Source organism: Ambystoma mexicanum, chromosome 12 (assembly GCF_040938575.1).
Source record: "Ambystoma mexicanum isolate Mex_15411 chromosome 12, UKY_AmexF1_1, whole genome shotgun sequence".
Lineage (NCBI taxonomy): Eukaryota > Metazoa > Chordata > Amphibia > Caudata > Ambystomatidae > Ambystoma > Ambystoma mexicanum.
In genome coordinates, this window is record NC_090936.1 from 349,837,147 (window position 1) to 349,909,235 (window position 72,089).

Sequence of the window (72,089 nt, forward strand, 5' to 3'; positions counted from 1 at the left end):
TGTGATATCCAACTCCTTCCCATTCCAATCCTGAGACCCGTCCTATACTATGAGATGTTATATCTCAATGCTTCTAATACCAAACCTGATACTGTCCTATAACATGAGATGTGATATCTCAATGCTTCTAATAACAAACCTGAGACCCTTCCTATAACATGAGATGTGATATCCAAGTCCTTCCCATTCCAATCTTGAGACCCTTCCTCTAACATGAGATGTGATATCCAACTCCTTCCCAATCCATTCCTGAGACCCTTCCGATAGCATGAGATATGATATCTCAATGCTTCTAATACCAAACCACAGACTCGTCCTATAACTTGAGATGTGATATCCAAATCCTTCCCCTTCCAAACCTGAGACCCTTCCTTTATCATGAGATGTGATATCCAACTCCTTCCCATTCCAATCCTGAGACCCTTCCTATAGCATGAGATGTGATATCTCAATGCTTCTACCAAACCTGAGACCCTTCCTATAAAATGAGATGTGATATCCAACTCCTTCCCATCCAATCCTGAGACCCTTCCGATAGCATGAGATGTGATATCTCAATGCTTCTAATACCAAACCTGAGACCCTCCCTATAGCGTGAGATGTGATATCCAACTCTTCCCATCCAATCCTGAGACCCGTCCTATACCATGAGATGTTATATCTCAATGCTTCTAATACCAAACCTGAGACTGTCCTATAACATGAGATGTGATATCTCAATGCTTCTAATAACAAAACTGAGACCCTTCCTATAACATGAGATGTGATATCCAAGTCCTTCCCATTCCAATCCTGAGACCCTTCCTATAACATGAGATGTGATATCCAACTCCTTCCCAATCCAATCCTGAGACCCTTCCGATAGCATGAGATGTGATATCTCAATGCTTCTAATAACCAAACCTGAGACCCTCCCTATAGCGTGAGATGTGATATCAAAGTCCTTCCCATTCCAATCCTGATACCCTTCCTATAACATGAGATGTGATATCCAACTCTTCCCATCCAATCCTGAGACCCTTCCTATAACATGAGATGTGATATCCAACTCCTTCCCAATCCAATCCTGAGACCCTTCCGATAGCATGAGATGTGATATCTCAATGCTTCTAATACCAAACCTGAGACCCTCTCTATAGCGTGAGATGTGATATCAAAGTCCTTCCCATTCCAATCCTGATACCCTTCCTATAACCTGATATCCAACTCCTTCCAATTCCAACCTGTGACCCTTCCTATAGCATGAGATGCGATATCCAACTCCTTCCCAATCCAATCCTGAGACCCTTCTGATAGCATGAGATGTGATATCTAAATGCTTCTAGCAAACCTGAGACCTTCCCATGGCATGAGATGTGATATCAAACTCCTTCCCATTCCAATCCTGAGACCCTTCCTATAGCATGAGATGTGATATCCAACTCCTTCCCATTCCAATCCTGAGACCCGTCCTATACTATGAGATGTTATATCTCAATGCTTCTAATACCAAACCTGATACTGTCCTATAACATGAGATGTGATATCTCAATGCTTCTAATAACAAACCTGAGACCCTTCCTATAACATGAGATGTGATATCCAAGTCCTTCCCATTCCAATCTTGAGACCCTTCCTATAACATGAGATGTGATATCCAACTCCTTCCCAATCCAATCCTGAGACCCTTCCGATAGCATGAGATATGATATCTCAATGCTTCTAATACCAAACCACAGACTCGTCCTATAACTTGAGATTTGATATCCAAATCCTTCCCCTTCCCAACCTGAGACCCTTCCTTTATCATGAGATGTGATATCCAACTCCTTCCCATTCCAATCCTGAGACCCTTCCTATAGCATGAGATGTGATATCTCAATGCTTCTACCAAACCTGAGACCCTTCCTATAAAATGAGATGTGATATCCAACTCCTTCCCATCCAATCCTGAGACCCTTCCGATAGCATGAGATATGATATCTCAATGCTTCTAATATCAAACCTGAGACCCTCCCTATAGCATGAGAGGTGATATCCAACTCCTTCCCATTCCAATCCTGAGACCCTTCCTATACTATGAGATGTTATATCTCAATGCTTCTAATACCAAACCTGATACTGTCCTATAACATGAGATGTGATATCTCAATGCTTCTAATAACAAACCTGAGACCCTTCCTATAACATGAGATGTGATATCCAAGTCCTTCCCATTCCAATCTTGAGACCCTTCCTATAACATGAGATGTGATATCCAACTCCTTCCCAATCCAATCCTGAGACCCTTCCGATAGCATGAGATGTGATATCTCAATGGTTCTAATGCCAAACCTGAGACCCTCCCTATAGCGTGAGATGTGATATCAATGTCCTTCCCATTCCAATCCTGAGACCCGTCCTATACCATGAGATGTGATATCTCAATGCTTCTAATACCAAACGTGAGACTGTCCTATAACATGAGATGTGATATCTCAATGCTTCCAATAACAAACCTGAGACCCTTCCTATAACATGAGATGTGATATCCAAATCCTTCCCATTCCAATCCTGAGACCCTTCCTATAGCATGAGATGTGATATCCAACTCCTTCCCAATCCAATCCTGAGACCCTTCCGATAGCATGAGATATGATATCTCAATGCTTCTTACCGAAACCACAGACCCGTCCTATAACTTGAGATATGATATCCAAATCCTTCCCCTTCCAAACCTGAGAACCTTCCTTTATCATGAGATGTGATATCCAACTCCTTCCCATTCCAATCCTGAGACCCTTCCTATAACATGAGATGTGATATCCAAGTCCTTCCCATTCCAATCTTGAGACCCTTCCTATAACATGAGATGTGATATCCAACTCCTTCCCAATCCTGAGACCCTTCCGATAGCATGAGATGTGATATCTCAATGGTTCTAATGCCAAACCTGAGACCCTCCCTATAGCGTGAGATGTGATATCAAAGTCCTTCCCATTCCAATCCTGAGACCCGTCCTATACCATGAGATATGATATCTCAATGCTTCTAATACCAAACCTGAGACTGTCGTATAACAAGAGATGTGATATCTCAATGCTTCTACCAACAAACCTGAGACCCTCTTCCTATAACATGAGATGTGATATCCAAGCCCTTCCCATTCCAATCTTGAGGCCCTTCCTATAACATGAGATGTGATATCCAACTCCTTCCCAATCCAATCCTGAGACCCTTCCGATAGCATGAGATATGATATCTCAATGCTTCTTACCAAAACCACAGACCCGTCCTATAACTTGAGATATGATATCCAACTACTTCCCAATCCAATCCTGAGACCCTTCCGATAGCATGAGATGTGATATCTCAATGCTTCTAATACCAAACCTGAGACCCTCCCTATAGCGTGAGATGTGATATCCAACTCTTCCCATCCAATCCTGAGACCCGTCCTATACCATGAGATGTTATATCTCAATGCTTCTAATACCAAACCTGAGACTGTCCTATAACATGAGATGTGATATCTCAATGCTTCTAATAACAAAACTGAGACCCTTCCTATAACATGAGATGTGATGTCCAAGTCCTTCCCATTCCAATCCTGAGACCCTTCCTATAACATGAGATGTGATATCCAACTCCTTCCCAATCCAATCCTGAGACCCTTCCGATAGCATGAGATGTGATATCTCACTGCTTCTAATAACCAAACCTGAGACCCTCCCTATAGCGTGAGATGTGATATCAAAGTCCTTCCCATTCCAATCCTGATACCCTTCCTATAACATGATATCCAACTCCTTCCAATTCCAACCTGTGACCCTTCCTATAGCATGAGATGCGATATCCAACTCCTTCCCAATCCAATACTGAGACCCTTCCGATAGCATGAGATGTGATATCTAAATGCTTCTAGCAAACCTGAGACCTTCCCATGGCATGAGATGTGATATCAAACTCCTTCCCATTCCAATCCTGAGACCCGTCCTATACTATGAGATGTTATATCTCAATGCTTCTAATACCAAACCTGATACTGTCCTATAACATGAGATGTGATATCTCAATGCTTCTAATAACAAACCTGAGACCCTTCCTATAACATGAGATGTGATATCCAAGTCCTTCCCATTCCAATCTTGAGACCCTTCCTCTAACATGAGATGTGATATCCAACTCCTTCCCAATCCATTCCTGAGACCCTTCCGATAGCATGAGATATGATATCTCAATGCTTCTAATACCAAACCACAGACTCGTCCTATAACTTGAGATGTGATATCCAAATCCTTCCCCTTCCAAACCTGAGACCCTTCCTTTATCATGAGATGTGATATCCAACTCCTTCCCATTCCAATCCTGAGACCCTTCCTATAGCATGAGATGTGATATCTCAATGCTTCTACCAAACCTGAGACCCTTCCTATAAAATGAGATGTGATATCCAACTCCTTCCCATCCAATCCTGAGACCCTCCCTATAGCATGAGAGGTGATATCCAACTCCTTCCCATTCCAATCCTGAGACCCTTCCGATAGCATGAGATGTGATATCTTAATGCTTCTACCATACCTGAGACCTTCCTATGGCATGGTATGTGATATCAAACTCCTTCCCATTCCAATCCTGAGACCCTTCATATAGCATGAGAAGTGATATCCAACTCCTTCCCATTCCAATCCTGAGACCCGTCCTATACTATGAGATGTTATATCTCAATGCTTCTAATACCAAACCTGATACTGTCCTATAACATGAGATGTGATATCTCAATGCTTCTAATAACAAACCTGAGACCCTTCCTATAACATGAGATGTGATATCCAAGTCCTTCCCATTCCAATCTTGAGACCAAACCTGAGACCCTTCCTGTGGCATGAGATGTCATATCCAACTCCTTCCCATTCCAATCCTGAGACCCTTCCTATAGCATGATATGTTATATCACAATTTTTCTAATACCAAACCTGAGATCCTTCCTATAACATGAGATGTGTATCCAACTCCTTCCCATTCCAAAACCTGAGACCCTTCCTATAGCATGAGATGTGATATCTTAATGCTTCTAAAACCAAACCTGAGAACCATCCAATAACATATGTGAAATCCAAATCCTTCCCTTTCCAAACCTGAGACCCTTCCGATAGCATTAGATGTGATATCTCAATGCTTCTAAAACCAAACATGAGAACCATCCTATAACATGAGATGTGAAATCCAAATCCTTCCCTTTCCAAACCTGAGACCCTTCCTATAGCTTGAGATGTGATATCAAACTCCTTCCCATTCCAATCCTGTGATAGCTTGAGATGTGATATCCAACTCCTTCCCATTCCAATACTGAGACCCTTCCTATACCATGAGATGTGATATCTCAATGCTTCTAATACCAAACCTGAGACCCGTCCTAAAACATGAGATGTGAGATCCAAATCCTTCCCCTTCCAAACCTGAGAACCTTCCTATAGCTTGAGATGTGATATCAAACTCCTTCCCATTCCAATCCTGAGATAGCTTGAGATGTGATATCCAACTCCTTCCCATTTCTATCCTGAGACCCTTCCGATAGCAGAGATGTGATATCTCAATGCTTGTACCAAACCTGAGACCCTTCCTATGGCATGAGATGTGATATCCAACTCCTTCCCATTCCAATCCTGAGACCCTTCCTATAGCATGAGATGTGATATCTCAATGCTTCTATCAAACCTGAGTTCCTTCCTTTAGCATGAGATGTGATATCCAACTCCTTCCCATTCCAATCCTGAGACCCTTCCTATAGCATGAGATGTGATATCTCAAAGCTTCTAATACCAAACCTGGGACCCGTCCTATAACATGAGATATGATATCCAAATCCTTCCGTTCCAAACCTGAGACCCTTCCTTTAGCATGAGATGTGATATCCAAATCCTTCCCATTCCAATCCTGAAACCCTTCCTATAGCATGAGATGTGATATCTCAATGTTTCTAATAAAAAACCTGAGACCCTTCCTATAGCAAGAGATGTGATATCCAAATCCTTCCCATTCCAATCCTGAGACCCTTCCTATAACATGAGATGTGATATCCAACTCCTTCCCATTCCAACCTGAGAACCTTCCTATAGCATGAGAAGGGATATCCAACTCCTTCCCATTCCAATCCTGAGACCTTCCTATAGCATGAGATGTGATATCTCAAAGCTTCTAATACCAAACCTGCGACCCGTCCTATAACATGAGATATGATATCCAAATCCTTCCCCTTCCAAACCTGAGACCCTTCCTTTAGCATGAGATGTGATATACAAATCCTTCCCATTCCAATCCTGAAACCCTTCCTATAGCATGAGATGTGATATCTCAATGTTTCTAATAAAAAAAACTGAGACCCTTCCTATAGCAAGAGATGTGACATCCAAATCCTTCCCATTCCAATCCTGAGATCCTTCCTATTGGATGAGATGTGATATCCAACTCCTTCCCATTCCAATCCTGAGACCCTTCCTATAGCATGAGATGTGATATCTCAATGCCTCTAATACCAAACCAGAGATTCTTCCTATAACATGAGATGTGATATCTCAATGCTTCTAATACCAAACCTGAGACCCTCCCTTTAGCATGAGATGTGATATCCGACTCCTTCCCATACCAATCCTGAGACCCTTCTGATAGCATGAGATGTGATATCTCAATGCCTCTAATACCAAACCTGAGATTCTTCCTATAACATGAGATGTGATATCTCAATGCTTCTAATACCAAACCTGAGACCCTCCCTTTAGCATGAGATGTGATATCCAACTCCTTCCCATTCCAATCCTGAGACCCTTCTGATAGCATGAGATGTGATATCTCAATGCTTCTAATACCAAACCTGAGACCCTTCCTATAACATAAGATGGGATATCCAACTCCTTCCCATTCCAATCCTGAGACCCTTCCGATAGCAGAGATGTGATATCTCAATGCTTATACCAAACCTGAGACCCTTCCTGTGGCATGAGATGTCATATACAACTCCTTCCCATTCCAATCCTGAGACCCTTCCTATAGCATGAGATGTGATATCCAACTCCGTCCCATTCCAATCCTGAGACCCTTCCTATAGCATGAGATTTGATATCTCAATGCTTCTAACACCAAACCTGAGATCCTTCCGATAGCATGAGATGTGATATCTCAATGCTTCTAATACCAAACCTGAGATCATTCCTATAACACGAGATGTAATATCCAAATCCTTCCCCTTCCAAACCTGAGACCCTCCCTTTAGCATGAGATGTGATATCCAACTCCTTCCCATTCCAATCCTGAGATCCTTCTGATAGCATGAGATGTAATATCTCAATGCCTCTAATACCAAACCTGAGATCCTACCTCTAACATGAAATGTGATATCCAACTCCTTCCCCTTCCAAACCTGAGAGCCTCCCTATACCATGAGATGTGATATCCAAGTCCTTCCCATTCCAATCCTGAGACCCTTCCTATAGCTTGAGATGTGATATCCAACTCCTCCCCATTCCAATTCTGAGACCCTTCCTATAGCATGAGATGTGATATCTCAATGCTTCTAATACCAAACCTGGGACCCTTCCTATAACATGAGATGGGATATCCAAGTCCTTCCCATTCCAATCCTGAGACCCTTCCTATAGCATGAGATATGATATCTCAATGCTTCTAATACCAAACCTGAGACCCTTCCTATAACAATAGATGTGATATCCATGTCCTTCCCATTCCAATCCTGAGACCCGTCCTATACCATGAGATGTGATATCTCAATGCTTCTAATACCAAACCTGAGACCCTTCCTATAATGAGATGGGATATCCAACTCCTTCCCATTCCAATCCTGAGACCCTTCCAATAGCAGAGATGTGATATCTCAATGCTCATACCAAACCTGAGACCCTTCCTATGGCATGAAATGTCATATACAACTCCTTCCGATTCCAGACCTGAGACCCTTCCTATAGCATGAGATGTGATATCCAACTCCTTCTCATTCCAATCCTGAGACCCTTCCTATAGCTTGAGATGTGATATCCAACTCCTTCCCATTCCAATCCTGAGACCCTTCCTATAGCATGAGATGTGATATCTCAATGCTTCTAATACCAAACCTGAGATCCTTCCTATAACATGAGATGTGATATCCAAATCCTTCCACTTCCAAACCTGAGACCCTCCCTTTAGCATGAGATGTGATATCCGACTCCTTCCCATTCCAATCCTGAGACCCTTCTGATAGCATGAGATGTGATATCTCAATGCCTATAATACCAAACCTGAGATCCTTCCGATAGCATGAGATGTGATATCTCAATGCTTCTAATACCAAACCTGAGATCCTTCCTATAACATTAAATGTGATATCCAAATCCTTCCAAATCCAATCCTGATACCCTTCCGATAGCATGAGATGTGATATCCCAATGCTTCTACAAAACCTGAGACCCATACATGGCATGAGATGTGATATCAAACTCCTTCCCATTCCAATCCTGAGACACTTCCTATAGCATGAGATGTGATATCTCAATGCTTCTAATAGCAAACCTGAGACTCTTCCTATAACATGAGATGGGATATCCAACTCCTTCCCATTCCAATCCTGAGACCCTTCTGATAGCAGAGGTGTGATATCTCAATGCTTATACCAAACCTGAGACCCTTCCTATGGCATGAGATGTCATATACAACTCCTTCCCATTCCAATCCTGAGACCCTTCCTATAGCATGAGATGTGATATCTCAATGCTTATACCAAACCTGAGACCCATACATGGCATGAGATGTGATATCAAACTCCTTCCCATTCCAATCCTGAGACCATTCCTATAGCATGAGATGTGATATCTCAATGCTTCTAATACCAAACCTGAGACTCTTCCTATAACATGAGATGGGATATCCAACTCCTTCCCATTCCAATCCTGAGACCCTTCCGATAGCAGAGATGTGATATCTCAATGCTTATACCAAACCTGAGACCCTTCCTATGGCATGAGATGTGATATCCAACTCCTTCCCATTCCAATCCTGAGACCCTTCCTATAGCATGAGATGTGATATCTCAATGCCTCTAATACCAAATCTGATATCCTTCCTCTAACATGAAATGTGATATCCAACTCCTTCCCTTTCCAAACCTGAGAGCCTACCTATAGCATGAGATGTGATATCCAAGACGTTCCCATTCCAATCCTTAGACCCTTCCTACAGCATACAATATGATATCTCAATGATTCTAATAACAAACCTGAGACCCGTCCTATAACATGAGATGTGATATCCAACTCCTTCCCATTCCAATCCTGAGACACTTCCGATAGCAGAGATGTGATATCTCAATGCTTATTCCAAACCTGAGACCCTTCCTATAGCATGAGATGTGATATCCAACTCCTTCCCGTTCCAAACCTGAGACCCTTCCTATAGCATATGTGATATCCAACTCCTTCCCATTCCAAACATGAGACCCTTCCTATAGCAAGAATGTAATATCCAACTCCTTCCCATTCCAATCCTGAGACCCTTCCTACAGCATGCGATGTGATATCTCAATGCTTCTAATACCAAACCTGAGACCCGTCCTATAACATGAGATGGGATATCCAACTCCTTCCCGTTCCAAACCTGAGACCCTTCCTATAGCATGAGATGTGATATCCAACTCCTTCCCATCCCAATCCTGAGACACTTCCGATTGCAGAGATGTGATATCTCAATGCTTATACCAAACCTGAGACTCTTCCTATAACATGAGATGTGATATCCAACTCCTTCCCGTTCCAAACCTGAGACCCTTCCTATAGCATAAGATGTGATATCCAACTCCTTCCCATTCCAATCCTGAGACCCTTCCGATAGCATGAGATGTGATATCTCAATGCTTCTAATACCAAACCTGAGATCCTTCTTATAACATGTGATGTGATATCCAAATCCTTCCCCTTCCAAACCTGAGACCCTCCCTTTAGCATGAAATGTGATATCCAACTCCTTCCCATTCCAATCATGAGACCCTTATGATAGCATGAGATTTGATATCTCAATGCCTCTAATACCAAACCTGAGATACTTCCGATAGCATGAGATGTGATATCTCAATGCTTCTAATAACAAACCTGAGATCCTTCCTATAACATGAGATGTGATATCCAAATCCTTCCCCTTCCAAACCTGAGACCCTCCCTTTAGCATGAGATGTGATATCCAACTCCTTCCCATTCCAATCCTGAGACCCTTCTGATAGCATGAGATGTGATATCTCAATGCCTCTAATACCAAACCTGAGATCCTACCTCTAACATGAAATATGATATCCAACTCCTTCCCTTTCCAAACCTGAGATCCTGCCTATAGCATGAGATGTGATATCCAAGTCCTTCCCATTCCAATCCCGAGACCCTTCCTATAGCATGAGATGTGATATCTCAATGCTTATACCAAACCTGAGACCCTTCCTATGGCATGAGATGCCATATACAACTCCTTCCCATTCCAATCCTGAGACCCTGCTTATAGCATGAGATGTGATATCTCAATGCTTCTAATACCAAACCTGAGATCTTTCCTATAACATGAGATGTGATATCCAACTCCTTCCCATTCCAATCCTGAGACCATTCCTATAGCATGAGATGTGATATCTCAATGCTTATACCAAACCTGAGACCCTTCCTATAGCTTGAGATGTGATATCCAACTCCTTCCCATTCCAATCCTGAGACCCTTCCTATAGCATGAGATGTGATATCTCAATGCCTCTAATACCAAACCTGAGATCCTTCCTCTAACATGAAATGTGATATCCAACTCCTTCCCCTTCCAAACCTGAGAGCCTTCCTATAGCATGAGATATGATATCCAAGTCCTTTCCATTCCAATCTTGAGACCCTTCCTATAACATGAGATGTGATATCCAACTCCTTCCCATTCCAACCTGAGACCCTTCCTATAGCATGAGATGGGATATCCAACTCCTTCCAAATCCAATCCTGAAACCCTTCCGATAGCATGAGATGTGATATCCCAATGCTTCTACCAAACCTGAGACCCATACTATGGCATGAGATGTGATATCAAACTCCTTCCCATTCCAACCTGAGACCCTTCCTATAGCATGAGATGGGATATCCAACTCCTTCCAAATCCAATCCTGAAATCCTTCCGATAGCATGAGATGTGATATCCCAATGCTTCTACCAAACCTGAGACCCATACTAAGGCATGAGATGTGATATCCAACTCCTTCCCATTCCAATTCGGAGACTCTTCTGATAGCATGAGATGTGATATCTCAATGCCTCTAATACCAAACCTGAGATCCTACCTCTAACATGAAATGTGATATCCAACTCTTTCCCGTTGCAAACCTGGGAGCCTTCCTATGGCATGAGATGTGATATCCAAGTCCTTCCCATTCCAATCCTGAGACCCTTCCTATAACATGAGATGTGATATCCAACTCCTTCCCATTCCAACCTGAGACCCTTCCTATAGCATGAGATGGGATATCCAACTCCTTCCAAATCCAATCCTGATACCCTTCTGATAGCATGAGATGTCATATACAACTCCTTCCCATTCCAATCCTGAGACCCTTCCTATAGCATGAGATGTGATATCTCAATGCTTATACCAAACCTGAGACCCTTCCTATAGCATGAGATGTGATATCCAACTCCTTCCCATTCCAATCCTGAGACCCTTCCTATAGCATGAGATGTGATGTCTCAATGCTTCTAATACCAAACCTGAGATCCTTCCTATAACATGAGATGTGATATCCAACTCCTTCCCATTCCAATCCCGAGACCCTTCCTATAGCATGAGATGTGATATCTCAATGCTTATACCAAACCTGAGACACTTCCTATAGCATGAGATGTGATATCCAACTCCTTCCCATTCCAATCCTGAGACTCTTCCTATAGCATGAGATGTGATATCTCAATGCCTGTAATACCAAACCTAAGATCCTTCCTCTAGCATGAAATGTGATATCCAACTCCTTCCCTTTCCAAACCTGAGAGCCTACGTATAGCATGAGATGTGATATCCAAGTCCTTCCCATTCCAATCCTTAGACCCTTCCTACAGCATGCAATATGATATCTCAATGATTCTAATAACAAACCTGAGACCCGTCCTATAACATGAGATGGGATACCCAACTCCTTCCCATTCCAATCCTGAGACACTTCCGATAGCAGAGATGTGATATCTCAATGCTTATACCAAACCTGAGACCCTTCCTATAACATGAGATGTGATATCCAACTCCTTCCCGGTCCAAACCTGTGACCCTTCCTATAGCATATGTGATATCCAACTCCTTCCCATTCCAAACATAAGACCCTTCCTATAGCAAGAGTGTAATATCCAACTCCTTCCCATTCCAATCCTGAGACCATTCCTATAGCACGAGATGTGATATCTCAATGCTTCTAATACCAAACCTGAGATCCTTCCTATGAACATGAGATGTGATATCCAATTCCTCCCCATTCCAAACCTGAGAACCTTCCTACAGCATGCGATGTGATATCTCAATGCTTCTAATACCAAACCCGAGACCAGTCCTATAACATGAGATTGGATATCCAACTCCTTCCCCTTCCAAACCTGAGACTCTTCCTATAGCATGAGATGTGATATCCAACTTCTTCCCATTCCAATCCTGAGACCCTTCCTATAACATGAGATGTGATGTCTCAATGCTTCTAATACCAAACCTGAGATCTTTCCTATAACATGAGATGTGATATCCAACTCCTTCACATTCCAATCATGAGACCCTTCCTATAGCATGAGATGTGATATCTCAATGCTTATACCAAACCTGAGACCCTTCCTATAGCTTGAGATGTGATATCCAACTCCTTCCCATTCCAATCCTGAGACCCTTCCTATAGCATGAGATGTGATATCTCAAGGCCTCTAATACCAAACCTGAGATCCTTCCTCTGACATGAAATGTGATATCCAACTCCTTCCCCTTCCAAACCTGAGAGCCTTCCTATAACATGAAATGTGATATCCAATTCCTTCCCATTCCAACCCGAGACCCTTCCTATAGCATGAGATGGGATATCCAACTCCTTCCAAATCCAATACTGATACCCTTCCGATAGCATGAGATGTGATATCCCAATGCTTCTACCAAACCTGAGACCCATACTATGGCATGAGATGTGATATCAAACTCCTTCCCATTCCAATCCTGAGACCCTACCTATAGCTTGAGATGTGATATCCAACTCATTCCCATTCCAATTCTGAGACCCTTCCTATACCATGAGACTTGATATCTCAATGCTTCTAATATCAAACTTGAGACCCTCCCTATAACATGAGATGTGATATCCAAATCCTTCCCCTTCCAAACCTTAGACCCTTCCTTTATAATGAGATGTGATATCCAATTCCTTCCCATTCCAATCCTGAGACCCTTCCGATATCATGAGATTTGTTATCTTAATGCTTCTAATATCAAACTTGAGACCCTCCCTATAACATGAGATGTGACATCCAAGTCCTCCCCATTCCAATCCTGAGACCCTTCCGATAGCAGAGATGTGATATCTCAATGCTTCTAATACCAAACCTGAGACCCTTCCTATAACATGATTTGGGATATCCAACTCCTTCCCATTCCAATCCTGAGACCCTTCCGATAGCAGAGATGTGATATCTCAATGCTTATACCAAACCTGAGACCCTTCCTATGGCCTGAGATGTCATATGCAACTCCTTCCCATTCCAATCCTGAGACCCTTCCTATAGCATTAGATGTGATATCTCAATGCTTATACCAAATCTGAGACCCTTCCTATAGCAAGAATGTAATATCCAACTCCTTCCCATTCCAATCCTGAGACCCTTCCTACAGCATGCGATGTGATATCTCAATGCTTCTAATACCAAACCTGAGACCCGTCCTTTAACATGAGATGGGATATCCAACTCCTTCCCGTTCCAAACCTGAGACCCTTCCTATAGCATGAGATGTGATATCCAACTCCTTCCCATCCCAATCCTGAGACACTTCCGATTGCAGAGATGTGATATCTCAATGCTTATACCAAACCTGAGACTCTTCCTATAACATGAGATGTGATATCCAACTCCTTCCCGTTCCAAACCTGAGACCCTTCCTATAGCATAAGATGTGATATCCAACTCCTTCCCATTCCAATCCTGAGACCCTTCCGATAGCATGAGATGTGATATCTCAATGCTTCTAATACCAAACCTGAGATCCTTCTTATAACATGTGATGTGATATCCAAATCCTTCCCCTTCCAAACCTGAGACCCTCCCTTTAGCATGAAATGTGATATCCAACTCCTTCCCATTCCAATCATGAGACCCTTATGATAGCATGAGATGTGATATCTCAATGCCTCTAATACCAAACCTGAGATACTTCCGATAGCATGAGATGTGATATCTCAATGCTTCTAATACCAAACCTGAGATCCTTCCTATAACATGAGATGTGATATCCAAATCCTTCCCCTTCCAAACCTGAGACCCTCCCTTTAGCATGAGATGTGATATCCAACTCCTTCCCATTCCAATCCTGAGACCCTTCTGATAGCATGAGATGTGATATCTCAATGCCTCTAATACCAAACCTGAGATCCTACCTCTAACATGAAATATGATATCCAACTCCTTCCCTTTCCAAACCTGAGATCCTGCCTATAGCATGAGATGTGATATCCAAGTCCTTCCCATTCCAATCCTGAGACCCTTCCTATAGCATGAGATGTGATATCTCAATGCTTATACCAAACCTGAGACCCTTCCTATGGCATGAGATGCCATATACAACTCCTTCCCATTCCAATCCTGAGACCCTGCTTATAGCATGAGATGTGATATCTCAATGCTTCTAATACCAAACCTGAGATCCTTCCTCTAACATGAAATGTGATATCCAACTCCTTCCCCTTCCAAACCTGAGAGCCTTCCTATAGCATGAGATATGATATCCAAGTCCTTTCCATTCCAATCCTGAGACCCTTCCTATAACATGAGATGTGATATCCAACTCCTTCCCATTCCAACCTGAGACCCTTCCTATAGCATGAGATGGGATATCCAACTCCTTCCAAATCCAATCCTGATAACCTTCCGATAGCATGAGATGTGATATCCCAATGCTTCTACCAAACCTGAGACCCATACTATGGCATGAGATGTGATATCAAACTCCTTCCCATTCCAACCTGAGACCCTTCCTATAGCATGAGATGGGATATCCAACTCCTTCCAAATCCAATCCTGAAATCCTTCCGATAGCATGAGATGTGATATCCCAATGCTTCTACCAAACCTGAGACCCATACTATGGCATGAGATGTGATATCCAACTCCTTCCCATTCCAATTCGGAGACTCTTCTGATAGCATGAGATGTGATATCTCAATGCCTCTAATACCAAACCTGAGATCCTACCTCTAACATGAAATATGATATCCAACTCCTTCCCTTTCCAAACCTGAGATCCTGCCTATAGCATGAGATGTGATATCCAAGTCCTTCCCATTCCAATCCTGAGACCCTTCCTATAGCATGAGATGTGATATCTCAATGCTTATACCAAACCTGAGACCCTTCCTATGGCATGAGATGCCATATACAACTCCTTCCCATTCCAATCCTGAGACCCTGCTTATAGCATGAGATGTGATATCTCAATGCTTCTAATAGCAAACCTGAGATCCTTCCTCTAACATGAAATGTGATATCCAACTCCTTCCCCTTCCAAACCTGAGAGCCTTCCTATAGCATGAGATATGATATCCAAGTCCTTTCCATTCCAATCCTGAGACCCTTCCTATAACATGAGATGTGATATCCAACTCCTTCCCATTCCAACCTGAGACCCTTCCTATAGCATGAGATGGGATATCCAACTCCTTCCAAATCCAATCCTGATAACCTTCCGATAGCATGAGATGTGATATCCCAATGCTTCTACCAAACCTGAGACCCATACTATGGCATGAGATGTGATATCAAACTCCTTCCCATTCCAACCTGAGACCCTTCCTATAGCATGAGATGGGATATCCAACTCCTTCCAAATCCAATCCTGAAATCCTTCCGATAGCATGAGATGTGATATCCCAATGCTTCTACCAAACCTGAGACCCATACTATGGCATGAGATGTGATATCCAACTCCTTCCCATTCCAATTCGGAGACTCTTCTGATAGCATGAGATGTGATATCTCAATGCCTCTAATACCAAACCTGAGATCCTACCTCTAACATGAAATGTGATATCCAACTCTTTCCCGTTGCAAACCTGGGAGCCTTCCTATGGCATGAGATGTGATATCCAAGTCCTTCCCATTCCAATCCTGAGACCCTTCCTATAACATGAGATGTGATATCCAACTCCTTCCCATTCCAACCTGAGACCCTTCCTATAGCATGAGATGGGATAACCAACTCCTTCCAAATCCAATCCTGATACCCTTCCGATAGCATGAGATGTGATATCCAACTCCTTCCCATTCCAATTCTGAGACCCTTCCTATACAATGAGACTTGATATCTCAATGCTTCTAATACCAAACCTGAGACCCGTCCTATAACATGAGATGTGATATCCAAATCCTTCCCCTTCCAAACCTTAGACCCTTCCTTTATCATGAGATGTGATATCCAACTCCTTCCCATTCCAATCCTGAGACTCTTCCGATATCATGAGATGTGATATCTCAATGCTTCTAATATCAAACTTGAGACCCTCCCTATAGCATGAGATGTGATATCCAAGTCCTTCCCATTCCAATCCTGAGACCCTTCCTATAGCATGAGATGTGATATCTCAATGCTTCTAATACCAAACCTGAGACCCTTCCTATAACATGAGATGGGAATATCCAACTCCTTCCCATTCCAATCCTGAGACCCTTCCGATAGCAGAGATGTGATATCTCAATGCTTATACCAAACCTGAGATCCTTCCTATAACATGAGATGTGATATCCAACTCCTTCCCATTCCAATCCTGAGACACTTCCTATAGCATGAGATGTGATATCTCACTGCTTATACCAAACCTGAGACCCTTCCTATAGCATGAGATGTGATATCTCAATGCTTCTAATATCAAACTTGAGACCCTCCCTATAGCATGAGATGTGATACCCAAGTCCTTCCCATTCCAATCCTGAGACCCTTCCTACAGCATGCGATGTGATGTCTCAATGCTTCTAATACCAAACCTGAGACTCTTCCTATAACATGAGATGGGATATCCAACTCCTTCCCATTCCAATCCTGAGACCCTTCCGATAGCAGAGATGTGATATCTCAATGCTTATACCAAACCTAAGACCCTTCCTATGGCATGAGATGTCATATACAACTCCTTCCCATTCCAATCCTGAGACCCTTCCTATAGCATGAGATGTGATATCTCAATGCTTATACCAAACCTGAGACCCTTCCTATAGCATGAGATGTGATATCCAACTCCTTCCCATTCCAATCCTGAGACCCTTCCTATAGCATGAGATGTGATGTCTCAATGCTTCTAATACCAAACCTGAGATCCTTCCTATAACATGAGATGTGATATCCAACTCCTTCCCATTCCAATCCTGAGACTCTTCCTATAGCATGAGATGTGATATCTCAATGCCTGTAATACCAAACCTAAGATCCTTCCTCTAACATGAAATGTGATATCCAACTCCTTCCCTTTCCAAACCTGAGAGCCTACGTATAGCATGAGATGTGATATCCAAGTCCTTCCCATTCCAATCCTTAGACCCTTCCTACAGCATGCAATATGATATCTCAATGATTCTAATAACAAACCTGAGACCCGTCCTATAACATGAGATGGGATATCCAACTCCTTCCCATTCCAATCCTGAGACACTTCCGATAGCAGAGATGTGATATCTCAATGCTTATACCAAACCTGAGACCCTTCCTATAACATGAGATGTGATATCCAACTCCTTCCCGGTCCAAACCTGTGACCCTTCCTATAGCATATGTGATATCCAACTCCTTCCCATTCCAAACATGAGACCCTTCCTATAGCAAGAGTGTAATATCCAACTCCTTCCCATTCCAATCCTGAGACCATTCCTATAGCATGAGATGTGATATCTCAATGCTTCTAATACCAAACCTGAGATCCTTCCTATGAACATGAGATGTGATATCCAATTCCTCCCCATTCCAAACCTGAGAACCTTCCTACAGCATGCAATGTGATATCTCAATGCTTCTAATACCAAACCCGAGACCAGTCCTATAACATGAGATTGGATATCCAACTCCTTCCCCTTCCAAACCTGAGACTCCTCCTATAGCATGAGATGTGATATCCAACTTCTTCCCATTCCAATCCTGAGACCCTTCCTATAACATGAGATGTGATGTCTCAATGCTTCTAATACCAAACCTGAGATCTTTCCTATAACATGAGATGTGATATCCAACTCCTTCACATTCCAATCCTGAGACCCTTCCTATAGCATGAGATGTGATATCTCAATGCTTATACCAAACCTGAGACCCTTCCTATAGCTTGAGATGTGATATCCAACTCCTTCCCATTCCAATCCTGAGACCCTTCCTATAGCATGAGATGTGATATCTCAAGGCCTCTAATACCAAACCTGAGATCCTTCCTCTGACATGAAATGTGATATCCAACTCCTTCCCCTTCCAAACCTGAGAGCCTTCCTATAACATGAAATGTGATATCCAATTCCTTCCCATTCCAACCCGAGACCCTTCCTATAGCATGAGATGGGATATCCAACTCCTTCCAAATCCAATACTGATACCCTTCCGATAGCATGAGATGTGATATCCCAATGCTTCTACCAAACCTGAGACCCATACTATGGCATGAGATGTGATATCAAACTCCTTCCCATTCCAATCCTGAGACCCTACCTATAGCTTGAGATGTGATATCCAACTCCTTCCCATTCCAATTCTGAGACCCTTCCTATACCATGAGACTTGATATCTCAATGCTTCTAATATCAAACTTGAGACCCTCCCTATAACATGAGATGTGATATCCAAATCCTTCCCCTTCCAAACCTTAGACCCTTCCTTTATCATGAGATGTGATATCCAATTCCTTCCCATTCCAATCCTGAGACCCTTCCGATATCATGAGATTTGTTATCTTAATGCTTCTAATATCAAACTTGAGACCCTCCCTATAACATGAGATGTGACATCCAAGTCCTCCCCATTCCAATCCTGAGACCCTTCCGATAGCAGAGATGTGATATCTCAATGCTTATACCAAACCTGAGACCCTTCCTATGGCCTGAGATGTCATATGCAACTCCTTCCCATTCCAATCCTGAGACCCTTCCTATAGCATTAGATGTGATATCTCAATGCTTATACCAAATCTGAGACCCTTCCTATAGCAAGAATGTAATATCCAACTCCTTCCCATTCCAATCCTGAGACCCTTCCTACAGCATGCGATGTGATATCTCAATGCTTCTAATACCAAACCTGAGACCCGTCCTTTAACATGAGATGGGATATCCAACTCCTTCCCGTTCCAAACCTGAGACCCTTCCTATAGCATGAGATGTGATATCCAACTCCTTCCCATCCTAATCCTGAGACACTTCCGATTGCAGAGATGTGATATCTCAATGCTTATACCAAACCTGAGACTCTTCCTATAACATGAGATGTGATATCCAACTCCTTCCCGTTCCAAACCTGAGACCCTTCCTATAGCATAAGATGTGATATCCAACTCCTTCCCATTCCAATCCTGAGACCCTTCCGATAGCATGAGATGTGATATCTCAATGCTTCTAATACCAAACCTGAGATCCTTCTTATAACATGTGATGTGATATCCAAATCCTTCCCCTTCCAAACCTGAGACCCTCCCTTTAGCATGAAATGTGATATCCAACTCCTTCCCATTCCAATCATGAGACCCTTATGATAGCATGAGATGTGATATCTCAATGCCTCTAATACCAAACCTGAGATACTTCCGATAGCATGAGATGTGATATCTCAATGCTTCTAATACCAAACCTGAGATCCTTCCTATAACATGAGATGTGATATCCAAATCCTTCCCCTTCCAAACCTGAGACCCTCCCTTTAGCATGAGATGTGATATCCAACTCCTTCCCATTCCAATCCTGAGACCCTTCTGATAGCATGAGATGTGATATCTCAATGCCTCTAATACCAAACCTGAGATCCTACCTCTAACATGAAATATGATATCCAACTCCTTCCCTTTCCAAACCTGAGATCCTGCCTATAGCATGAGATGTGATATCCAAGTCCTTCCCATTCCAATCCTGAGACCCTTCCTATAGCATGAGATGTGATATCTCAATGCTTATACCAAACCTGAGACCCTTCCTATGGCATGAGATGCCATATACAACTCCTTCCCATTCCAATCCTGAGACCCTGCTTATAGCATGAGATGTGATATCTCAATGCTTCTAATACCAAACCTGAGATCTTTCCTATAACATGAGATGTGATATCCAACTCCTTCCCATTCCAATCCTGAGACCATTCCTATAGCATGAGATGTGATATCTCAATGCTTATACCAAACCTGAGTCCCTTCCTATAGCTTGAGATGTAATATCCAACTCCTTCCCATTCCAATCCTGAGACCCTTCCTATAGCATGAGATGTGATATCTCAATGCCTCTAATAGCAAACCTGAGATCCTTCCTCTAACATGAAATGTGATATCCAACTCCTTCCCCTTCCAAACCTGAGAGCCTTCCTATAGCATGAGATATGATATCCAAGTCCTTTCCATTCCAATCCTGAGACCCTTCCTATAACATGAGATGTGATATCCAACTCCTTCCCATTCCAACCTGAGACCCTTCCTATAGCATGAGATGGGATATCCAACTCCTTCCAAATCCAATCCTGATACCCTTCCGATAGCATGAGATGTGATATACCAATGCTTCTACCAAACCTGAGACCCATACTATGGCATGAGATGTGATATCAAACTCCTTCCCATTCCAACCTGAGACCCTTCCTATAGCATGAGATGGGATATCCAACTCCTTCCAAATCCAATCCTGAAATCCTTCCGATAGCATGAGATGTGATATCCCAATGCTTCTACCAAACCTGAGACCCATACTATGGCATGAGATGTGATATCCAACTCCTTCCCATTCCAATTCGGAGACTCTTCTGATAGCATGAGATGTGATATCGCAATGCCTCTAATACCAAACCTGAGATCCTAAACATGAAATGTGATATCCAACTCTTTCCCGTTGCAAACCTGAGAGCCTTCCTATAGCATGAGATGTGATATCCAAGTCCTTCCCATTCCAATCCTGAGACCCTTCCTATAACATGAGATGTGATATCCAACTCCTTCCCATTCCAACCTGAGACCCTTCCTATAGCATGAGATGGGATATCCAACTCCTTCCAAATCCAATCCTCATACCCTTCCGATAGCATGAGATGTGGTATCCAACTCCTTCCCATTCCAATTCTGAGACCCTTCCTATACAATGAGACTTGATATTTCAATGCTTCTAATACCAAACCTGAGACCCGTCCTATAACATGAGATGTGATATCCAAATCCTTCCCCTTCCAAACCTTAGACCCTTCCTTTATCATGAGATGTGATATCCAACTCCTTCCCATTCCAATCCTGAGACTCTTCCGATATCATGAGATGTGATATCTCAATGCTTCTAATATCAAAATTGAGACCCTCCCTATAGCATGAGATGTGATATCCAAGTCCTTCCCATTCCAATCCTGAGACCCTTCCTATAGCATGAGATGTGATATCTCAATGCTTCTAATACCAAACCTGAGACCCTTCCTATAACATGAGATGGGAATATCCAACTCCTTCCCATTCCAATCCTGAGACCCTTCCGATAGCAGAGATGTGATATCTCAATGCTTATACCAAACCTGAGATCCTTCCTATAACATGAGATGTGATATCCAACTCCTTCCCATTCCAATCCTGAGACACTTCCTATAGCATGAGATGTGATATCTCACTGCTTATACCAAACCTGAGACCCTTCTTATAGCATGAGATGTGATATCCAACTCCTTCCCATTCCAATCCTGAGACCCTTCCCATAGCATGAGATGTGATATCTCAATGCTTCTAATATCAAACTTGAGACCCTCCCTATAGCATGAGATGTGATACCCAAGTCCTTCCCATTCCAATCCTGAGACCCTTCCTACAGCATGCGATGTGATGTCTCAATGCTTCTAATACCAAACCTGAGACTCTTCCTATAACATGAGATGGGATATCCAACTCCTTCCCATTCCAATCCTGAGACCCTTCCGATAGCAGAGATGTGATATCTCAATGCTTATACCAAACCTAAGACCCTTCCTATGGCATGAGATGTCATATACAACTCCTTCCCATTCCAATCCTGAGACCCTTCCTATAGCATGAGATGTGATATCTCAATGCTTATACCAAACCTGAGACCCTTCCTATAGCATGAGATGTGATATCCAACTCCTTCCCATTCCAATCCTGAGACCCTTCCTATAGCATGAGATGTGATGTCTCAATGCTTCTAATACCAAACCTGAGATCCTTCCTATAACATGAGATGTGATATCCAACTCCTTCCCATTCCAATCCCGAGACCCTTCCTATAGCATGAGATGTGATATCTCAATGCTTATACCAAACCTGAGACCCTTCCTATAGCATGAGATGTGATATCCAACTCCTTCCATTCCAATCCTGAGACTCTTCCTATAGCATGAGATGTGATATCTCAATGCCTCTAATGCCAAACCTGAGATCCTTCCTCTAACATGAAATGTGATATCCAACTCCTTCCCTTTCCAAACCTGAGAGCCTACCTATAGCATGAGATGTGATATCCAAGTCCTTCCCATTCCAATCCTTAGACCCTTCCTACAGCATGCAATATGATATCTCAATGATTCTAATAACAAACCTGAGACCCGTCCTATAACATGAGATGGGATATCCAACTCCTTCCCATTCCAATCCTGAGACACTTCCGATAGCAGAGATGTGATATCTCAATGCTTATACCAAACCTGAGACCCTTCCTATAACATGAGATGTGATATCCAACTCCTTCCCGGTCCAAACCTGAGACCCTTCCTATAGCATATGTGATATCCAACTCCTTCCCATTCCAAACATGAGACCCTTCCTATAGCAAGAGTGTAATATCCAACTCCTTCCCATTCCAATCCTGAGACCATTCCTATAGCATGAGATGTGATATCTCAATTCTTCTAATACCAAACCTGAGATCCTTCCTATGAACATGAGATGTGATATCCAATTCCTCCCCATTCCAAACCTGAGAACCTTCCTACAGCATGCGATGTGATATCTCAATGCTTCTAATACCAAACCCGAGACCAGTCCTATAACATGAGATTGGATATCCAACTCCTTCCCCTTCCAAACCTGAGACTCTTCCTATAGCATGAGATGTGATATCCAACTTCTTCCCATTCCAATCCTGAGACCCTTCCTATAACATGAGATGTGATGTCTCAATGCTTTTAATACCAAACCTGAGATCTTTCCTATAACATGAGATGTGATATCCAACTCCTTCACATTCCAATCCTGAGACCCTTCCTATAGCATGAGATGTGATATCTCAATGCTTATACCAAACCTGAGACCCTTCCTATAGTTGAGATGTGATATCCAACTCCTTCCCATTCCAATCATGAGACCCTTCCTATATCATGAGATGTGATATCTCAAGGCCTCTAATACCAAACCTGAGATTCTTCCTCTGACATGAAATGTGATATCCAACTCCTTCCCCTTCCAAACCTGAGAGCCTTCCTATAACATGAATTGTGATATCCAATTCCTTCCCATTCCAACCCGAGACCCTTCCTATAGCATGAGATGGGATATCCAACTCCTTCCAAATCCAATACTGATACCCTTCCGATAGCATGAGATGTGATATCCCAATGCTTCTACCAAACCTGAGACCCATACTATGGCATGAGATGTGATATCCAACTCCTTCCCATTCCAATTCTGAGACCCTTCCTATAACATGAGACTTGATATCTCAATGCTTCTAATACCAAACCTGAGACCCGTACTATAACATGAGATGTGATATACAAATCCTTCCCCTTCCAAACCTTAGACCCTTCCTTTATCATGAGATGTGATATCCAATTCCTTCCCATTCCAATCCTGAGACCCTTCCGATATCATGAGATTTGTTATCTTAATGCTTCTAATATCAAACTTGAGACCCTCCCTATAACATGAGATGTGACGTCCAAGTCCTCCCCATTCCAATCCTGAGACCCTTCCTATAGCATGAGATGTGATAACTCAATGCTTCTAATACCAAACCTGAGACCCTTCCTATAACATGATTTGGGATATCCAACTCCTTCCCATTCCAATCCTGAGACCCTTCCGATAGCAGAGATGTGATATCTCAATGCTTATACCAAACCTGAGACCCTTCCTATGGCCTGAGATGTCATATGCAACTCCTTCCCATTCCAATCCTGAGACCCTTCCTATAGCATTAGATGTGATATCTCAATGCTTATACCAAATCTGAGACCCTTCCTATAGCATGAGATGTGATATCCAACTTCTTCCCATTCCAATCCTGAGACCCTTCCTATAGCATGAGATTTGATGTCTCAATTCTTCTAATACCAAACCTGAGATCCTTCCTATAACATGAGATGTGATATCCAACTCCTTCCCATTCCAATGCTGAGACCCTTATGATAGCATGAGATGTGATATCTCAATGCCTCTAATACCAAACCTGAGATACTTCTGATAGCATGAGATGTGATATCTCAATGCTTCTAATACCAAACCTGAGATCCTTCCTATAACATGAGTTGTGATTTCCAAATCCTTCGACTTCCAAACCTGAGACCCTCCCTTTAGCATGAGATGTGATATCCAACTCCTTCCCATTCCAATCCTGAGACCCTTCTGATAGCATGAGATGTGATATTTCAATGCCTCTAATACCAAACCTGAGATCCTACCTCTAACATGAAATGTGATATCCATCTCCTTCCCTTTCCAAACCTGAGACCCTGCCTATAGCATGAGATGTGATATCCAAGTCCTTCCCATTCCAATCCTGAGACCCTTCCTATAGCATGTGATGTGATATCTCAATGCTTATACCAAATCTGAGACCCTCCTATAGCATGAGATGTGATATCCAACTCCTTCCCATTCCAATCCTGAGACCCTTCCTATAGCATGAGATGTGATGTCTCAATGCTTCTAATAGCAAACCTGAGATCCTTCCTATAACATGAGATGTGATATCCAACTCCTTCCCATTCCAATCCTGAGACCCTTATGATAGCATGAGATGTGATATCTCAATGCCTCTAATACCAAACCTGAGATACTTCCGATAGCATGAGATGTGATATCTCAATGCTTCTAATACCAAACCTGAGATCCTTCCTATAACATGAGATGTGATTTCCAAATCCTTCCCCTTCCAAACCTGAGACCCTCCCTTTAGCATGAGATGTGATATCCAACTCCTTCCCATTCCAATCCTGAGACCCATCTGATAGCATGAGATGTGATATTTCAATGCCTCTAATACCAAACCTGAGATCCTACCTCTAACATGAAATGTGATATCCATCTCCTTCCCTTTCCAAACCTGAGACCCTGCTTATAGCATGAGATGTGATATCCAAGTCCTTTCCATTCCAATCCTGAGACCCTTCCTATAGCATGTGATGTGATATCTCAATGCTTATACCAAACCTGAGACCCTTCCTATGGCATGAGATGTCATATACAACTCCTTCCCATTCCAATCCTGAGACCCTTCCTATAGCATGAGATGTGATATCTCAATGCTTATACCAAACCTGAGACCCTTCCTATAGCATGAGATGTTATATCCAACTTCTTCCCATTCCAATCCTGAGACCCTTCCTATAACATGAGATGTGATGTCGCAATGCTTCTAATACCAAACCTGAGATCTTTCCTATAACATGAGATGTGATATCCAACTCGTTCCCATTCCAATCCTGAGACCCTTCCTATAGCATGAGATGTGATATCACAATGCTTATACCAAACCTGAGACCGTTCCTATAGCTTGAGATGTGATATCCAACTCCTTCCCATTCCAATCCTGAGACCCTTCCTATAGCATGAGATGTGATATCTCAAGGCCTCTAATACCAAACCTGAGATCGTTCCTCTAACATGAAATGTGATATCCAACTCCTTCCCCTTCCAAACCTGAGACCCTTCCTATAGCATGAGATGTGATATCTCAATGCTTATACCAATCCTGAGACCCTTCTGATAGCAGAGATGTGATATATCAATGCTTATACCAAACCTGAGACCCTTCCTATGGCCTGAGATGTCATATGCAACTCCTTCCCATTCCAATCCTGAGACCCTTCCTATAGCATTAGATGTGATATCTCAATGCTTATACCAAATCTGAGACCCTTCCTATAGCATGAGATGTGATATCCAACTTCTTCCCATTCCAATCCTGAGACCCTTCCTATAGCATGAGATGTGATGTCTCAATTCTTCTAATACCAAACCTGAGATCCTTCCTATAACATAAGATGTGATATCCAACTCCTTCCCATTCCAATCCTGAGACCCTTATGATAGCATGAGATGTGATATCTCAATCCCTCTAATACCAAACCTGAGATACTTCCTATAACATGAGATGTGATTTCCAAATCCTTCCACTTCCAAACCTGAGACCCTCCCTTTAGCATGAGATGTGATATCCAACTCCTTCCCATTCCAATCCTGAGACCCTTCTGATAGCATGAGATGTGATATCTCAATGCTTCTAATACCAAACCTGAGATCCTTCCTATAACATGAGATGTGATTTCCAAATCCTTCCACTTCCAAACCTGAGACCCTCCCTTTAGCATGAGATGTGATATCCAACTCCTTCCCATTCCAATCCTGAGACCCTTCTGATAGCATGAGATGTGATATTTCAATGCCTCTAATACCAAACCTGAGATCCTACCTCTAACATGAAATGTGATATCCATCTCCTTCCCTTTCCAAACCTGAGACCCTGCCTATAGCATGAGATGTGATATCCAAGTCCTTCCCATTCCAATCCTGAGACCCTTCCTATAGCATGTGATGTGATATCTAAATGCTTATACCAAATCTGAGACCCTTCCTATAGCATGAGATGTGATATCCAACTCCTTCCCATTCCAATCCTGAGACCCTTCCTATAGCATGAGATGTGATGTCTCAATGCTTCTAATACCAAACCTGAGATCCTTCCTATAACATGAGATGTGATATCCAACTCCTTCCCATTCCAATCCTGAGACCCTTATGATAGCATGAGATGTGATATTTCAATGCCTCTAATACCAAATCTGAGATCCTACCTCTAACATGAAATGTGATATCCATCTCCTTCCCTTTCCAAACCTGAGACCCTGCTTATAGCATGAGATGTGATATCCAAGTTCTTTCCATTCCAAACCTGAGCCCCTTCCTATGACATGAGATGTGATATCCAACTCCTTCCCATTCCAAACCTGAGACCCTGCTTATAGCATGAGATGTGATATCCAAGTCCTTTCCATTCCAATCCTGAGACCCTTCCTAAGCATGTAATGTGATATCTCAATGCTTATACCAAACCTGAGACCCTTCCTATGGCATGAGATGTCATATACAACTCCTTCCCATTCCAATCCTGAGACCCTTCCTATAGCATGAGATGTGATATCTCAATGCTTATACCAAACCTGAGACCCTTCCTATAGCATGAGATGTGATATCCAACTTCTTCCCATTCCAATCCTGAGACCCTTCCTATAACATGAGATGTGATGTCGCAATGCTTCTAATACCAAACCTGAGATCTTTCCTATAACATGAGATGTGATATCCAACTCCTTCCCATTCCAATCCTGAGACCCTTCCTATAGCATGAGATGTGATATCACAATGCTTATACCAAACCTGAGACCGTTCCTATAGCTTGAGATGTGATATCCAACTCCTTCCCATTCCAATCCTGAGACCCTTCCTATAGCATGAGATGTGATATCTCAAGGCCTCTAATACCAAACCTGAGATCGTTCCTCTAACATGAAATGTGATATCCAACTCCTTCCCCTTCCAAACCTGAGAGCCTTCCTATAACATGAGATGTGACATCCAAGTCCTCCCCATTCCAATCCTGAGACCCTTCCTATAGCATGAGATGTGATATCTCAATGCTTCTAATACCAAACCTGAGACCCTTCCTATAACAGGATTTGGGATATCCAACTCCTTCCCATTTCAATCCTGAGACCCTTCCGATAGCAGAGATGTGATATCTCAATGCTTATACCAAACCTGAGACCCTTCCTATGGCCTGAGATGTCATATGCAACTCCTTCCCATTCCAATCCTGAGACCCTTCCTATAGCATTAGATGTGATATCTCAATGCTTATACCAAATCTGAGACCTTTCCTATAGCATGAGATGTGATATCCAACTTCTTCCCATTCCAATCCTGAGACCCTTCCTATAGCATGAGATGTGATGTCTCAATTCTTCTAATACCAAACCTGAGATCCTTCCTATAACATGAGATGTGATATCCAACTCCTTCCCATTCCAATCCTGAGACCCTTATGATAGCATGAGATGTGATATCTCAATGCCTCTAATACCAAACCTGAGATACTTCTGATAGCATGAGATGTGATATCTCAATGCTTCTAATACCAAACCTGAGATCCTTCCTATAACATGAGATGTGATTTCCAAATCCTTCCACTTCCAAACCTGAGACCCTCCCTTTAGCATGAGATGTGATATCCAACTCCTTCCCATTCCAATACTGAGACCCTTCTGATAGCATGAGATGTGATAATTCAATGCCTCTTATACCAAACCTGAGATCCTACCTCTAACATGAAATGTGATATCCATCTCCTTCCCTTTGCAAACCTGAGACCCTGCCTATAGCATGAGATGTGATATCCAAGTCCTTCCCATTCCAATCCTGAGACCCTTCCTATAGCATGTGATGTGATATCTCAATGCTTATACCAAACCTGAGACCCTTCCTATGGCATGAGATGTCATATACAACTCCTTCCCATTCCAATCCTGAGACCCTTCCTATAGCATGAGATGTGATATCTCAATGCTTATACCAAACCTGAGACCCTTCCTATAGCATGAGATGTGATATCCAACTTCTTCCCATTCCAATCCTGAGACCCTTCCTATAACATGAGATGTGATGTCTCAATGCTTCTAATACCAAACCTGAGACCCTTCCTATAACATGAGATGGGATATCCAACTCCTTCCCATTCCAATCCTGAGACCCTTCCGATAGCAGAGATGTGATATCTCAATGCTTTTACCAAACCTGAGACCCTTCCTATGGCCTGAGATGTCATATACAACTCCTTCCCATTCCAATCCTGAGACCCTTCCTATAGCATGAGATGTGATATCTCAATGCTTATACCAAATCTGAGACCCTTCCTATAGCATGAGATGTGATATCCAACTTCTTCCCATTCCAATCCTGAGACCCTTCCTATAGCATGAGATTTGATGTCTCAATTCTTCTAATACCAAACCTGAGATCCTTCCTATAACATGAGATGTGATATCCAACTCCTTCCCATTCCAATGCTGAGACCCTTATGATAGCATGAGATGTGATATCTCAATGCCTCTAATACCAAACCTGAGATACTTCTGATAGCATGAGATGTGATATCTCAATGCTTCTAATACCAAACCTGAGATCCTTCCTATAACATGAGATGTGATTTCCAAATCCTTCGACTTCCAAACCTGAGACCCTCCCTTTAGCATGAGATGTGATATCCAACTCCTTCCCATTCCAATCCTGAGACCCTTCTGATAGCATGAGATGTGATATTTCAATGCCTCTAATACCAAACCTGAGATCCTACCTCTAACATGAAATGTGATATCCATCTCCTTCCCTTTCCAAACCTGAGACCCTGCCTATAGCATGAGATGTGATATCCAAGTCCTTCCCATTCCAATCCTGAGACCCTTCCTATAGCATGTGATGTGATATCTCAATGCTTATACCAAATCTGAGACCCTCCTATAGCATGAGATGTGATATCCAACTCCTTCCCATTCCAATCCTGAGACCCTTCCTATAGCATGAGATGTGATGTCTCAATGCTTCTAATAGCAAACCTGAGATCCTTCCTATAACATGAGATGTGATATCCAACTCCTTCCCATTCCAATCCTGAGACCCTTATGATAGCATGAGATGTGATATCTCAATGCCTCTAATACCAAACCTGAGATACTTCCGATAGCATGAGATGTGATATCTCAATGCTTCTAATACCAAACCTGAGATCCTTCCTATAACATGAGATGTGATTTCCAAATCCTTCCCCTTCCAAACCTGAGACCCTCCCTTTAGCATGAGATGTGATATCCAACTCCTTCCCATTCCAATCCTGAGACCCATCTGATAGCATGAGATGTGATATTTCAATGCCTCTAATACCAAACCTGAGATCCTACCTCTAACATGAAATGTGATATCCATCTCCTTCCCTTTCCAAACCTGAGACCCTTCTTATAGCATGAGATGTGATATCCAAGTCCTTTCCATTCCAATCCTGAGACCCTTCCTATAGCATGTGATGTGATATCTCAATGCTTATACCAAACCTGAGACCCTTCCTATGGCATGAGATGTCATATACAACTCCTTCCCATTCCAATCCTGAGACCCTTCCTATAGCATGAGATGTGATATCTCAATGCTTATACCAAACCTGAGACCCTTCCTATAGCATGAGATGTTATATCCAACTTCTTCCCATTCCAATCCTGAGACCCTTCCTATAACATGAGATGTGATGTCGCAATGCTTCTAATACCAAACCTGAGATCTTTCCTATAACATGAGATGTGATATCCAACTCGTTCCCATTCCAATCCTGAGACCCTTCCTATAGCATGAGATGTGATATCACAATGCTTATACCAAACCTGAGACCGTTCCTATAGCTTGAGATGTGATATCCAACTCCTTCCCATTCCAATCCTGAGACCCTTCCTATAGCATGAGATGTGATATCTCAAGGCCTCTAATACCAAACCTGAGATCGTTCCTCTAACATGAAATGTGATATCCAACTCCTTCCCCTTCCAAACCTGAGACCCTTCCTATAGCATGAGATGTGATATCTCAATGCTTATACCAATCCTGAGACCCTTCTGATAGCAGAGATGTGATATATCAATGCTTATACCAAACCTGAGACCCTTCCTATGGCCTGAGATGTCATATGCAACTCCTTCCCATTCCAATCCTGAGACCCTTCCTATAGCATTAGATGTGATATCTCAATGCTTATACCAAATCTGAGACCCTTCCTATAGCATGAGATGTGATATCCAACTTCTTCCCATTCCAATCCTGAGACCCTTCCTATAGCATGAGATGTGATGTCTCAATTCTTCTAATACCAAACCTGAGATCCTTCCTATAACATAAGATGTGATATCCAACTCCTTCCCATTCCAATCCTGAGACCCTTATGATAGCATGAGATGTGATATCTCAATCCCTCTAATACCAAACCTGAGATACTTCTGATAGCATGAGATGTGATATCTCAATGCTTCTAATACCAAACCTGAGATCCTTCCTATAACATGAGATGTGATTTCCAAATCCTTCCACTTCCAAACCTGAGACCCTCCCTTTAGCATGAGATGTGATATCCAACTCCTTCCCATTCCAATCCTGAGACCCTTCTGATAGCATGAGATGTGATATTTCAATGCCTCTAATACCAAACCTGAGATCCTACCTCTAACATGAAATGTGATATCCATCTCCTTCCCTTTCCAAACCTGAGACCCTGCCTATAGCATGAGATGTGATATCCAAGTCCTTCCCATTCCAATCCTGAGACCCTTCCTATAGCATGTGATGTGATATCTAAATGCTTATACCAAATCTGAGACCCTTCCTATAGCATGAGATGTGATATCCAACTCCTTCCCATTCCAATCCTGAGACCCTTCCTATAGCATGAGATGTGATGTCTCAATGCTTCTAATACCAAACCTGAGATCCTTCCTATAACATGAGATGTGATATCCAACTCCTTCCCATTCCAATCCTGAGACCCTTATGATAGCATGAGATGTGATATTTCAATGCCTCTAATACCAAATCTGAGATCCTACCTCTAACATGAAATGTGATATCCATCTCCTTCCCTTTCCAAACCTGAGACCCTGCTTATAGCATGAGATGTGATATCCAAGTTCTTTCCATTCCAAACCTGAGCCCCTTCCTATGACATGAGATGTGATATCCAACTCCTTCCCATTCCAAACCTGAGACCCTGCTTATAGCATGAGATGTGATATCCAAGTCCTTTCCATTCCAATCCTGAGACCCTTCCTAAGCATGTAATGTGATATCTCAATGCTTATACCAAACCTGAGACCCTTCCTATGGCATGAGATGTCATATACAACTCCTTCCCATTCCAATCCTGAGACCCTTCCTATAGCATGAGATGTGATATCTCAATGCTTATACCAAACCTGAGACCCTTCCTATAGCATGAGATGTGATATCCAACTTCTTCCCATTCCAATCCTGAGACCCTTCCTATAACATGAGATGTGATGTCGCAATGCTTCTAATACCAAACCTGAGATCTTTCCTATAACATGAGATGTGATATCCAACTCCTTCCCATTCCAATCCTGAGACCCTTCCTATAGCATGAGATGTGATATCACAATGCTTATACCAAACCTGAGACCGTTCCTATAGCTTGAGATGTGATATCCAACTCCTTCCCATTCCAATCCTGAGACCCTTCCTATAGCATGAGATGTGATATCTCAAGGCCTCTAATACCAAACCTGAGATCGTTCCTCTAACATGAAATGTGATATCCAACTCCTTCCCCTTCCAAACCTGAGAGCCTTCCTATAACATGAGATGTGACATCCAAGTCCTCCCCATTCCAATCCTGAGACCCTTCCTATAGCATGAGATGTGATATCTCAATGCTTCTAATACCAAACCTGAGACCCTTCCTATAACAGGATTTGGGATATCCAACTCCTTCCCATTTCAATCCTGAGACCCTTCCGATAGCAGAGATGTGATATCTCAATGCTTATACCAAACCTGAGACCCTTCCTATGGCCTGAGATGTCATATGCAACTCCTTCCCATTCCAATCCTGAGACCCTTCCTATAGCATTAGATGTGATATCTCAATGCTTATACCAAATCTGAGACCTTTCCTATAGCATGAGATGTGATATCCAACTTCTTCCCATTCCAATCCTGAGACCCTTCCTATAGCATGAGATGTGATGTCTCAATTCTTCTAATACCAAACCTGAGATCCTTCCTATAACATGAGATGTGATATCCAACTCCTTCCCATTCCAATCCTGAGACCCTTATGATAGCATGAGATGTGATATCTCAATGCCTCTAATACCAAACCTGAGATACTTCTGATAGCATGAGATGTGATATCTCAATGCTTCTAATACCAAACCTGAGATCCTTCCTATAACATGAGATGTGATTTCCAAATCCTTCCACTTCCAAACCTGAGACCCTCCCTTTAGCATGAGATGTGATATCCAACTCCTTCCCATTCCAATACTGAGACCCTTCTGATAGCATGAGATGTGATAATTCAATGCCTCTTATACCAAACCTGAGATCCTACCTCTAACATGAAATGTGATATCCATCTCCTTCCCTTTCCAAACCTGAGACCCTGCCTATAGCATGAGATGTGATATCCAAGTCCTTCCCATTCCAATCCTGAGACCCTTCCTATAGCATGTGATGTGATATCTCAATGCTTATACCAAACCTGAGACCCTTCCTATGGCATGAGATGTCATATACAACTCCTTCCCATTCCAATCCTGAGACCCTTCCTATAGCATGAGATGTGATATCTCAATGCTTATACCAAACCTGAGACCCTTCCTATAGCATGAGATGTGATATCCAACTTCTTCCCATTCCAATCCTGAGACCCTTCCTATAACATGAGATGTGATGTCTCAATGCTTCTAATACCAAACCTGAGACCCTTCCTATAACATGAGATGGGATATCCAACTCCTTCCCATTCCAATCCTGAGACCCTTCCGATAGCATAGATGTGATATCTCAATGCTTTTACCAAACCTGAGACCCTTCCTATGGCCTGAGATGTCATATACAACTCCTTCCCATTCCAATCCTGAGACCCTTCCTATAGCATGAGATGTGATATCTCAATGCTTATACCAAATCTGAGACCCTTCCTATAGCATGAGATGTGATATCCAACTCCTTCCCATTCCAATCCTGAGACCCTTCCTATAGCATGAGATGTGATGTCTCAATGCTTCTAATACCAAACCTGAGATCCTTCCTATAACATGAGATGTGATATCCAACTCCTTCCCATTCCAATCCTGAGACCCTTATGATAGCATGAGATGTGATATCTCAATGCCTCTAATACCAAACCTGAGATACTTCCGATAGCATGAGATGTGATATCTCAATGCTTCTAAAACCAAACCTGAGATCCTTCCTATAACATGAGATGTGATTTCCAAATCCTTCCCCTTCCAAACCTGAGACCCTCCCTTTAGCATGAGATGTGATATCCAACTCCTTCCCATTCCAATCCTGAGACCCTTCTGATAGCATGAGATGTGATATTTCAATGCCTCTAATACCAAACCTGAGATCCTACCTCTAACATGAAATGTGATATCCATCTCCTTCCCTTTCCAAACCTGAGACCCTGCCTATAGCATGAGATGTGATATCCAAGTCCTTTCCATTCCAATCCTGAGACCCTTCCTATAGCATGTGATGTGATATCTCAATGCTTATACCAAACCTGAGACCCTTCCTATGGCATGAGATGTCATATACAACTCCTTCCCATTCCAAACCTGAGACCCTTCCTATAGCATGAGATGTGATATCTCAATGCTTATACCAAACCTGAGACCCTTCCTATAGCATGAGATGTGATATCCAACTTCTTCCCATTAAAATCCTGAGACAATTCCTATAACATGAGATGTGATGTCGCAATGCTTCTAATACCAAACCTGAGATCTTTCCTATAACATGAGATGTGATATCCAACTCCTTCCCATTCCAATCCTGAGACCCTTCCTATAGCATGAGATGTGATATCACAATGCTTATACCAAACCTGAGACCGTTCCTATAGCTTGAGATGTGATATCCAACTCCTTCCCATTCCAATCCTGAGACCCTTCCTATAGCATGAGATGTGATATCTCAAGGCCTCTAATACCAAACCTGAGATCGTTCCTCTAACATGAAATGTGATATCCAACTCCTTCCCCTTCCAAACCTGAGAGCCTTCCTATAGCATGAGATATGATAGCCAAGTCCTTCCAATTCCAATCCTGAGACCCTTCCTATAACATGAAATGTGATATCCAACTCCTTCCCATTCCAACCTGAGACCCTTCCTATAGCATGAGATGGGATATCTCAATGCTTCTAATACCAAACCTGAGACTCTTCCTATAACATGAGATGGGATATCCAACTCATTCCCATTCCAATCCTGAGACCCTTCCGATAGCAGAGATATGATATCTCAATGCTTATACCAAACCTGAGACCCTTCCTATGGCCTGAGATGTCATATACAACTCCTTCCCATTCCAATCCTGAGACCCTTCCTATAGCATGAGATGTGATATCTCAATGCTTATACCAAATCTGAGACCCTTCCTATAGCATGAGATGTGATATCCAACTCCTTCCCATTCCAATCCTGAGACCCTTCCTATAGCATGAGATGAGATATCTCAATGCCTCTAATACCAAACCTGAGATACTTCCGATAGCATGAGATGTGATATCTCAATGCTTCTAATACCAAACCTGAGATCCTTCCTATAACATGAGATGTGATTTCCAAATCCTCCCGCTTCCAAACCTGAGACCCTCCCTTTAGCATGAGATGTGATATCCAACTCCTTCCCATTCCAATCCTGAGACCCTTCTGATAGCATGAGATGTGATATCTCAATGCCTCTAATTCCAAACCTGAGATCCTACCTCTAACATGAAATGTGATATCCATCTCCTTCCCTTTCCAAACCTGAGACCCTGCCTATAGCATGAGATGTGATATCCAAGTCCTTCCCATTCCAATCCTGAGACCCTTCCTATAGCATGTGATGTGATATCTCAATGCTTATACCAAACCTGAGACCCTTCCTATGGCATGAGATGTCATATACAACTCCTTCCCATTCCAATCCTGAGACCCTTCCTATAGCATGAGATGTGATATCTCAATGCTTATACCAAACCTGACACCCTTCCTATAGCATGAGATGTGATATCCAACTTCTTCCCATTCCAATCCTGAGACCCTTCCTATAACATGAGATGTGATGTCTCAATGCTTCTAATACCAAACCTGAGATCTTTCCTATAACATGAGATGTGATATCCAACTCCTTCCCATTCCAATCCTGAGACCCTTCCTATAGCATGAGATGTGATATCACAATGCTTATACCAAACCTGAGACCGTTCCTATAGCTTGAGATGTGATATCCAACTCCTTCCCATTCCAATCCTGAGACCCTTCCTATAGCATGAGATGTGATAAATCAAGGCCTCTAATACCAAACCTAAGATCCTTCCTCTAACATGAAATGTGATATCCAACTCCTTCCCCTTCCAAACCTGATAGCCTTCCTATAGCATGAGATATGATATCCAAGTCCTTCCCATTCCAATCCTGAGACCCTTCCTATAACATGAAATGTGATATCCTACTCCTTCCCATTCCAACCTGGGACCCTTCCTATATCATGAGATGGGATATCTCAATGCTTCTAATACCAAACCCGAGACCCTTCCTATAACATGAGATGGGAATATCCAACTCCTTCCCATTCCAATCCTGAGACCCTTCCGATAGCAGAGATGTGATATCTCAATGCTTATACCAAACCTGAGATCCTTCCTATAACATGAGATGTGATATCCAACTCCTTCCCATTCCAATCCTGAGACACTTCCTATAGCATGAGATGTGATATCTCACTGCTTATACCAAACCTGAGACCCTTCCTATAGAATGAGATGTGATATCCAACTCCTTCCCATTCCAATCCTGAGACCCTTCCTATAGCATGAGATGTGATATCTCAATGCTTCTAATATCAAACTTGAGACCCTCCCTATAGCATGAGATGTGATACCCAAGTCCTTCCCATTCCAATCCTGAGACACTTCCTATAGCATGAGATGTGATATCTCAATGCTTCTAATACCAAACCTGAGACTCTTCCTATAACATGAGATGGGATATCCAACTCCTTCCCATTCCAATCCTGAGACCCTTCCAATAGCAGAGATGTGATATCTCAATGCTTATACCAAACCTAAGACCCTTCCTATGGCATGAGATGTGATATCCAACTCCTTCCCATTCCAATCCCGAGACCCTTCCTATAGCATGAGATGTGATATCTCGATGCTTATACCAAATCTGAGACCCTTCCTATAGCATGAGATGTGATATCCAACTCCTTCCCATTCCAATCCTGAGGCCCTTCCTATAGCATGAGATGTGATGTCTCAATGCTTCTAATACCAAACCTGAGATCCTTCCTATAACATGAAATGTGATATCCAACTCCTTCACATTCCAATCCTGAGACCCTTCCTATAGCATGAGATGTGATGTCTCAATGCTTCTAATACCAAACCTGAGAACCTTCCTACAGCATGCGATGTGATATCTCAATGCTTCTAATACCAAACCTGAGACCAGTCCTATAACATGAGATTGGATATCCAACTCTTTCCCCTTCCAAACCTGAGACCCTTCCTATAGCATGAGATGTGATATCTAACTTCTTCCCATTCCAATCCTGAGACCCTTCCTATAACATGAGATGTGATGTCTCAATGCTTCTAATACCAAACCTGAGATCTTTCCTATAACATGAGATGTAATATCCAACTCCTTCCCATTCCAATCCTGAGACCCTTCCTATAGCATGAGATGTGCTATCTCAATGCTTATACCAAACCTGAGACCCTTCCTAAAGCTTGAGATGTGATATCCAACTCCTTCCCATTCCAATCCTGAGACCCTTCCTATAGCATGATATGTGATATCTCAATGCCTCTAATACCAAACCTGAGATCCTTCCTCTAACATGAAATGTGATATCGAACTCCTTCCCTTTCCAAACCTGAGAGCCTACCTATAGCATCAGATGTGATATCCAAGTCCTTCCCATTCCAATCCTTAGACCCTTCCTACAGCATGCAATATGATATCTCAATGATTCTAATAACAAACCTGAGACCCGTCCTATAACATGAGATGTGATATCCAACTCCTTCCCGTTTCAAACCTGAGACCCTTCCTATAACATGAGATGTGATATCCAACTCCTTCCCGTTTCAAACCTGAGACCCTTCCTATAGCATATGTGATATCCAACTCCTTCCCATTCCAAACATGAGACCCTTCCTATAGCAAGAATGTAATATCCAACTCCTTCCCATTCCAATCCTGAGACCATTCCTATAGCATGAGATGTGATATCTCAATGCTTCTAATACCAAACCTGAGATCCTTCCTATGACATGAGATGTGATATCCAATTCCTCCCCATTCCAAACCTGAGAACCTTCCTACAGCATGCAATGTGATATATCAATGCTTCTAATGCCAAACCTGAGACCAGTCCTATAACATGAGATTGGATATCCAACTCCTTCCCCTTCCAAACCTGAGACCCTTCCTGTTAGGAAAGATTTCGTTATTGTAGGGAACTTTCCTTCCATGTGGCAACCCCTAAACTTTTTGCTATTGTTTTCAACCTGTTTTCTTGACTTTGCCAGAGAAGTGCAGCCTTCTGCTGTACTCCTCTGGGCTTTCGCTCCTTTCTTACGGGGAAACTGACATGCCCTTAAGACAGTCAGTACCGGGGAACGCTGTTTCCCGTAGTTTCTTTTATCGTGTCGCCATTTTAGTGCAACACGACACAAGAGGGCACTGTAAGCTAAGTTACAGCTCTCTTGGGTCTCTAGCCTTCTACAGACCCTAGACACTCTTATAGGATGGTTTTTGGATCGGTGCAAGTCATTCAGGGACTGGGCTGGTGGCAGCGATCATTTGGTTTATTTTGAGCTCCTTTTGCCGTTCTGAGCACCTTTTTGCCGCGAACACAAAAGGGTGGCCCGGCTACCCAAAATGGCCGGACCACGAGGCTCCTTTGTCTCGTCCACTGTCCGTCTTGCTCCCTTTACCTTCCCCCGGGTCAGGCGACCCGGGGCCTTCCTTATTTGGGCATGTAGTTTCCCGCGAAACACGGTTGCTTTCGCGGGCTTCTACATGTCGTTTGAGTGCCCCCAGGATGTGGGCTGGGCTGTCTGGTCCCAATACACATCCTGGGTGCCAGAGAGTCTAGGGTGGTGTGAATGCCTGGGACCACTGTGGTCCGTGATTGGTCCACGTATGGTATGTGTGTTGATGAGCGGATCTCCCATTGGCTCCCCTCCGTTTTGGCGCGAAGGGAACCGTGGATAAGAGGGAGCTGGAAACACCACTACCATGTCGATCTCCTGAGTTCTTACGAACCCAGGGATACAGGAGCCAAGTATCCTGCGAACACGAGGCTGGACCGAGGAATCGCTGGTGACCCCCTGAAGAACTTCTGCTCCTCATTGCTGTCGTCCGGTGAAGCCCTTTCCACCTAAGATCGAACAAGAAGGCCTGTACTGGCGCTTCGACCTATTGGAATAGCAGGACCAGCTATTCCCGGCACCTTCATCAACTCCTGCTGTAAGCCTTCGGAAGTGTCTCTGGGCCATCCAGTTGACTGACCAGCTTACTAAGGAGGCCTGCTCTGTAATCGCCGACAGGTTGGGTGGTATTCTGAGTCCGGGGCATGCTCATACGCTTCGTTTGCTTAGCAGTCCTAAGCTAGAGGTGAGCGGTGCTCGTTTGGCTTGAATACACCCGGCCGTTCCGTTGCCCTGCTGTGGCGACAAAACTGTGCTTGTTTCTTCGATCGGGACGTCTTTTTACTCTGCACGACGACGAGACGTTCCCTGCTCTTCAGAACCTGCCAGAAGCTGCATCTATCGAGGAGAAGCTCGGGCCTGCTTGCTTCGGGGACCGGTGAGTAGATTAGCTAGGATCTGGTCGCCCTCCTGCAGTGCCCCTTGCTTTTCCCCGCTGTGAATACAGCACCCCTTGTCCGTACTCGCGCCCTGCTTCTGCCTCACAGTGGAGGCTGCGCTAGAGTCGCGGACCGTGTTCTCCTTCATTAGAGCTCCCTACAGAGCTGTTCAACGTCCTCCGAAGAGCTTCACCTTCTGCCCATTGGCACCGGCGTGTGCAGGTACTTTTGAGCGCTAGGCTCCACTCTTCGTAGGGATTGGACTACCATCTAGTTAGGGGCCTCAGAAGGCGGACATATCACACGCATTGGTTCGCACTGCCTGTTTTCCTTCCCCTGCAGGTGGATAACATATTTCGTGCTGCTAATGCTGTGAAACTGTGTATTCTGTATATATATTGGGTGGATAGTGTATGTGTTGGTTTAATATCGTTGTATGTTGCTGCTTTTACTGTGGTCATTAGTTTTGAGGCCTTATAATAAATGTGTATCTATTTTTGATATAAACAACTGTTTGGAGTAGTTTGTAAGCGCTCTTGCTTTGTGTGCTCATTGCGGGCTTTCAGTCACCCTCACCCCTCTTGAGACCTAGTCTTGACCGCCGCGATCGCTACCTTGATTGGTCTGGCTTGTCCAGAGGTTACCCTGTTCCAAGTAATTAGGTTGGCCTTCTGAACCTCTGCGCCACCAGGACAGAGTTCAGAAATCCGTCTTAACAAATTGGTGTACAGCGGTGGGATACGACTGAAGGTATCCAGTGTTGCGCACGAGCTAAGGCGTTTTCAGGTTATTCCAACCAGGACACGCAGTAAAGTATTGAATATAACGTTAAAAAGGCCATAGTCCTATCGACAGTATGGAAACGAATACTTTATTAACCTTAAATGCTTCGAAATCTGAAACATTGAAGAAGATGTGTGCGGAGAGAGGGGTTTCCTCTCAAGGCACTAAATTGGAAATGATCCAGAGAATCGTGGCGTGGCAAGAAGCGCAGCTTGACGCTATAACTTCCGAGGACAGTGCAGAAGGTGGTGGGGCTGCTCTCACTGGCAGAACCGACGGTTCTGCCGCTGCACTGATCCATCACGACCACGAGGACAGGGAGGATGTAATGTCTAACGTTTCCTCTGCCAGTGTTGATGGGGAGGCTATGCTTGAATTCAAGAAGCAAGAGCTGCGGTTTAGGCAGCAGGAGCTTGAATTCAGCATAGCCAAACTGAAAATCGACCAGGCAGAAAAACAAAAAGACAGGGATCACCAGTTGGAACTGGCCAAGCTTCAGTTCGCAAATGGGTCCAAGGGTCCTGGACATGGTTCTGGGGCTTCCTCTCATCCACGGTTTCCAAAAGATCTGCTCAGTGTGTATGAGGAACGAAATGACATTATGGACTGGTTAAATGCGTTTGAGTATGCATGCGAGGTTCAAGAGGTTGATAATGCGGATAAGATTGCATGGTTACTCAGCAGACTGCCCCATTCTGGTTGCAGTGCCATTATGGAAATGTCGAAGGCTGAGCGCGCTGATTTTGCAATGTTGAAGCAGACTCTCATTTTAAAGTTTGGGAAGACTCCGACCCAATATTTGAAAAGGTTTAGAGAGTATAAGAAAAAGGAAGGTGGTACTTGGGTGTCGTATGTAGCTGAGTCCCTGAAAAACTTGACTGGCTGGGTTGAAGGTTATAAGGTTTCTACCTTCGAAGGCATGATCAATCTGGTCATGCTGGAACACATTTTTGCTTCTTCTTCCCCGGAGCTTAAGCAGCATTTGGCCGATTCGAAGGAGATAGATCCTAAGAAGCTGGCCATTGCAGCAGATTTATGGGTGTCACATCGAGTGTCCCATAAGGACAAAACTCATCCTGGTAAGCAGGAGGAAGGGAAAAAGTCCAAAGATGTGGAGGGTGGGGAATCTGCTAAATCTTCTTCCCATAAGGGCCACAAAAAGAAAAATAAGGGTAAGCCATCCGAGAACTCACAGGGTAGTGGAGGTTCGCCTCCGAAACAGAACTCTGGTTATAATAAGCCTCCCTACGTAAACAGACCCAATGGGGCTTGTTTTTCTTGTGGAGCAACTGACCATGTGAAGGGGGATCCCCGTTGTAAGGTTAGACCTTTGGGGGTCCACTCCGCTAATCTGGCCTTCTCCTCCTACGAGGAAGAAGAGATTACAGGAGCATCCTTCTCCTCAGACTCATTTCCCAGCGGAATAGAGGCTGAGGTAGTTTTAGTGTCCCTGGGTTCCTGGGAGCCTAAAGTCGCAGAGGCGTATGCTAGGATTCCGGATAATACCAAGCACTACTTTAAAGACAGTGTGCTGATCAATGGAGTGGATACTCCAGCTCTTAGGGATAGTGGGTGCAGTCGAACTGTAGTGGATTCTACCTTGGTAGACTCAGAGGAAGTTGCCAGAGCTACTCTGATGCCCACTAAATTGGCTGACGGCCCCCTCCGTATGTTTCCCGTGATCCCTGTTAATCTAACTTTAAATGGTACAGCAGTTAGGATTCCAGTGAGCATTCAGAGAAACGTCCCGGGAAAGGTCTTGTTGGGCAATGATCTCAGAGCTCTAGGGCTCGTAGGAGACACTGCCGAAAGACCCTACACACGGTCTCAAGCACGGGCAGCATTGGCCAAGTCCAATACGCCGCCCCAGCCGAAGGGGAAACCCAAGGCGAAAGGAGTCAACAAGTCCCGACGGGGGAAAGAGAATATTCCCCCGAACTCGCCTACCACTGCGGTGGAGGGAGTTGGTCAATCGCCCGAGCCTGACGAGGAGGTGGCGATGCCTGAAGTGTTCGACCCCAACGACCATCCTGAACTAAAAGACTTGTTAGTTGAAGGAGGTCCTGATAGGGACGACTTCAGTAAGGGCCAACGTGAGTGCCCATCTCTGGAAGGCCTAAGGAGACAGGCCTGCTCCCAGCTTGAGGGTGAACCTCCTGGGAAGCATCGGATTTATTGGGAAGGTGGACTCCTGTACAGTGAGCCCACAGAGTCTACAGAAGGAGACCATAGGAGGTTGGTGGTTCCCCTTTCTGTTAGACCCTTCCTCCTGCAGTTGGCGCATGAAGTTCCCCTTGCTGGTCACCTTGGAATGAAGAGGACCAAGCAAAGGTTATCTATGCACTTCTACTGGCCCAAGATGGGGGTGCAAGTAGAAAGTCACTGCAGGAGTTGTGCCTCCTGCCAGTTGTCTGGTAAGGTTGGCGCGACAATCCAAGCTCCGTTGGTACCGCTCCCAGTTGTGGGGGTACCATTTGAAAGGGTAGGGATCGACATCGTTGGTCCCCTTGACCCGCAAACATCCTCAGGCAATAGGTTTATCCTGGTGCTGGTCGACCATGCAACCAGGTATCCTGAGGCCATCCCATTAAAGACTGTAACTGCCAAGTCAGTTGCAAAAGCGTTACTCGGCATATTTACTAGGGTTGGCTTCCCTAAAGAAGTTGTGTCAGATCGTGGCAGCAACTTTATGTCGAAGTATATGCAGGCTATGTGGAAAGAATGTGGGGTCACCTACAAGTTCTCTTCTGCATACCACCCCCAGACCAATGGTCTGGTGGAGCGTTTCAACAGAACGCTAAAGAGCATGATTGGGGCTCTGGAGGAGCCCCAGAGGAGGAAATGGGACCTTCTTTTACCATGCTTGTTGTTTGCCTACAGAGAGGTACCACAGGAGGGTGTTGGCTTCAGCCCCTTCGAACTTCTGTTCGGTCATCCCGTACGGGGACCCTTAGCCATCGTCAAAGAGGGATGGGAAATGCCCACTCCCCCTGTTACTACCAATGTAGTTGACTATGTGCTAGGGCTCAGAAAACGGATGGTACTCCTGATGGGCTTGGCTAGTGAAAAGTTGAAGGCCGGACAAGCGCTGGTGAAACATTGGTACGACCAGAAAGCTTCCTTAATTCACTTTACCCCTGGTCAGCAAGTCCTGATCATGAACCCTATAAGGCCTCGCGCTTTACAGGACAAATGGTCAGGCCCTTACACAGTGGTGGAGCCCCTGGGTGAGGTGAACTATTTAGTGGACCTTGGAAGGCCTGGACAGGCTCCAAAAGTGTTCCACGTAAATAGGCTGAAGGCTTTCGTCCCAAGAGTCGAAATCGCAGCACTGCTACTGGCGTCAGACGTTGAGGAAGAGGAGTCAGAACCTCTTCCCGACCTGTTCCAAAGCGGTCCTTCAGATAGCTCCGTTGAGGGTGTCCGAGTGGCCCCTCACCTGACTTCTGATCAGCAGGCTGAGGTGAAAAGTTTGCTTAGGCAGTTTTCCCCCCTGTTTTCACAGTCGCCTGGTTTGACACCTTGGTGCAAACATAACATTGACACAGGAGACAGTGTACCTACCAAAAGTAGGGGATACAGGATGTCGGATAAAGTACGGTCTTATATTAAGACCGAGGTCAACAAGATGTTAGACCTTGGGGTGATTGAACCCTCTAGTAGTCCTTGGTCCAGTCCTGTGGTTCTGGTTCCAAAAGCAGGCACTTCTGAATTGAGGTTCTGCGTGGATTACAGGGCTCTGAATGCTGTCACCAAGACAGACGCTCACCCCTTGCCTCGAACTGACGAGCTGGTGGATACCTTGGGTGCCTCCAAGTACCTCAGCACGTTTGACCTGACTGCGGGCTATTGGCAAATAGCTTTAGCAGAACATGCCAAGGAGAAGACAGCATTTTCAACTCCCGACGGGCTTTACCAATTCCGGGTAATGCCGTTCGGATTGAAGAATGCACCTGCCACTTTCCAGAGGCTTGTGAATCATGTGTTGAATGGGTTGGACGAATTCTGTCTTGCATATCTGGACGATATAGCAGTTTTCAGTGCCACCTGGGAAGACCATGTGAAACACCTCGGGATTGTGCTCCAGGCTCTTCAGAAAGCCCACTTGACCATAAAGGCGAGTAAATGCCAGATTGGACAAGGCTCAGTGGTTTACCTTGGGCATGAAGTAGGTGGAGGAAGGATACAGCCTCTCCCCAGTAAAGTACAAGCAGTACAAGACTGGCCTACCCCCACTACACAAACCCAAGTGAGAGCCTTCTTAGGACTCACGGGTTATTACCGCAATTTTATGGCAGACTATGGCACCATAGCTGCTCCTCTGACTGCCCTCACAACTCCGAAGAAACCCAAGAAGGTAACTTGGACTGACGAGTGTGAGAAGGCCTTCAATGGCTTGAAAGACTCCTTGTGCCAGGCCCCTGTGCTCAGGGCCCCTGATTATCAAAGACCTTTTATCGTGCAGACGGATGCCTCTGACACTGGGATAGGAGCTGTACTATCACAAGTAGATGAGAAGGGTAAGGAACACCCTATCGGTTTTATTAGTCGCCAGCTTAAGGACAGAGAGCTCAGATGGTCCACGGTAGAGAAAGAATGTTTCTCTGTTGTGTGGGCCCTAAGGAAGCTGCGGCCCTACCTCTATGGGACCCACTTCACTGTGCAGACTGACCATAAGCCGTTAAAGTGGCTAATGAACATGAAGGGGGAGAATCCAAAGTTGCTTAGGTGGTCCATAAGTCTACAAGGCTTCGACTTCACTATTGAGCATAGGCCAGGTGTCCAACATAGCAATGCTGATGGGTTGTCCAGAATGTTTTACCGACCTGAACAAGAGACTCATCCAGGGGTGGATTAGTTCCCCCTGTCCATAGTCTGGGAGGGGCGAGTGTTAGGAAAGATTTCGTTATTGTAGGGAACTTTCCTTCCATGTGGCAACCCCTAAACTTTTTGCTATTGTTTTCAACCTGTTTTCTTGACTTTGCCAGAGAAGTGCAGCCTTCTGCTGTACTCCTCTGGGCTTTCGCTCCTTTCTTACGGGGAAACTGACATGCCCTTAAGACAGTCAGTACCGGGGAACGCTGTTTCCCGTAGTTTCTTTTATCGTGTCGCCATTTTAGTGCAACACGACACAAGAGGGCACTGTAAGCTAAGTTACAGCTCTCTTGGGTCTCTAGCCTTCTACAGACCCTAGACACTCTTATAGGATGGTTTTTGGATCGGTGCAAGTCATTCAGGGACTGGGCTGGTGGCAGCGATCATTTGGTTTATTTTGAGCTCCTTTTGCCGTTCTGAGCACCTTTTTGCCGCGAACACAAAAGGGTGGCCCGGCTACCCAAAATGGCCGGACCACGAGGCTCCTTTGTCTCGTCCACTGTCCGTCTTGCTCCCTTTACCTTCCCCCGGGTCAGGCGACCCGGGGCCTTCCTTATTTGGGCATGTAGTTTCCCGCGAAACACGGTTGCTTTCGCGGGCTTCTACATGTCGTTTGAGTGCCCCCAGGATGTGGGCTGGGCTGTCTGGTCCCAATACACATCCTGGGTGCCAGAGAGTCTAGGGTGGTGTGAATGCCTGGGACCACTGTGGTCCGTGATTGGTCCACGTATGGTATGTGTGTTGATGAGCGGATCTCCCATTGGCTCCCCTCCGTTTTGGCGCGAAGGGAACCGTGGATAAGAGGGAGCTGGAAACACCACTACCATGTCGATCTCCTGAGTTCTTACGAACCCAGGGATACAGGAGCCAAGTATCCTGCGAACACGAGGCTGGACCGAGGAATCGCTGGTGACCCCCTGAAGAACTTCTGCTCCTCATTGCTGTCGTCCGGTGAAGCCCTTTCCACCTAAGATCGAACAAGAAGGCCTGTACTGGCGCTTCGACCTATTGGAATAGCAGGACCAGCTATTCCCGGCACCTTCATCAACTCCTGCTGTAAGCCTTCGGAAGTGTCTCTGGGCCATCCAGTTGACTGACCAGCTTACTAAGGAGGCCTGCTCTGTAATCGCCGACAGGTTGGGTGGTATTCTGAGTCCGGGGCATGCTCATACGCTTCGTTTGCTTAGCAGTCCTAAGCTAGAGGTGAGCGGTGCTCGTTTGGCTTGAATACACCCGGCCGTTCCGTTGCCCTGCTGTGGCGACAAAACTGTGCTTGTTTCTTCGATCGGGACGTCTTTTTACTCTGCACGACGACGAGACGTTCCCTGCTCTTCAGAACCTGCCAGAAGCTGCATCTATCGAGGAGAAGCTCGGGCCTGCTTGCTTCGGGGACCGGTGAGTAGATTAGCTAGGATCTGGTCGCCCTCCTGCAGTGCCCCTTGCTTTTCCCCGCTGTGAATACAGCACCCCTTGTCCGTACTCGCGCCCTGCTTCTGCCTCACAGTGGAGGCTGCGCTAGAGTCGCGGACCGTGTTCTCCTTCATTAGAGCTCCCTACAGAGCTGTTCAACGTCCTCCGAAGAGCTTCACCTTCTGCCCATTGGCACCGGCGTGTGCAGGTACTTTTGAGCGCTAGGCTCCACTCTTCGTAGGGATTGGACTACCATCTAGTTAGGGGCCTCAGAAGGCGGACATATCACACGCATTGGTTCGCACTGCCTGTTTTCCTTCCCCTGCAGGTGGATAACATATTTCGTGCTGCTAATGCTGTGAAACTGTGTATTCTGTATATATATTGGGTGGATAGTGTATGTGTTGGTTTAATATCGTTGTATGTTGCTGCTTTTACTGTGGTCATTAGTTTTGAGGCCTTATAATAAATGTGTATCTATTTTTGATATAAACAACTGTTTGGAGTAGTTTGTAAGCGCTCTTGCTTTGTGTGCTCATTGCGGGCTTTCAGTCACCCTCACCCCTCTTGAGACCTAGTCTTGACCGCCGCGATCGCTACCTTGATTGGTCTGGCTTGTCCAGAGGTTACCCTGTTCCAAGTAATTAGGTTGGCCTTCTGAACCTCTGCGCCACCAGGACAGAGTTCAGAAATCCGTCTTAACACTTCCTATAGCATGAGATGTGATATCCAACTTCTTCCCATTCCAATCCTGAGACCCTTCCTATAACATGAGATGTGATGTCTCAATGCTTCTAATACCAAACCTGAGATCTTTCCTATAACATGAGATGTGATATCCAACTCCTTCCCATTCCAATCTTGAGACCCTTCCTATAGCATGAGATGTGCTATCTCAATGCTTATACCAAACCTGAGACCCTTCCTAAAGCTTGAGATGTGATATCCAACTCCTTCCCATTCCAATCCTGAGACCCTTCCTATAACATGAAATGTGATATCCAACTCCTTCCCATTCCAACCTGAGACCCTTCCTATAGCATGAGATGGGATATCCAACTCCTTCCAAATCCAATACTGATACCCTTCCAATAGCATGAGATGTGATATCCCAATGCTTCTACCAAACCTGAGAACCATACTATGGCATGAGATGTGATATCAAACTCCTTCCCATTCCAATCCTGAGACTCTTCCTATAGCTTGAGATGTGATATCCGAAATCCTTCCCATTCCAATTCTGAGACCCTTCCTATACCATGAGACTTGATATCTCAATGCTTCTAATACCAAATCTGAGACCCTTCCTATAGCATGAGATGTGATATCCAACTCCTTCCCCTTCCAAACCTTAGACCCTTCCTTTATCATGAGATGTGATATCCAACTCCTTCCCATTCCAATCCTGAGACCCTTCCGATATCATGAGATTTGTTATCTCAATGCTTCTAATATCAAAATTGAGACCCGCCTATAACATGAGATGTGATATCCAAATCTTTCCCCTTCCAAACCTCAGACCCTTCCTTTATCATGAGATGGGATATCCAACTCCTTCTTATTCCAATCCTGAGACCCTTCCGATAGTAGAGATGTGATATCTCAATGCTTATACCAATCCTGAGACCCTTCCTATGGCCTGAGATGTCATATACAACTCCTTCCCAATCCAATCCTGAGACCCTTCCTATAGCATGAGATGTGATATCTCAATGCTTATACCAAATCTGAGACCCTTCCTATAGCATGAGATGTGATATCCAACTCCTTCCCATTCCAATCCTGAGACCCTTCCTAAAGCATGAGATGTGATGTCTCAATGGCTCTAATACCAAACCTGAGAACCTTCCTACAGCATGCGATGTGATATCTCAATGCTTCTAATACCAAACCTGAGATCTTTCCTATAACATGAGATGTAATATCCAACTCCTTCCGATTCCAATCCTGAGACCCTTCCTATAGCATGAGATGTGCTATCTCAATGCTTATACCAAACCTTAGACCCTTCCTAAAGCTTGAGATGTGATATCCAACTCCTTCCCATTCCAATCCTGAGACCCTTCCTATAGCATGAGATGTGATACCCAAGTCCTTCCCATTCCAATCCTGAGACACTTCCTATAGCATGAGATGTGATATCTCAATGCTTATACCAAACCTGATACCCTTCCTATAGCATGAGATGTGATATCCAACTCCTTCCCATTCCAATCCTGAGACCCTTCCTATAGCATGAGATGTGATGTCTCAATGCTTCTAATACCAAACCTGAGATCCTTCCTATAACATGAGATGTGATATCCAACTCCTTCCCATTCCAATCCCGAGACCCTTCCTATAGCATGAGATGTGATATCTCGATGCTTATACCAAACCTGAGACCCTTCCTATAGCATGAGATGTGATATCCAACTCCTTCCCATTCCAATCCTGAGACCCTTCCTATAGCATGAGATGTGATATCTCAATGCCTCTAATACCAAACCTGAGATCCTTCCTCTAACATGAAATGTGATATCCAACTCCTTCCCTTTCCAAACCTGAGAGCCTACCTATAGCATGAGATGTGATATCCAAGTCCTTCCCATTCCAATCCTTAGACCCTTCCTACAGCATGCAATATGATATCTCAATGATTCTAATAACAAACCTGAGACCCATCCTATAACATGAGATGGGATATCCAACTCCTTCCCATTCCAATCCTGAGACACTTCCGATAGCAGAGATGTGATATCTCAATGCTTATACCAAACCTGAGACCCTTCCTATAACATGAGATGTGATATCCAACTCCTTCCCGGTCCAAACCTGAGACCCTTCCTATAGCATATGTGATATCCAACTCCTTCCCATTCCAAACATGAGACCCTTCCTATAGCAAGAATGTAATATCCAACTCCTTCCCATTCCAATCCTGAGACCATTCCTATAGCATGAGATGCGATATCTCAATGCTTCTAATACCAAACCTGAGATCCTTCCTATGGCATGAGATGTGATATCCAATTCCTCCCCATTCCAAACCTGAGAACCTTCCTACAGCATGCAATGTGATATCTCAATGCTTCTAATACCATACCCGAGACCAGTCCTATAACATGAGATTGGATATCCAACTCCTTCCCCTTCCAAACCTGAGACCCTTCCTATAGCATGAGATGTGATATCCAACTTCTTCCCATTCCACTCCTGAGACCCTTCCTATAACATGAGATGTGATGTCTCAATGCTTCTAATACCAAACCTGAGATCTTTCCTATAACATGAGATGTGATATCCAACTCCTTCCCATTCCAATCCTGAGACCCTTCCTATAGCATGAGATGTGATATCTCAATGCTTATACCAAACCTGAGACCCTTCCTATAGCTTGAGATGTGATATCCAACTCCTTCCCATTCCAATCCTGAGACCCTTCCTATAGCATGAGATGTGATATCTCAAGGCCTCTAATACCAAACCTGAGATCCTTCCTCTAACATGAAATGTGATATCCAACTCCTTCCCCTTCCAAACCTGAGAGCCTTCCTATAGCATGAGATATGATATCCAAGTCCTTCCCATCCAATCCTGAGACCCTTCCTATAACATGAAATGTGATATCCAACTCCTTCCCATTCCAACCTGAGACCCTTCCTATAGCATGAGATGGGATATCCAACTCCTTCCAAATCCAATACTGATACCCTTCCGATAGCATGAGATGTGATATCCCAATGCTTCTACCAAACCTGAGACCCATAATATGGCATGAGATGTGATATCAAACTCCTTCCCATTCCAATCCTGAGACCCTACCTATAGCTTGAGATGTGATATCCAACTCCTTCCCATTCCAATTCTGAGACCCTTCCTATACCATGAGACTTGATATCTCAATGCTTCTAATACAAAACCGGAGACCCGTCCTATAACATGAGATGTGATATCCAAATCCTTCCCCTTCCAAACCTTAGACCCTTGCTTTATCATGAGATTTGATATCCAACTCCTTCCCGGTCCAAACCTGAGACCCTTCCTATAGCATATGTGATATCCATCTCCTTCCCTTTCCAAACCTGAGACCCTGCCTATAGCATGAGATGTGATATCCAAGTCCTTCCCATTCCAATCCTGAGACACTTCCGATAGCAGAGATGTGATATCTCAATGCTTATACCAAACCTGAGACCCTTCCTATAACATGAGATGTGATATCCAACTCCTTCCCGGTCCAAACCTGAGACCCTTCCTATAGCATATGTGATATCCAACTCCTTCCCATTCCAAACATGAGACCCTTCCTATAGCAAGAATGTAATATCCAACTCCTTCCCATTCCAATCCTGAGACCATTCCTATAGCATGAGATGCGATATCTCAATGCTTCTAATACCAAACCTGAGATCCTTCCTATGGCATGAGATGTGATATCCAATTCCTCCCCATTCCAAACCTGAGAACCTTCCTACAGCATGCAATGTGATATCTCAATGCTTCTAATACCATACCCGAGACCAGTCCTATAACATGAGATTGGATATCCAACTCCTTCCCCTTCCAAACCTGAGACCCTTCCTATAGCATGAGATGTGATATCCAACTTCTTCCCATTCCACTCCTGAGACCCTTCCTATAACATGAGATGTGATGTCTCAATGCTTCTAATACCAAACCTGAGATCTTTCCTATAACATGAGATGTGATATCCAACTCCTTCCCATTCCAATCCTGAGACCCTTCCTATAGCATGAGATGTGATATCTCAAAGCTTATACCAAACCTGAGACCCTTCCTATAGCTTGAGATGTGATATCCAACTCCTTCCCATTCCAATCCTGAGACCCTTCCTATAGCATGAGATGTGATATCTCAAGGCCTCTAATACCAAACCTGAGATCCTTCCTCTAACATGAAATGTGATATCCAACTCCTTCCCCTTCCAAACCTGAGAGCCTTCCTATAGCATGAGATATGATATCCAAGTCCTTCCCATCCAATCCTGAGACCCTTCCTATAACATGAAATGTGATATCCAACTCCTTCCCATTCCAACCTGAGACCCTTCCTATAGCATGAGATGGGATATCCAACTCCTTCCAAATCCAATACTGATACCCTTCCGATAGCATGAGATGTGATATCCCAATGCTTCTACCAAACCTGAGACCCATAATATGGCATGAGATGTGATATCAAACTCCTTCCCATTCCAATCCTGAGACCCTACCTATAGCTTGAGATGTGATATCCAACTCCTTCCCATTCCAATTCTGAGACCCTTCCTATACCATGAGACTTGATATCTCAATGCTTCTAATACAAAACCTGAGACCCGTCCTATAACATGAGATGTGATATCCAAATCCTTCCCCTTCCAAACCTTAGACCCTTGCTTTATCATGAGATGTGATATCCAACTCCTTCCCGGTCCAAACCTGAGACCCTTCCTATAGCATATGGGATATCCATCTCCTTCCCTTTCCAAACCTGAGACCCTGCCTATAGCATGAGATGTGATATCCAAGTCCTTCCCATTCCAATCCTGAGACCCTTCCTATAGCATGTGATGTGATATCTCAATGCTTATACCAAACCTGAGACCCTTCCTATGGCATGAGATGTCATATACAACTCCTTCCCATTCCAATCCTGAGACCCTTCCTATAGCATGAGATGTGATATCTCAATGCTTATACCAAACCTGAGACCCTTCCTATAGCATGAGATGTGATATCCAACTTCTTCCCATTCCAATCCTGAGACCCTTCCTATAACATGAGATGTGATGTCTCAATGCTTCTAATACCAAACCTGAGATCTTTCCTATAACATGAGATGTGATATCCAACTCCTTCCCATTCCAATCCTGAGACCCTTCCTATAGCATGAGATGTGATATCACAATGCTTATACCAAACCTGAGACCGTTCCTATAGCTTGAGATGTGATATCCAACTCCTTCCCATTCCAATCCTGAGACCCTTCCTATAGCATGAGATGTGATAAATCAAGGCCTCTAATACCAAACCTAAGATCCTTCCTCTAACATGAAATGTGATATCCAACTCCTTCCCCTTCCAAACCTGATAGCCTTCCTATAACATGAAATGTGATATCCTACTCCTTCCCATTCCAACCTGGGACCCTTCCTATATCATGAGATGGGATATCTCAATGCTTCTAATACCAAACCTGAGACCCTTCCTATAACATGAGATGGGAATATCCAACTCCTTCCCATTCCAATCCTGAGACCCTTCCGATAGCAGAGATGTGATATCTCAATGCTTATACCAAACCTGAGATCCTTCCTATAACATGAGATGTGATATCCAACTCCTTCCCATTCCAATCCTGAGACACTTCCTATAGCATGAGATGTGATATCTCACTGCTTATACCAAACCTGAGACCCTTCCTATACAATGAGATGTGATATCCAACTCCTTCCCATTCCAATCCTGAGACCCTTCCTATAGCATGAGATGTGATATCTCAATGCTTCTAATATCAAACTTGAGACCCTCCCTATAGCATGAGATGTGATACCCAAGTCCTTCCCATTCCAATCCTGAGACACTTCCTATAGCATGAGATGTGATATCTCAATGCTTCTAATACCAAACCTGAGACTCTTCCTATAACATGAGATGGGATATCCAACTCCTTCCCATTCCAATCCTGAGACCCTTCCAATAGCAGAGATGTGATATCTCAATGCTTATACCAAACCTAAGACCCTTCCTATGGCATGAGATGTGATATCCAACTCCTTCCCATTCCAATCCCGAGACCCTTCCTATAGCATGAGATGTGATATCTCGATGCTTATACCAAATCTGAGACCCTTCCTATAGCATGAGATGTGATATCCAACTCCTTCCCATTCCAATCCTGAGGCCCTTCCTATAGCATGAGATGTGATGTCTCAATGCTTCTAATACCAAACCTGAGATCCTTCCTATAACATGAGATGTGATATCCAACTCCTTCACATTCCAATCCTGAGACCCGTCCTATAGCATGAGATGTGATGTCTCAATGCTTCTAATACCAAACCTGAGAACCTTCCTACTGCATGCGATGTGATATCTCAATGCTTCTAATACCAAACCTGAGACCAGTCCTATAACATGAGATTGGATATCCAACTCTTTCCCCTTCCAAACCTGAGACCCTTCCTATAGCATGAGATGTGATATCTAACTTCTTCCCATTCCAATCCTGAGACCCTTCCTATAACATGAGATGTGATGTCTCAATGCTTCTAATACCAAACCTGAGATCTTTCCTATAACATGAGATGTAATATCCAACTCCTTCCCATTCCAATCCTGAGACCCTTCCTATAGCATGAGATGTGCTATCTCAATGCTTATACCAAACCTGAGACCCTTCCTAAAGCTTGAGATGTGATATCCAACTCCTTCCCATTCCAATCCTGAGACCCTTCCTATAGCATGATATGTGATATCTCAATGCCTCTAATACCAAACCTGAGATCCTTCCTCTAACATGAAATGTGATATCGAACTCCTTCCCTTTCCAAACCTGAGAGCCTACCTATAGCATGAGATGTGATATCCAAGTCCTTCCCATTCCAATCCTTAGACCCTTCCTACAGCATGCAATATGATATCTCAATGATTCTAATAACAAACCTGAGACCCGTCCTATAACATGAGATGTGATATCCAACTCCTTCCCGTTTCAAACCTGAGACCCTTCCTATAACATGAGATGTGATATCCAACTCCTTCCCGTTTCAAACCTGAGACCCTTCCTATAGCATATGTGATATCCAACTCCTTCCCATTCCAAACATGAGACCCTTCCTATAGCAAGAATGTAATATCCAACTCCTTCCCATTCCAATCCTGAGACCATTCCTATAGCATGAGATGTGATATCTCAATGCTTCTAATACCAAACCTGAGATCCTTCCTATGACATGAGATGTGATATCCAATTCCTCCCCATTCCAAACCTGAGAACCTTCCTACAGCATGCGATGTGATATATCAATGCTTCTAATGCCAAACCTGAGACCAGTCCTATAACATGAGATTGGATATCCAACTCCTTCCCCTTCCAAACCTGAGACCCTTCCTATAGCATGAGATGTGATATCCAACTTCTTCCCATTCCAATCCTGAGACCCTTCCTATAACATGAGATGTGATGTCTCAATGCTTCTAATACCAAACCTGAGATCTTTCCTATAACATGAGATGTGATATCCAACTCCTTCCCATTCCAATCTTGAGACCCTTCCTATAGCATGAGATGTGCTATCTCAATGCTTATACCAAACCTGAGACCCTTCCTAAAGCTTGAGATGTGATATCCAACTCCTTCCCATTCCAATCCTGAGACCCTTCCTATAACATGAAATGTGATATCCAACTCCTTCCCATTCCAACCTGAGACCCTTCCTATAGCATGAGATGGGATATTCAACTCCTTCCAAATCCAATACTGATACCCTTCCAATAGCATGAGATGTGATATCCCAATGCTTCTACCAAACCTGAGAACCATACTATGGCATGAGATGTGATATCAAACTCCTTCCCATTCCAATCCTGAGACTCTTCCTATAGCTTGAGATGTGATATCCGAAATCCTTCCCATTCCAATTCTGAGACCCTTCCTATACCATGAGACTTGATATCTCAATGCTTCTAATACCAAACCTGAGACCCGTCCTATAACATGAGATGTGATATCCAAATCTTTCCCCTTCCAAACCTTAGACCCTTCCTTTATCATGAGATGTGATATCCAACTCCTTCCCATTCCAATCCTGAGACCCTTCCGATATCATGAGATTTGTTATCTCAATGCTTCTAATATCAAAATTGAGACCCGCCTATAACATGAGATGTGATATCCAAATCTTTCCCCTTCCAAACCTCAGACCCTTCCTTTATCATGAGATGGGATATCCAACTCCTTCTTATTCCAATCCTGAGACCCTTCCGATAGTAGAGATGTGATATCTCAATGCTTATACCAATCCTGAGACCCTTCCTATGGCCTGAGATGTCATATACAACTCCTTCCCAATCCAATCCTGAGACCCTTCCTATAGCATGAGATGTGATATCTCAATGCTTATACCAAATCTGAGACCCTTCCTATAGCATGAGATGTGATATCCAACTCCTTCCCATTCCAATCCTGAGACCCTTCCTATAGCATGAGATGTGATGTCTCAATGCTTCTAATAACAAACCTGAGATCCTTCCTATAACATGAGATGTGATATCCAACTCCTTCCCATTCCAATCCTGAGACCCTTCCTAAAGCATGAGATGTGATGTCTCAATGGCTCTAATACCAAACCTGAGAACCTTCCTACAGCATGCGATGTGATATCTCAATGCTTCTAATACCAAACCTGAGACCAGTCCTATAACATGAGATTGGATATCCAACTCCTTCCCCTTCCAAACCTGAGACCCTTCCTATAGCATGAGATGTGATATCCAACTTCTTCCCATTCCATTCCTGAGACCCTTCCTATAACATGAGATGTGATGTCTCAATGCTTCTAATACCAAACCTGAGATCTTTCCTATAACATGAGATGTAATATCCAACTCCTTCCGATTCCAATCCTGAGACCCTTCCTATAGCATGAGATGTGCTATCTCAATGCTTATACCAAACCTTAGACCCTTCCTAAAGCTTGAGATGTGATATCCAACTCCTTCCCATTCCAATCCTGAGACCCTTCCTATAGCATGAGATGTGATATCTCAATGCTTCTAATATCAAACTTGAGACCCTCCCTATAGCATGAGATGTGATACCCAAGTCCTTCCCATTCCAATCCTGAGACACTTCCTATAGCATGAGATGTGATATCTCAATGCTTATACCAAACCTGAGACCCTTCCTATAGCATGAGATGTGATATCCAACTCCTTCCCATTCCAATCCTGAGACCCTTCCTATAGCATGAGATGTGATGTCTCAATGCTTCTAATACCAAACCTGAGATCCTTCCTATAACATGAGATGTGATATCCAACTCCTTCCCATTCCAATCCCGAGACCCTTCCTATAGCATGAGATGTGATATCTCGATGCTTATACCAAACCTGAGACCCTTCCTATAGCATGAGATGTGATATCCAAATCCTTCCCATTCCAATCCTGAGACCCTTCCTATAGCATGAGATGTGATATCTCAATGCCTCTAATACCAAACCTGAGATCCTTCCTCTAACATGAAATGTGATATCCAACTCCTTCCCTTTCCAAACCTGAGAGCCTACCTATAGCATGAGATGTGATATCCAAGTCCTTCCCATTCCAATCCTTAGACCCTTCCTACAGCATGCAATATGATATCTCAATGATTCTAATAACAAACCTGAGACCCATCCTATAACATGAGATGGGATATCCAACTCCTTCCCATTCCAATCCTGAGACACTTCCGATAGCAGAGATGTGATATCTCAATGCTTATACCAAACCTGAGACCCTTCCTATAACATGAGATGTGATATCCAACTCCTTCCCGGTCCAAACCTGAGACCCTTCCTATAGCATATGTGATATCCAACTCCTTCCCATTCCAAACATGAGACCCTTCCTATAGCAAGAATGTAATATCCAACTCCTTCCCATTCCAATCCTGAGACCATTCCTATAGCATGAGATGCGATATCTCAATGCTTCTAATACCAAACCTGAGATCCTTCCAATGGCATGAGATGTGATATCCAATTCCTCCCCATTCCAAACCTGAGAACCTTCCTACAGCATGCAATGTGATATCTCAATGCTTCTAATACCATACCCGAGACCAGTCCTATAACATGAGATTGGATATCCAACTCCTTCCCCTTCCAAACCTGAGACCCTTCCTATAGCATGAGATGTGATATCCAACTTCTTCCCATTCCACTCCTGAGACCCTTCCTATAACATGAGATGTGATGTCTCAATGCTTCTAATACCAAACCTGAGATCTTTCCTATAACATGAGATGTGATATCCAACTCCTTCCCATTCCAATCCTGAGACCCTTCCTATAGCATGAGATGTGATATCTCAATGCTTATACCAAACCTGAGACCCTTCATATAGCTTGAGATGTGATATCCAACTCCTTCCCATTCCAATCCTGAGACCCTTCCTATAGCATGAGATGTGATATCTCAAGGCCTCTAATACCAAACCTGAGATCCTTCCTCTAACATGAAATGTGATATCCAACTCCTTCCCCTTCCAAACCTGAGAGCCTTCCTATAGCATGAGATATGATATCCAAGTCCTTCCCATCCAATCCTGAGACCCTTCCTATAACATGAAATGTGATATCCAACTCCTTCCCATTCCAACCTGAGACCCTTCCTATAGCATGAGATGGGATATCCAACTCCTTCCAAATCCAATACTGATACCCTTCCGATAGCATGAGATGTGATATCCCAATGCTTCTACCAAACCTGAGACCCATACTATGGCATAAGATGTGATATCAAACTCCTTCCCATTCCAATCCTGAGACCCTACCTATAGCTTGAGATGTGATATCCAACTCCTTCCCATTCCAATTCTGAGACCCTTCCTATACCATGAGACTTGATATCTCAATGCTTCTAATACAAAACCTGAGACCCGTCCTATAACATGAGATGTGATATCCAAATCCTTCCCCTTCCAAACCTTAGACCCTTGCTTTATCATGAGATGTGATATCCAATTCCTTCCCATTCCAATCCTGAGACCCTTCCGATATCATGAGATTTGTTATCTCAATGCTTCTAATATCAAACTTGAGACCCTCCCTATAGCATGAGATGTGACATCCAAGTCCTCCCCATTCCAATCCTGAGACTCTTCCTATAGCATGAGATGTGATATCTCAATGCTTCTAATACCAAACCTGAGACCCTTCCTATAACATGAGATGGGATATCCAACTCCTTCCCATTCCAATCATGAGACCCTTCCGATAGCAGAGATGTGATATCTCAATGCTTATACCAAACCTGAGACCCTTCCTATGGCTTGATTTGTCATATACAACTCCTTCCCATTCCAATCCTGAGACCCTTCCTATAGCATGAGATGTGATATCTCAATGCTTATACCAAATCCGAGACCCTTCCTATAGCATGAGATGTGATATCCAACTCCTTCCCATTCCAATCTGAGACCCTTCCTATAGCATGAGATGTGATGTCTCATTGCTTCTAATACCAAACCTGAGATCCTTCCTATAACATGAGATGTGATATCCAACCCCTCCCCATTCCAATCCTGAGACCCTTATGATAGCATGAGATGTGATATCTCAATGCCTCTAATACCAAACCTGAGATACTTCTGATAGCATGAGATGTGATATCTCAATGCTTCTAGTACCAAACCTGAGATCCTTCCTATAACATGAGATGTGATTTCCAAATCCTTCCACTTCCAAACCTGAGACCCTCCCTTTAGCATGAGATGTGATATCCAACTCCTTCCCATTCCAATCCTGAGACCCTTCTGATAGCATGAGATGTGATATTTCAATGCCTCTAATACCAAACCTGAGATCCTACCTCTAACATGAAATGTGATATCCATCTCCTTCCCTTTCCAAACCTGAGACCCTGCCTATAGCATGAGATGTGATATCAAAAGTCCTTCCCATTCCAATCCTGAGACCCTTCCTATAGCATGTGATGTGATATCTCAATGCTTATACCAAACCTGAGACCCTTCCTATGGCATGGGATGTCATATACAACTCCTTCCCATTCCAATCCTGAGACCCTTCCTATAGCATGAGATGTGATATCTCAATGCTTATACCAATCCTGAGACCCTTCCGATAGCAGAGATGTGATATCTCAATGCTTATACCAAACCTGAGACCCTTCCTATGGCCTGAGATGTCATATACAATATCTCAATGCTTATACCAAATCTGAGACCCTTCCTATAGCATGAGATGTGATATCCAACTCCTTCCCATTCCAATCCTGAGACCCTTCCTATAGCATGAGATGTGATGTCTCAATGCTTCTAATACCAAACCTGAGATCCTTCCTATAACATAAGATGTGATATCCAACTCCTTCCCATTCCAATCCTGAGACCCTTATGATAGCATGAGATGTGATATCTCAATGCCTCTAATACCAAACCTGAGATACTTCCGATAGCATGAGATGTGATATCTCAATGCTTCTAATACCAAACCTGAGATCCTTCCTATAACATGAGATGTGATTTCCAAATCCTTCCCCTTCCAAACCTGAGACCCTCCCTTTAGCATGAGTTGTGATATCCAACTCCTTCCCATTCCAATCCTGAGACCCTTCTGATAGCATGAGATGTGATATTTCAATGCCTCTAATACCAAACCTGAGATCCTACCTCTAACATGAAATGTGATATCCATCTCCTTCCCTTTCCAAACCTGAGACCCTGCCTATAGCATGAGATGTGATATCCAAGTCCTTCCCATTACAATCCTGAGACCCTTCCTATAGCATGTGATGTGATATCTCAATGCTTATACCAAACCTGAGACCCTTCCTATGGCATGAGATGTCATATACAACTCCTTCCCATTCCAATCCTGAGACCCTTCCTATAGCATGAGATGTGATATCTCAATGCTTATACCAAACCTGAGACCCTTCCTATAGCATGAGATGTGATATCCAACTTCTTCCCATTCCAATCCTGAGACCCTTCCTATAACATGAGATGTGATGTCTCAATGCTTCTAATACCAAACCTGAGATCTTTCCTATAACATGAGATGTGATATCCATCTCCTTCCCATTCCAATCCTGAGACACTTCCTATAGCATGAGATGTGATATCACAATGCTTATACCAAACCTGAGACCGTTCCTATAGCTTGAGATGTGATATCCAACTCCTTCCCATTCCAACCTGAGACCCTTCCTATAGCATGAGATGGGATATCTCAATGCTTCTAATACCAAACCTGAGATTCTTCCTATAACATGAGATGGGATATCCAACTCCTTCCCATTCCAATCCTGAGACCCTTCCGATAGCAGAGATGTGATATCTCAATGCTTATACCAAACCTGAGACCCTTCCTATGGCCTGAGATGTGATATCCAACTGCTTCCCATTCCAATCCTGAGACCCTTCCTATAGCATGAGATGTGATATCTCAATGCTTATACCAAATCTGAGACCCTTCCTATAGCATGAGATGTGATATCCAACTCCTTCCCATTCCAATCCTGAGACCCTTCCTATAGCATGAGATGTGATGTCTCAATGCTTCTAATACCAAACCTGAGATCCTTCCTATAACATGAGATGTGATATCCAACTCCTTCCGATTCCAATCCTGAGACCCTTATGATAGCATGAGATGTGATATCTCAATGCTTCTAATACCAAACCTGAGATCCTTCCTATAACATGAGATGTGATTTCCAAATCCTTCCCCTTCCAAACCTGAGACCCTCCCTTTAGCATGAGATGTGATATCCAACTCCTTCCCATTCCAATCCTGAGACCCTTCTGATAGCATGAGATGTGATATCTCAATGCCTCTAATACCAAACCTGAGATCCTACCTCTAACATGAAATGTGATATCCATCTCCTTCCCTTTCCAAACCTGAGACCCTGTCTATAGCATGAGATGTCATATACAATTCCTTCCCATTCCAATCCTGAGACCCTTCCTATAGCACGAGATGTGATATCTCAATGCTTATACCAAACCTGAGACCCTTCCTATAGCATGAGATGTGATATCCAACTCCTTCCCATTCCAATCCTGAGACCCTTCCTATAGCATGAGATGTGATAATCAACTCCTTCCCATTCCAATCCTGAGACACTTCCTGTAGCCTGAGATTTGATATCTCAATGCCTCTAATACCAAACCTGAGATCCTTCCTCTAACATGAAATGTGATATCCAACTCCTTCCCTTTCCAAACCTGAGAGCCTATCTATAGCATGAGATGTGATATCCAAGTCCTTCCCATTCCAATCCTGAGACACTTCCGATAGCAGAGATGTGATATCTCAATGCTTATACCAAACCTGAGACACTTCCTATGACATGAGATGTGATATCCAACTCCTTCCCGTTCCAAACCTGAGACCCTTCCTTTAGCATGAGATGTGATATCCAGCTCCTTCCCATTCCAATCCTGAGACACTTCCGATAGCATGAGATGTGATATCTCAATGCTTCTAATATCAAAACTGAGACCCTCTCTATAGCATGATATGTGATATCTAAGTCCTTCCCATTCCAATTCTGAGACCCTTCCTATAGCATGAGATGTGATATCTCAATGCTTCTACCAAACCTGAGACCCTTCCTTTAGCATGAGATGTGATAACCAACTCCTTCCCATTCCAATCCTGAGACCCTTCCTATAGCATGAGATGTGATATCTCAATACTTCTAATACCAAACCTGAGATCCTTCCGATAACATGAGATGTGATATCCAAATCCTTCCCCTTCCAAACCTGAGACCCTCCCTTTAGCATGAGATGTGATATCCAACTCCTTCCCATTCCAATCCTGAGACCCTTCTGATAGCATGAGATGTGATATCTCAATGCTTCTATACCAAACCTGAGATCCTTCCGATAGCATGAGATGTGATATCTCAATGCTTCTAATACCAAACCTGAGATCCTTCCTATAACATGAGATGTGATATCCAAATCCTTCCCCTTCCAAACCTGAGACCCTCCCTTTAGCATGAGATGTGATATCCAACTCCGTCCCATTCCAATCCTGAGACTCTTCTGATAGCATGAGATGTGATATCTCAATGCCTCTAATACCAAACCTGAGATCCTACCTCTAACATGAAATGTGATATAAAACTCTTTCCCCTTCCAAACCTGAAAGCCTTCCTATAGCATTAGATGTGATATCCAAGTCCTTCCCATTCCAATCCTGAGACCCTTCCTATAACATGAGATGTGATATCCAACTCCTTCCCCTTCCAACCTGAGACCCTTCGTATAGCATGAGATGGGATATCCAACTCCTTCCAAATCCAATCCTGATACCCTTCCGATAGCATGAGATGTGATATCTCAATGCTTCTACCAAACCTGAGACCCTTCCTATAGCATGAGATGTGATATCCAACTCCTTCCCATCCAATCCTGAGACCCTTCCGATAGCATGAGATATGATATCTCAATGCTTCTAATATCAAACCTGAGACCCTCCCTATAGCATGAGAGGTGATATCCAACTCCTTCCCATTCCAATCCTGAGACCCTTCCGATAGCATGAGATGTGATATCTCAATGCTTCTAATACCAAACCTGAGACCCTCATTATAGCGTGAGATGTTGTGATATCAAAGTCCTTCCCATTCCAATCCTGATACCCTTCCTATAACATGAGATGTGTTATCCAACTCTTCCCTTCCAATCCTGAGACCCTTCCTATAACATGAGATGTGATATCCAACTCCTTCCCAATCCAATCCTGAGACCCTTCCGATAGCATGAGATGTGATATCTCAATGGTTCTAATGCCAAACCTGAGACCCTCCCTATAGCGTGAGATGTGATATCAAAGTCCTTCCCATTCCAATCCTGAGACCCGTCCTATACCATAAGATGTGATATCTCAATGCTTCTAATACCAAACGTGAGACTGTCCTATAACATGAGATGTGATATCTCAATGCTTCCAATAACAAACCTGAGACCCTTCCTATAACATGAGATGTGATATCCAAATCCTTCCCATTCCAATCCTGAGACCCTTCCTATAGCATGAGATGTGATATCCAACTCCTTCCCATCCAATCCTGAGACCCTTCCGATAGCATGAGATATGATATCTCAATGCTTCTAATATCAAACCTGAGACCCTCCCTATAGCATGAGAGGTGATATCCAACTCCTTCCCATTCCAATCCTGAGACCCTTCCGATAGCATGAGATGTGATATCTTAATGCTTCTACCATACCTGAGACCTTCCTATGGCATGGGTTGTGATATCAAACTCCTTCCCATTCCAATCCTGAGACCCTTCATATAGCATGAGATGTGATATCCAACTCCTTCCCATTCCAATCCTGAGACCCGTCCTATACTATGAGATGTTATATCTCAATGCTTCTAATACCAAACCTGATACTGTCCTATAACATGAGATGTGATATCTCAATGCTTCTAATAACAAACCTGAGACCCTTCCTATAACATGAGATGTGATATCCAAGTCCTTCCCATTCCAATCTTGAGACCCTTCCTATAACATGAGATGTGATATCCAACTCCTTCCCAATCCAATCCTGAGACCCTTCCGATAGCATGAGATGTGATATCTCAATGGTTCTAATGCCAAACCTGAGACCCTCCCTATAGCGTGAGATGTGATATCAAAGTCCTTCCCATTCCAATCCTGAGACCCGTCCTATACCATGAGATGTGATATCTCAATGCTTCTAATACCAAACGTGAGACTGTCCTATAACATGAGATGTGATATCTCAATGCTTCCAATGACAAACCTGAGACCCTTCCTATAACATGAGATGTGATATCCAAATCCTTCCCATTCCAATCCTGAGACCCTTCCTATAGCATGAGATGTGATATCCAACTCCTTCCCAATCCAATCCTGAGACCCTTCCGATAGCATGAGATATGATATCTCAATGCTTCTTACCAAAACCACAGACCCGTCCTATAACTTGAGATATGATATCCAAATCCTTCCCCTTCCAAACCTGAGACCCTTCCTTTATCAGGAGATGTGATATCCAACTCCTTCTCATTCCAATCCTGAGACCCTTCCTATAACATGAGATGTGATATCCAAGTCCTTCCCATTCCAATCTTGAGACCCTTCCTATAACATGAGATGTGATATCCAACTCCTTCCCAATCCAATCCTGAGACCCTTCCGATAGCATGAGATATGATATCTCAATGCTTCTAATACCAAAACACAGACTCGTCCTATAACTTGAGATGTGATATCCAAATCCTTCCCCTTCCAAACCTGAGACCCTTCCTTTATCATGAGATGTGATATCCAACTCCTTCCCATTCCAATCCTGAGACCCTTCCTATAGCATGAGATGTGATATCTCAATGCTTCTACCAAACCTGAGACCCTTCCTATAGCATGAGATGTGATATCCAACTCCTTCCCATCCAATCCTGAGACCCTTCCGATAGCATGAGATATGATATCTCAATGCTTCTAATATCAAACCTGAGACCCTCCCTATAGCATGAGAAGTGATATCCAACTCCTTCCCATTCCAATCCTGAGACCCTTCCGATAGCATGAGATGTGATATCTCAATGCTTCTAATACCAAACCTGAGACCCTCATTATAGCGTGAGATGTGATATCAAAGTCCTTCCCATTCCAATCCTGATACCCTTCCTATAACATGAGATGTGTTATCCAACTCTTCCCTTCCAATCCTGAGACCCTTCCTATAACATGAGATGTGATATCCAACTCCTTCCCATTCCAATCCTGAGACCCTTCCTATAGCATGAGATGTGATATCTCAATGCTTATACCAAACCTGAGACCCTTCCTATAGCATGAGATGTGATATCCAACTTCTTCCCATTCCAATCCTGAGACCCTTCCTATAACATGAGATGTGATGTCTCAATGCTTCTAATACCAAACCTGAGATCTTTCCTATAACATGAGATGTGATATCCATCTCCTTCCCATTCCAATCCTGAGACACTTCCTATAGCATGAGATGTGATATCACAATGCTTATACCAAACCTGAGACCGTTCCTATAGCTTGAGATGTGATATCCAACTCCTTCCCATTCCAACCTGAGACCCTTCCTATAGCATGTGATGTGATATCTCAATGCTTATACCAAACCTGAGACCCTTCCTATGGCATGAGATGTCATATACAACTCCTTCCCATTCCAATCCTGAGACCCTTCCTATAGCATGAGATGTGATATCTCAATGCTTATACCAAACCTGAGACCCTTCCTATAGCATGAGATGTGATATCCAACTTCTTCCCATTCCAATCCTGAGACCCTTCCTATAACATGAGATGTGATGTCTCAATGCTTCTAATACCAAACCTGAGATCTTTCCTATAACATGAGATGTGATATCCATCTCCTTCCCATTCCAATCCTGAGACACTTCCTATAGCATGAGATGTGATATCACAATGCTTATACCAAACCTGAGACCGTTCCTATAGCTTGAGATGTGATATCCAACTCCTTCCCATTCCAACCTGAGACCCTTCCTATAGCATGAGATGGGATATCTCAATGCTTCTAATACCAAACCTGAGATTCTTCCTATAACATGAGATGGGATATCCAACTCCTTCCCATTCCAATCCTGAGACCCTTCCGATAGCAGAGATGTGATATCTCAATGCTTATACCAAACCTGAGACCCTTCCTATGGCCTGAGATGTGATATCCAACTGCTTCCCATTCCAATCCTGAGACCCTTCCTATAGCATGAGATGTGATATCTCAATGCTTATACCAAATCTGAGACCCTTCCTATAGCATGAGATGTGATATCCAACTCCTTCCCATTCCAATCCTGAGACCCTTCCTATAGCATGAGATGTGATGTCTCAATGCTTCTAATACCAAACCTGAGATCCTTCCTATAACATGAGATGTGATATCCAACTCCTTCCGATTCCAATCCTGAGACCCTTATGATAGCATGAGATGTGATATCTCAATGCTTCTAATACCAAACCTGAGATCCTTCCTATAACATGAGATGTGATTTCCAAATCCTTCCCCTTCCAAACCTGAGACCCTCCCTTTAGCATGAGATGTGATATCCAACTCCTTCCCATTCCAATCCTGAGACCCTTCTGATAGCATGAGATGTGATATCTCAATGCCTCTAATACCAAACCTGAGATCCTACCTCTAACATGAAATGTGATATCCATCTCCTTCCCTTTCCAAACCTGAGACCCTGTCTATAGCATGAGATGTCATATACAATTCCTTCCCATTCCAATCCTGAGACCCTTCCTATAGCACGAGATGTGATATCTCAATGCTTATACCAAACCTGAGACCCTTCCTATAGCATGAGATGTGATATCCAACTCCTTCCCATTCCAATCCTGAGACCCTTCCTATAGCATGAGATGTGATAATCAACTCCTTCCCATTCCAATCCTGAGACACTTCCTGTAGCCTGAGATTTGATATCTCAATGCCTCTAATACCAAACCTGAGATCCTTCCTCTAACATGAAATGTGATATCCAACTCCTTCCCTTTCCAAACCTGAGAGCCTATCTATAGCATGAGATGTGATATCCAAGTCCTTCCCATTCCAATCCTGAGACACTTCCGATAGCAGAGATGTGATATCTCAATGCTTATACCAAACCTGAGACACTTCCTATGACATGAGATGTGATATCCAACTCCTTCCCGTTCCAAACCTGAGACCCTTCCTTTAGCATGAGATGTGATATCCAGCTCCTTCCCATTCCAATCCTGAGACACTTCCGATAGCATGAGATGTGATATCTCAATGCTTCTAATATCAAAACTGAGACCCTCTCTATAGCATGATATGTGATATCTAAGTCCTTCCCATTCCAATTCTGAGACCCTTCCTATAGCATGAGATGTGATATCTCAATGCTTCTACCAAACCTGAGACCCTTCCTTTAGCATGAGATGTGATAACCAACTCCTTCCCATTCCAATCCTGAGACCCTTCCTATAGCATGAGATGTGATATCTCAATACTTCTAATACCAAACCTGAGATCCTTCCGATAACATGAGATGTGATATCCAAATCCTTCCCCTTCCAAACCTGAGACCCTCCCTTTAGCATGAGATGTGATATCCAACTCCTTCCCATTCCAATCCTGAGACCCTTCTGATAGCATGAGATGTGATATCTCAATGCTTCTATACCAAACCTGAGATCCTTCCGATAGCATGAGATGTGATATCTCAATGCTTCTAATACCAAACCTGAGATCCTTCCTATAACATGAGATGTGATATCCAAATCCTTCCCCTTCCAAACCTGAGACCCTCCCTTTAGCATGAGATGTGATATCCAACTCCTTCCCATTCCAATCCTGAGACTCTTCTGATAGCATGAGATGTGATATCTCAATGCCTCTAATACCAAACCTGAGATCCTACCTCTAACATGAAATGTGATATAAAACTCTTTCCCCTTCCAAACCTGAAAGCCTTCCTATAGCATTAGATGTGATATCCAAGTCCTTCCCATTCCAATCCTGAGACCCTTCCTATAACATGAGATGTGATATCCAACTCCTTCCCCTTCCAACCTGAGACCCTTCGTATAGCATGAGATGGGATATCCAACTCCTTCCAAATCCAATCCTGATACCCTTCCGATAGCATGAGATGTGATATCTCAATGCTTCTACCAAACCTGAGACCCTTCCTATAGCATGAGATGTGATATCCAACTCCTTCCCATCCAATCCTGAGACCCTTCCGATAGCATGAGATATGATATCTCAATGCTTCTAATATCAAACCTGAGACCCTCCCTATAGCATGAGAGGTGATATCCAACTCCTTCCCATTCCAATCCTGAGACCCTTCCGATAGCATGAGATGTGATATCTCAATGCTTCTAATACCAAACCTGAGACCCTCATTATAGCGTGAGATGTTGTGATATCAAAGTCCTTCCCATTCCAATCCTGATACCCTTCCTATAACATGAGATGTGTTATCCAACTCTTCCCTTCCAATCCTGAGACCCTTCCTATAACATGAGATGTGATATCCAACTCCTTCCCAATCCAATCCTGAGACCCTTCCGATAGCATGAGATGTGATATCTCAATGGTTCTAATGCCAAACCTGAGACCCTCCCTATAGCGTGAGATGTGATATCAAAGTCCTTCCCATTCCAATCCTGAGACCCGTCCTATACCATAAGATGTGATATCTCAATGCTTCTAATACCAAACGTGAGACTGTCCTATAACATGAGATGTGATATCTCAATGCTTCCAATAACAAACCTGAGACCCTTCCTATAACATGAGATGTGATATCCAAATCCTTCCCATTCCAATCCTGAGACCCTTCCTATAGCATGAGATGTGATATCCAACTCCTTCCCATCCAATCCTGAGACCCTTCCGATAGCATGAGATATGATATCTCAATGCTTCTAATATCAAACCTGAGACCCTCCCTATAGCATGAGAGGTGATATCCAACTCCTTCCCATTCCAATCCTGAGACCCTTCCGATAGCATGAGATGTGATATCTTAATGCTTCTACCATACCTGAGACCTTCCTATGGCATGGGTTGTGATATCAAACTCCTTCCCATTCCAATCCTGAGACCCTTCATATAGCATGAGATGTGATATCCAACTCCTTCCCATTCCAATCCTGAGACCCGTCCTATACTATGAGATGTTATATCTCAATGCTTCTAATACCAAACCTGATACTGTCCTATAACATGAGATGTGATATCTCAATGCTTCTAATAACAAACCTGAGACCCTTCCTATAACATGAGATGTGATATCCAAGTCCTTCCCATTCCAATCTTGAGACCCTTCCTATAACATGAGATGTGATATCCAACTCCTTCCCAATCCAATCCTGAGACCCTTCCGATAGCATGAGATGTGATATCTCAATGGTTCTAATGCCAAACCTGAGACCCTCCCTATAGCGTGAGATGTGATATCAAAGTCCTTCCCATTCCAATCCTGAGACCCGTCCTATACCATGAGATGTGATATCTCAATGCTTCTAATACCAAACGTGAGACTGTCCTATAACATGAGATGTGATATCTCAATGCTTCCAATGACAAACCTGAGACCCTTCCTATAACATGAGATGTGATATCCAAATCCTTCCCATTCCAATCCTGAGACCCTTCCTATAGCATGAGATGTGATATCCAACTCCTTCCCAATCCAATCCTGAGACCCTTCCGATAGCATGAGATATGATATCTCAATGCTTCTTACCAAAACCACAGACCCGTCCTATAACTTGAGATATGATATCCAAATCCTTCCCCTTCCAAACCTGAGACCCTTCCTTTATCAGGAGATGTGATATCCAACTCCTTCTCATTCCAATCCTGAGACCCTTCCTATAACATGAGATGTGATATCCAAGTCCTTCCCATTCCAATCTTGAGACCCTTCCTATAACATGAGATGTGATATCCAACTCCTTCCCAATCCAATCCTGAGACCCTTCCGATAGCATGAGATATGATATCTCAATGCTTCTAATACCAAAACACAGACTCGTCCTATAACTTGAGATGTGATATCCAAATCCTTCCCCTTCCAAACCTGAGACCCTTCCTTTATCATGAGATGTGATATCCAACTCCTTCCCATTCCAATCCTGAGACCCTTCCTATAGCATGAGATGTGATATCTCAATGCTTCTACCAAACCTGAGACCCTTCCTATAGCATGAGATGTGATATCCAACTCCTTCCCATCCAATCCTGAGACCCTTCCGATAGCATGAGATATGATATCTCAATGCTTCTAATATCAAACCTGAGACCCTCCCTATAGCATGAGAAGTGATATCCAACTCCTTCCCATTCCAATCCTGAGACCCTTCCGATAGCATGAGATGTGATATCTCAATGCTTCTAATACCAAACCTGAGACCCTCATTATAGCGTGAGATGTGATATCAAAGTCCTTCCCATTCCAATCCTGATACCCTTCCTATAACATGAGATGTGTTATCCAACTCTTCCCTTCCAATCCTGAGACCCTTCCTATAACATGAGATGTGATATCCAACTCCTTCCCAATCCAATCCTGAGACACTTCCGATAGCATGAGATGTGATATCTCAATGGTTCTAATGCCAAACCTGAGACCCTCCCTATAGCGTGAGATGTGATATCAAAGTCCTTCCCATTCCAATCCTGAGACCCGTCCTATACCATGAGATGTGATATCTCAATGCTTCTAATACCAAACGTGAGACTGTCCTATAACATGAGATGTGATATCTCAATGCTTCCAATAACAAACCTGAGACCCTTCCTATAACATGAGATGTGATATCCAAATCCTTCCCATTCCAATCCTGAGACCCTTCCTATAACATGAGATGTGATATCCAACTCCTTCCCAATCCAATCCTGAGACCCTTCCGATAGCATGAGATGTGATATCTCAATGCTTCTAATAACCAAACCTGTGACCCTCCCTAGAGCGTGAGATGTGATATCAAAGTCCTTCCCATTCCAATCCTGATACCCTTCCTATAACATGAGATGTGATATCCAACTCTTCCCATCCAATCCTGAGACCCTTCCTATAACATGAGATGTGATATCCAACTCCTTCCCAATCCAATCCTGAGACCCTTCCGATAGCATGAGATGTGATATCTCAATGCTTCTAATACCAAACCTGAGACCCTCTATAGCGTGAGATGTGATATCAAAGTCCTTCCCATTCCAATCCTGATACCCTTCCTATAACATGATATCCAACTCCTTCCAATTCCAACTGTGACCCTTCCGATAGCAGAAGATGTGATATCTAAATGCTTCTAGCAAACCTGAGACCTTCCCATGGCATGAGATGTGATATCAAACTCCTTCCCATTCCAATCCTGAGACCCTTCCTATAGCATGAGATGTGATATCCAACTCCTTCCCATTCCAATCCTGAGACCTGTCCTATACTATGA